The sequence below is a fragment of the Arachis hypogaea genome, chromosome 15 (genome assembly GCF_003086295.3).
Source record: "Arachis hypogaea cultivar Tifrunner chromosome 15, arahy.Tifrunner.gnm2.J5K5, whole genome shotgun sequence".
Lineage (NCBI taxonomy): Eukaryota > Viridiplantae > Streptophyta > Magnoliopsida > Fabales > Fabaceae > Arachis > Arachis hypogaea.
In genome coordinates this window covers 109,941,809-110,013,897 of record NC_092050.1, presented here as the reverse complement: position 1 = coordinate 110,013,897, position 72,089 = coordinate 109,941,809, and the positions used below count along the sequence as shown (strand labels likewise).

The 72,089-nt window shown below is 37.6% G+C and overlaps 2 pseudogenes; both read left to right on the top strand.

The window, feature by feature from the left end:
- The first annotated feature begins 37,405 nt into the window (after window positions 1–37,405).
- On the top strand, window positions 37,406–40,555 carry LOC112748699 (probable NAD(P)H dehydrogenase (quinone) FQR1-like 1; annotated as a pseudogene).
- LOC112747110 (probable polyol transporter 4) lies at window positions 38,886–39,729 on the top strand (annotated as a pseudogene).
- Window positions 40,556–72,089: the final 31,534 nt, after the last annotated feature.

The window sequence follows — 72,089 nt, the reverse complement described above, 5'->3', positions numbered from 1 at the left end:
GCGGATTGGAACTGCACAAGTGATGCGGAGGCGTGGACAACGCGCACGCGTGGCAAGGCAAAATGCTGAATGACGCGTCCGCATGAATGACGCGATCGCGTGACATGCGCGATCTGCAGAATCTGCAGAATTCGCTGGGGGTGATTTTGGGCCCTACTTTGACCCAGTTTTCGGCCCAGAAAAGCATACTAGAGCCGAGGATCATGCAGAAACTGAAGGAACATTCATTCCACACAATCTCAGTTTTAGATCTAGTTTTACTCCTCCTCTAGGTTTTCTCTCTACACATTCATAGTTCTTAGGATTTTATTATTATTGCTTTTCGCATTGGGATATTGAGAAGAGTTATTACCTCAGCAAGACTTCGTCATTCTAGTTTGTTCTCTTTACCTGTCTCTTACTCTTCCATGTCCTTTGTTTATTCAGAATTACTATTGGATTATTTTTAGATTTTATTAATATAAAAACTATTTTTATTTTTAATTGGTCTTTTTATTATTATTTATCATGTCTTTATATATTTCCCTTTCCTATCTTATGACTTCTACATTTATAATGAGCGAGTAGTTCCATAACTTAGATGAGGGTTGATTGAAAGGAAGACCTTGCGTTGGAATGCTTAAAAGAAAAATTGTAATTGGGTTTATTGTTGGATTGCTCTCTAGTCACTGATACCAATCCTTCCAAGTAAGCGGATTGGAACTTGTGAATACAAATAGCTTTCCAACTTGTTTGACTTTCTCTTACCTAGTAAGGGATAACTAAACAAAACAATCCTTAATTATCAATTAATCTTGAGAGTACTCCAACAAGAATAGGGCTTCCAACTAATCTACTCCCAGCCAAGGCTTTCATTTAAAATTACATAAATTCTCTAATTTAAATTCCTGTTATTCAACTCAACCCATTTTTCTCGAAGACATCTGATTAATAAAATAGCACACCTTTCTGCAACTCGTTGGGAGACGACCTGGGACTCATACTCCCAGTAATTTAATTTAAATTTTGTGACAACCTTTCTAAATTGATAAGCGGATTTCTGGTTGGTTAAGAACTGTACTTGCAACGGATCCCTTATAATAATTTCTTAACTCGCCAATTTTCGCCACATCACCGCTCCTCGAACTTTGCTGCTGCTCCTCGAACTTTGCTGCCGCTCCTCTAGTAACCTTAATTTTTATTTTTTTCAAATATTTTATTGCAATAAAAATTATTTCAATTTTTTTGTTTGGTTTTATGATTATTAGTTATTGATTCTGATTTTTTATTATAGTTTTATGATTTTTGTACTAATTTTTTGTCAGGAATTTTGGTTTTTTCTGAATTACTTTTAATTTTTGGTGCTCTCTATTCTAGTTTTATTCTTGCTTCTTTTCTAATTTTTGGTTCTATTCTAATCCCACCATTTTCATTCCCTAGATTTCCGAATTTCATGCCTGTCTTTTTAACTTTTAAACTTCTGAATGTTGTTTCCTAAAAGCTCTAAAAATTCTTGTTGAGAATAGGATAACTAGCTTTCCTATCATTGATGATAATTGAAACTTAGTGAGTATTCTTACCGATTTTTAGTATTCACTTTGAACGCATGATAATATGTTTATATAGGTATATCTCTGCTATTTTTATTGAATGTCTGTTAAAGCAGGTTGTAAAAGACACAATATTATGACTTATAAATGTAAAATTGAGAGATATACTTGCTTGAAAGAACACTATAATAGCCGCATCTGCTCTGTAGTTGTAACTTAGAAGCAATAATTCCTTAGAACAAGTGAATATAACTAAAACATTGAATATGTTAATAACCTCACATGCTTTTGGTCCTTACGCCATTCATTTCTATAAAAATATTGATGCAATTGATTCAACAAAATATTGCAAAACTAAAGTTTCTTTAATATTCTATAGGTTGGTGTTATTTCAGACTATGACTTGTTAGCACTGGACTCAATATCAGGTCAATTTATTCAAAGAAATAATATTGGATAATATGTATAATATTATCAAGTAGGTGTTGTTTGAGTGTCACTTAACAACTTTCAGATTTTAGTAAAGTTTTGGCATCCAGATGTTTGTTTCTTGTTTCTGAACTGGGGCCGTGATAGCTTAATGAAAGTGTGTGGTGCTGGTTTCAGGTGGTGCAGGTCATGGATGAAAAGATAACAACATGTTTTCTGAAGTTGATAGCTCTTGCACTACAAGAAAAATGCTGAGTACCATCGGGTTTACCGTTGAATTTAGTATCGCATAGTAGCGGTAGAATTACCGTTGGTGTTACTGGCGGTAACCACGTCGAATTTGTAAGGTTTTTTAATTATCGTTGGATTATGTTTTCCTATGGTAAATCCGTCGTTAATATTTGGAGGGAAAATAGATTAAATTGATGCGTACTTTACCATCGGATTTACTGTTGGATTAATCTGACGGTAACATAATTTAGTGAAACGATGCATTTTGGTAACTTAGAACGGTTTACCGTTAGAATTATCCGAGGGTAAATCCGATGCTAAAGGTGGTGTAAATTCAAATCACGAACCCCTTCTCCCTCATTTGAACCCTCACCACCATCCCTCTCTCTCTCTCTCTCTCTCTCTCTCTCTCTCTCTCTCTCTCTCTCGTTCCAGTCGCCCATCGATAGCACCACCGTTGCCACCCCGTCTCTATCACCGGTCAACCCCCACCGCCGACAGCTCCTTCTTCCCCTACCCTTTAGTGCTGCTGTAGTTCATTCCTCCTTCTCCTTTTGCCCTTCTCAGTCCATAGCCTGCAGATCCCTGCTTCGGTGGCTCACGACTGCATTTAAGGTTCAATGTTTGGTCTTTTTATTTTTTTTTTCAAATCCTATTAGTTAGTTTTAGTTCGTTTGATTGGTTTAATTAGCTTAGTTAGTTTAGTTTTTTATTTTAGTAGACTTAGGTGGTTAGGATAATTTACTTTTGATTTATTGGTTTTGAATTGTTGCTGAAAGTGTCTGGCTTGAATTAATGGAGAAATTGATGCTTAGTTTATTTGGTTAATTATTTGATTGTGCTCATTTACTATGTTAATTGCTGTTTTGTTATTTTTGCTATTTTGAATTAATTAGACTGTTTGGTTAGTTGTTATTTTTTCATTGATCGACATTTTTAAATTTTGAATGTTTGAGGTTTCTTACCTAATATTGCAAGTTTAATACACTTTATCCTATGGAATTTGGTTTGTCTAATTTTAGTTTAATTTAGTTTAAGTTTGATTAGAATTTCAATTTAAATTTTCAATCAGCTTGTAAGTTAGTTCAGTTTAGTTTTTCAAAATTAGTGGATTTAGGTTCATTAAATTAGGTTAGATTCAATACATTAGGTTTTGTTGACAAAAACGCTGCTGATTGCTTGATAATTTGATACTTGTAGACATGTCGATAGGCAGAGGTATTGCGATTTCTTCCGGTACCCCGGGGGCTTCAGGATCCTCTCCCTTTACTCTGACCACGCCGGTGACGCCATAGGTTGCGGGTATAGTGGACAAGCCGTTCATCATGGTCCCTAACCCGAACTACGTTCTTCCATCTACGGTGACACTGCCACCTCCTACCAGTCAACAGCTCATATCCACAGCGACACCGCCTCCAAGGGCAGATGCCGCGGCATGATAAACCACTATTTTATGGTTTATCTTGTGCTAAATTGAGTGGTTTTTACCAATTTTTCGCATACTTATTCATACAAACCACATGGTTTTACAAATCCTTCCTAATTTTGTTCCATGATTGAAAACTTGCTTTCTAAGCCTTTAAATTGTCAATTTTTAATTCCCCTTTATACCATTCGATACCGTGATTTGTGTGTTAAGTGTTTTCAGGCTGTATAGGGCAGGAATGGCTTAGAGAATGGAAAGGAAGCATGCAAAAGTGGAAGGAACATAAGAAACTAAGGAGCTGAGCAGCGAGGATCGACGCACACGCACGCCTGACGCGTGCACGTGCATTGGCGCATCATATAGCGACGCGTACGCGTGACAAGCGTAGAAGCCCAGCAACGCATACGCGTGTGACGTGCGTCACGTGCTGCAATTACAGAAGATGCTAGGGATAATTTCTGGGCTGTTTTGGACCTAGTTTTAAGCCCAAAAACATAGACTAGAGCCAGGGGACAAAGGGAGACTCAAGGGAGATTCATTTTCACTTAGTTTTTGTTTTAGTTTGGAATTTTAGAGAGAAAACACTACTTCTCCTAGGGTTCTTAGTATTTTTAGTTTTTGGCTTTTGGATTGGATATTAAGAGAGTTGCTACTACTTTCAATTGAAGTCTCCATCATTATAGTTTGCCTTTCTATTACTCTACTCTTTTGTTTTCCATTTTAATTGCTCGTGGTCATATATCAATATTGTTAATTTTGAATTTATTAATGCAAAGAACTATTTTTATATTTAATTCCATTCCTTGTTTGATTTTCTTCAATTAATTATCAGCTTTAAATTCACTTTTATTAATTTATTTTAATTACCATGTCTCTTATTTATTCTTATTCTATGTTGTTGGAAAATGGCATTCATGTTATGATTTAAAGCTCTCAACTTGGCTTGGGAGTTAATTAATTAGAACCCCTTGAGTTGGAATACTCAAGTATTAATTTGTAATTGGAGATTACTGGCTAACTCACTTTTCACTAACTCTAATCCTTCCCTATGAAGGGATTAGGACTTGTGAATCAGAGTTAGTGTTACCACTTAACCTTCCTTTGAAACTACAAGAGGATAACTGAGTGGAAGCAACAACCTTTTACTATTATACTTGGGAAAGTCAACAAGGATAGAAACTCCAATTAATCTTCTCCTAGCCAAGGCCTTTTATTTCAATTACATAACACCTTTCGCTATCATCCACTGCTTTAATTTTTAGTTATTTATTTTTCTGTCCTCAAACTTGAAAAGTTTCTCAGAAAATTCCTGATCAATAATTTACACAGCTGTGTCAACTCTTTGGAAAATGACCTGGGAATTCTACTCCCAGTTATTTAATTCTTAATTGTGACATATTTTAAATTGATAGTGGGAATTTCGTCGGTTAAGACTGTACCGCAACTTTTGTTAAAATTTCTTAACCAGCATTTTTCCACCTGTCACGGCCCCAGAGTCCAGCCACAAAAGTGACACAGCAGCTAATGCCCCACCACCACCTCCTACCGTATGGTTGCGTATTTGGCCTGATGGAGGCACGAGGTAAGTATCACAATAGTATCATGTATTTCCTATTTTTGGTTACCTGGTTATTATTTTAAGTTTCAATGATCATGATTCCTGTTTAGTGTATTTATGTTGATTTGGTTATTATTTTAAGTTTCAATGATTATGATTCCTGGTTAGTGGATTTAGGCTGATTTGGTTACTGTTTTAAGTTCCAATGATCATGATTTCTATTTAGTTGATTTAGGTTAATTTGGTTACTGTTTCAAGTTCCAATGATCATGATTTCTGTTTAGTGGATTTAGGTTGATTTGGTTATTGTTTTAAGTTCCAATGATTATGATTCCTATTTAGTGGATTTAGGTTAATTTGGTCATTGTTCTAAGTTCCAATTATCATGATTTTTGTTTAGTTGATTTAGGTTGATTTGGTTATTATTTTAGGTTTCAATGATTATGATTCCTATTTAGTGAATTTAGGTTGATTTGGCTATTGTGTTAGGTTCCAATGATCATGATTTCTGTTTAGTTGATTTAGGTTGATTTGGTTATTGTTTTAAGTTTTAATGATTATGATTCCTGTTTAGTGGATTTATGTTGATTTGGTTTAGTTGATTTAGGTTGATGTGGTTATTTTTATGTTTCAATGATTATGATTCCTGTTTAGTGGATTTAGGTTAATTTGGTTATTGTTTTAAGTTCCAATGATCATGATTTCTGTTTAGTTGATTTAGGTTGATTTGGTTATTGTTTTAAGTTTCAATGATTATGATTCCCTTTTAGTAGATTTAGGTTAATTTGGTTATTGTTTAAATTTTCAATGATTATGATTCCTGTGTAGTGGATTTAGGTTGATTAGGTTATTGTTTTAAGTCCCAATGATCATTATTTCTGTTTAGTAGACATAGTTTGATTTGGTTATTATTTTAAGTTCTAATGATCAAGATTTCTGTTTAGTGGATTTAGGTTGATTGGTTATTATTTTAAGTTCCAATGATCATGATTCTTGTTTGGTTGATTTAGGTGATTTTGTTATTGTTTTAAGTTTCAATGATCATGATTTCTGTTTGGTAGATTTAGGTTGATTTGGTTATTGTTTTAAGTTCCAATGATTGTGATTTCAGTTTATTTGATTTAGGTTGATTTGGTTTTTATTTTAAGTTTCAATGATTATGATTCATGTTTAGTGGATTTAGGTTGTTTTGGTTATTGTTTTAAGTTCCAATGATCATGATTTCTATTTAGTTGATAAAGATTGATTTGGTCATTATTTTATGTTTCAATGATTATGATTCGTCTTTAATGGATTTAGCTTGATTTTGTTATTATTTTAAGTTTCAATGATTATGATTTCAAGTTAGTAGATTTAGGTTGATTTGGTTATTGTTCTTATTTGTGGGTTGTTGTTAGGTTTGTACTGAATAACAACGCCTATACTTAAGAGATGACCAATGTTATCAAGCTGATGTACAATCATCCTTGGCCCCGCTACATGAAGATCCCCGCTGAGACCAAGGAGTGATGGTTTTAGAAATGGGCGGTGATGCGGGCTATAGCAACCTCACAATTCGACAAGTGCATTAAATCGTATCAAGTAATGCCACGGTGAGTGGGTTATTGTTCTCATGAGGATTAACAGATCAAGCAACCACGATTAATTGATTATTCTAGTTAAACAATTCAAAATGTGGTTTGAGATTCAAAATGCAGAGTTAAATGAAAGCAAAGATTTAAATGAACAATAAAGGGGAGTAGTAAATTGAAATAATTATCTGACGGTAATTAAATGATATAAATAAATGACAGAATTTAAATTGAAATGAATAAGTTGAAGAAATTAAAGACAGGGAATCAAGAAAGCAATTAAATGACTAGAATTAAAGATACGCAGTAAAGGTAAGTAGTAAATGACAAGAATTAAAGAAAAACTATTAAACGACATGAATTATAATGTTAAGGGTTGGAGATGTGGGTTCTTCAGGATTGATTATTCTCACTTCATTCTCAATCATGCAAGTTAGATCTCTGGCAAATTATAAGTAATTAAATTCCAATTCCTTGGTGACTCAAATTCTCTTAACTCAATCAATTGTTAATTCCTTGATCAATTGCTCATGAGAAGAAGTGAAGCACAATCTCTGATTCAAAATCATACAATTCTTAAGATCTAGATAAGATTGATTCAATGTCACTTATTAAAGTTTAGATCTAAAATCATAAGAATTGTGAGAGAGGAGTTTTCAAGATTAATTGCTATGATTGATTTCCCAAGTCAGTCATAGAATTCAAATGAGATTCAAACTATTTTCCAATAGATTTGAATCTTTGTGATGAAGAATGAGAACTCTCTCTTAGAATAACAATACATGAATTAAGAACGAGAGAAAATTTATCAATTCATTATAAACCCACAAAGCTCCTTCCCTCATCGGAGAGAATTAGTTACTCATGCTATAGAGCTAGAATTCAAAAAGAAGAAGAGAATGTGTGAAGAAGAGCCCCTAACAAAGTGTTCTCTATAGGCTTTTATACTACTCTTAAATTCAAATGTAAAGTAAATTCAAATTACATCCAATTCAAATTTTCTAACTAACAATATCTAGATCATTCTTGCTTGCTAATGGGTCCTTTGTGGCTTTAATTGATTATCAATTGTAGACTTTACTTGCATGAAGTTGGAGTGGACTTGGTGTGAGTGTTTTGGTCCAAATTGAAGGCTCTAAGAAATGGGTTCCTCGCAGGCGTGTGAGGTTAACACGCTTTGTACTCCTTGTGTGTCACACGTTTTAATATTGGGCCAAGTTTAGAGCTTCAAAGTCAAGGGCGTGCGTGCCATTCATGCTTTGCATTTGTGACATGTTTCACACTTCACAATTGATGAGAATTGGAGCTCCAGGAAGTGGCCAAGGTCACAGGCGTGTGTGCCATACATGCTTCATAATGTTGGCGTGTTACACGCTTCTCATTTAGTGAATTTGGTATGTCCATGGTCAAAGGCGTGTGTGTAATACATGCTTCACAATCCTAGCATGCTATACACTTCAATATTGGTGAATTTGGGAGCTCCCAATGATTGAAGGCGTGTTTGGGGAGCACGCTTCCTTTTACTGGCGTGTCACATGCTTGTTCGTCCCTCGGTTCATTGGTTTTTGGCATGTATGAGAGACACGCTTCACATTTGTGGCATGTTACACACCACTCTTGGTGACTTGGGGGCTTCGAAGGCGTGTTTGTGATGCACGCCCATTCATTCTGGCGTGTAGCATGCTTTAAACTGCCTTATCTTGGCTTGTTCAATGCACAATATTCCCAACCTTAGTATGCTTAAGGCACACTTTTTCCAACCTTGGTGTGTCACATGCTTCATTTAGCCCTTGGAGTCTTTCTTCCTAGCATTTCTTACAGGCACACTTCTCTCTCTTGGCGTGAAACACGCTTTGTTGGCTTCATTTCTTGAATGTTAAAGGCGTTCCTTGGAGGGACACTTCCTTTCTTTGGCATGCAACACGCCTCTTTGGCTTTATATTGGAGCTTGGGTGGCTTGTGCTGCTTGTGTTATTTTGCTTTTCTTTCTTTCTTGACACTTTCCTACAATAATAATTGCACCAAAGTACTCAAAGCAATATTTAAATAATGATAAAACACTTCATTATCAACCAAGATTCATTGATTCTCTTCATGCAATAACAAAGGAAAATTAACCATACAACACTTCATTATTAAGCAAGATTAATGGTTATTCTATATGAAATATTACTAAAAAATAACTATGATGCACATGCAATAGGCGGTAATTACATTTTTTTCTAAGTTTCAAACCTTTTTAGCTACCTTATATCTTCTATATTTCTTAAGTAATTTCAAACTTTCTTTGTTGTAGTTGTACATTATATGAGCCCTTGAGCACGATCTTGCCATCAGGAAAATATTCGATTATAGAATGGGTTAGCGGCTCTAGCAGATGCTGGATGATGTTCGTCAGGGGTGGGACCAATGGACGTAGTGGCTTCGACTGGACATAAAGAAGGCTCTATTTGTTTATTACGTGATCGATGAGAGGTTTCGACATTGGTGTCTCACCAACAGAGCTAACAGGGCCTCGGCCAGGTTGTCCAAGTATACTGGCGGCTTAGCGACCTTCATGAAGACGAAGCCCAGGCTGGTATCTAAAGTGACTTTAATTTTGTTAACAACTTAGTTATATTCTTCTATATATCATTACTAGACATCCTAATCTATTGTTTCAATGTAACGTGCATAGTCGAAGTCATTGGATCATGAGGCGACATTGGCGGAAACATTCAAGTACACCCACAGGCTGCAGGAGAACAAAGAGACATTTGCTGATCAGGGGTCTCAAGACCATTATGTGAAACACAAATCTGATTATCTTTTGCTATAAAATTATTAGAGACTAACTGTATATCTGTCGGCGTACTAATCATAATAAGTTGTGTTAATTACACAGGAGTCCTGCATACAGAGACTAGAGGCCACGAGTCAGCAGTCTCAGCAAGGTAGGGAGGATGCCGCCGATGGATCTGCGACTACAGTCGTCGATCCTGATGCGGTTTGGTGCGAGACCGCCTCAGTGCTGTACAAGAACCACGTATACGGGATCAGGTCGTTCTTCACCAGCAGCCTACGCACATCCACGTGGAGGTTGTCGTCAGGCTCTGCCACCAGTTGAGCCCGAGGAAGGCGTGGATTTGAGGCTGCAGGTGCAGGAGCTCTAACACAGCCTTCAACAGTAGGCTTAAGAGCTTAACCATTATCGGCAGAGGTATCAAGAGATCCTCATCTGTGTGATATCTACTGATGAGCTCAAGATGGAGTTCTGGGAGTCGGTGGAGCGGATACAGCGTATGGAGGCTCAAATGGAAGTGTATCAGGCCCAGATGTGCATCACTAGCATCGACCTTGCTGGTAGTAGCATCGTTGGTGGCAGCAGTCTTACTGATGGCATACAGATATTAATTCCTTCTGTGCCACTGACTCGGGACCGACGACGATGACGACTACCTAGATCTGTAGTTATTTGTTTTCCTTTTCATTGTTTCATTGTACATATTTGATGTATTTAACTTTTAATATATTTGATTAGTGTATTATTTATTTTAATTAAATAACAATTTTTCATCATTTATGAATGGACCACTAATTGTGTGAAAAAATTAAAATTTAAAATTAAAATTGACCAATTATTTCAAATTAAAAAAAATAAAAAATTGAGATTGCCGTCGGAATTACCGTAGGAATAATTTCTTGTGGTTCCAAAAATACCGTCAGAAGAATCTGCCAGTAACCAATTAGTTTTTCGAGCCGATAATCCATCGCAACTTCCGACGGTAACTACCGTTGGACGAAAAAAATCCGACAATAAACATTTATCGGTGAGGTTTATACCGTCTAATTTTTTCCGACGGTATTTAAATTACCGTAGAATTTTATTCATTTTTTCGACAATAAATTCGACGGTACTCAAGCATTTTTCTTGTAGTGTTGGAAAGTATGTTAAAAGTTACTTCTCCTCTGATAGTTTATTCATATTTTTCTTATTCATTTTTTTGACTTCAATGTAACTAATTGGTAGTCTTATTCTTTTTTCTAGGATTACAAAGTTGAGTTTACTTAGTAGGTATTTTGGACCTTGGAAAGCTAGGCTGCTATGAACTGGAAAAGCAAAATCAGTATATCCTACCATTACATATACAAAATATAACTAGGCATTCTTACCTGCATCCTAAATAATCCACACCAAATTTTGTAGTTGTCGGCTCCATCATTGGGGTCTTTATAACCTTGGCTACACTCCATTTTCTCTCGGTTCATACAAGTTGTGTAGGATATTTTAATGAATATAAATTTTGTGTTTATTAAGGGGACCGAGAATTCGTTTATTTGCGAGTGTAGGTCTCTGTGTGACTCTCTCTTTATTAAAGGGACAAAGGGTTCATTTATTTGCGAGTGTAAGTCTTTGTGTGACTCTCTTTCTCCTTATTGTCCTTTTCTACCATACTACATACCCTTTTTTTGTATTTTTACTAAGCCCAGTATGAGGGGTTGATGCAGGTTTGAGTTCTTAAATAAGCTGATTTAATCTCATTTCCAGTAACTACTAATTTGTGATTACTAGCACTAATTAGTATACTTTTTTTTTTGAACAAAGTAGCTCAACACAGTAAAGTGGAGCAGAGGAACAAGGACAACCAAAATAAACACAGACATAACTGAAAAGCTTGTATCCGTTGTCATCTCCGGCATTGCCATCAACAACCAAACGGATCGACTCCACATCAATCCTTGTAACTCAAGAAGGACATGATCTTAACTCCTTCAACACTTGTCTCTACCTGCTAGAAAACTCTGCTATTCCGCTCCAACCAAATGTTCTAAATAACCGCACAGAATCCTATCAGCCATTTTCTTTGCTCAGACTTCTGATGAGTTATTTTGATGAGAAACGAATTTCTACCAAAACACCCAAAACTAACCGGCAAGTGTACCGGGTCGTATCAAGTAATAAAAACTCACGGGAGTGAGGTCGATCCCACAGGGATTGAAGGATTGAGCAATTTTAGTTTAGTGGTTGATTTAGTCAAGCGAATCAAGTGTTGGTTGGGTGATTTGTGATTTGCAGAATGTAAATTGCATGAAATTAAAGAGAGCGGGAAAGTAAATTGCTGAAACTTAAAGGACAAGAAATTAAATGACAGAAACTTAAAGTGCAAGAAATGTAAATTGCAGAATCTTAAAGTGCAAGAAATGTAAATTGCTTGAAAAGTAAAGGGGATTGGGATGAGGATTTGCAGAATTTAAACAAGGGAAAACTAAATTGCATCAAACAGAAGAAGGAAAAGGGAATTGGGATTGAACCGGATCTTATAATAGCAAAGTGAATAAACAATGAAAGCATTAAACAGAGAATTGAAATGAGAATTCAGATCTCAGGACCCAGAGACTAGAAAACCAAGTCTAGATCTCAATGCCTTCCTAGATCCAACAAGAACGATAGCAAGGAAATTGTAAATTGCAAAGAGAAGAGATGAAGAACAATGAACCGGAAATGAAATTCAGTAAATAAAGCAAAGAGATCCAAGATTGAGATTGAAACAAAATTTCTTCAATTCTCCAATCTAAGATCTAAGACACATGTCAAATGAAATTGAAAGCAATGAAAGCCAGAAATTAAAGTTCACTCAAGTTCAAAAGCTCTCCGAAAACTATTATGAAAATTCTAAAAGGAAAACTCCCCAGGAAAACTCTCTAGAAAAGCTCTCCCGAAAAGCTCCCTTAATAACTTGAATTCTATTCTATTTATACACTTTCCAAAAATGATCTTCAAGCCTTGAGTTGGGCCTTTGTTCTTGGTGGAATTGGGTTGAAAGAGGCCTTGGTTGATTGCTCTTGAAGATTGAAGAAGAACCGAAGTGAACCAATTGAACCGGAAGTGAAGTTAGCCAACGTTGGTCTTCAACGTTAGGGCCAAAGTTAGGGGTCTAACTTTGACCCCAACTTTTCATAGCAGCAAACCACATCCTTCTGGTATGGACGTTGGCGCCAACGTTAGGGGTCTAACTTTGACCCTAACGTTGGCCTTGCTTGGTGTGATTGGCGCCAACGTTAGCCTCCACGTTAGGGGGCTAACGTTGGCGCAAACGTTGGCCTACTCCCCCATTGTGATTTAAGTGCCAACGTTAGCCTCCAAGTTAGGGGGCTAACGTTGGCGCAAACGTTGGTGGCCCAGGGATGAAGTTTCTCTTGCCAACGTTAGCCTCCAAGTTAGGGGGCTAACGTTGGCTCAAACGTGGGAGCCCAGGGAGTACTTCATGCCCAACGTTAGCCTCCAAGTTAGGGGGCTAACGTTGGGGCTAACTTCAAGCCTCCAAGTTCAATTTCAACTTCCATTCTTCACTTCTAGCCATTCCTCTTTGCTTCAACCTTTCTTCAAGCTTTCCTCACCTATCATGAATCAACCAAACTCATCAAAGCTATGCTCAAAATCATGAGATATTCAATCTTTCATAATATGCAACAAATATAGCACAAAACCTCATGAAATGGCATGAATTCATATATGGTTGGTACAATCAAGGGAAACATGAAAATCTACTCAATTAGCTTGCTTGTAGCTCAAGAAAGTGCATAATTCTAATGAAAACTAAAGAAAAAGACTAGCTAAAATGGGCTAGGATGACTTGTCATCACAACACCAAACTTAAAGCTTGCTTGTCCCCAAGCAAGAAATAGATTTATGCTCCAAGGTTCTTTCAATTAAGATGGATTGAGGAACACTTGTAAAGTGCAGTGAGTGAAGTGATCAAGTATCAGTGGGGTGAACTCTAAATCATATGCTCATGCAAGGGCTTCAGTGCTCACTAGTCCTTACATATTGGGAGTCGTAGGTCTTAGGATTTTCATTCAAATGGTACCATGGAGGTCTCTTTATGTGTAATCACCTTGAAGCAGCTTATAGTTTCTGTGCCTTGGTCTCGACTCTAAGTATCATGTCTCAAAGCGGCTCTTTAGATAAGCTTTCAATCAATACTCCTAAACCAGTTGGTTTTAAGGTATTAGGTGTTAAAGCACCCCTAAGGATTTACTTGCTCAAGCCTCTTTCCTTGACACACTTCAACCACAAGCATTTTACTAGGCTAACAACTCTTTGAGTCATTGTTTCTTCTTTCTTTTCTGCCTAGTAATTGATGCTCAGAGCCTTGGACCATGTTCTTTTTGTTTTTGTATTTTCTTTTCTTTCTTTTGTTTTGTTTGCTGCTTCTTGGATCAATAGATTTTTGAGAATCTCCACAATACTTCTTTGAACTTCCTGTCCCGCCTATGAGCTCCCATGCAAGTTTTCACAAGCATGCAACCTCAGTACAAAATCATATAACCAGAACCACCACTTCTCCTAATCTTTTGCTTGCCTCAAAATTGTTTAATTCCTTAATCCTTCTTTCCAAAGAACTTTCATGTGATGCATTTCTTGGAAATTGAGTGCAAACAAGTTTTGAAGATAAGAATGTTGTGAATGATCAAACATCTTGCTTATTGAATTATAAAGAAAGAAATTATACTATGTATGCAGGCAGGGGTAAATAGGAAAGAAACTATACTATGCAGACAGGCAGGGTAGATCAGGATACAATCCAACTTTCAATCACAGCAATATTTGATGTAAAACAATGACTTAACAATACAACCTGTTGAAGTTTGCTTGATTTCCTTCTTCTCATCATCATCATTGCTGGCCTTTAAGTTCATCTTTTGTCTCTTTGGTTGATGATGCTTAATCCTTCTAACAGCTTGTATGGGCCTCTGCAATGATATTGAAAGTTGCTTGTTCCCCAAGCACTTGGAAACAATGGTTAATTTTCATGATTTATTTGCGGGCTTTTTGAACTTACTTTGGTGTGGGAACACCAAACTTAGTACCTTGCCCATGGTTAACCATGTGTGATAATTTCTTTTTCTCTTTCACAAGTGATGGAACTGGAAACTAAGAAATGCAGTAAAATGGCTAACTATTTCATCCAGTATGCTTGAAGCCTATATTATGCAGAAAGTGAGAATGTGCTTTTAAGTAAGACTTTGGTGGAACACCAAACTTAGAATCCTTCATTCTCCCTTAGATTGTATTGGTGTGCAACACCAAACTTAGCTTCTTGCATTATAGATGAAGTTAATTAACCTTTTTATTAAAATAACTATGGAAAGAAAACTACCTCAGGTTGGGTTGCCTCCCAACAAGCGCTCTTTTATTGTCACTAGCTTGACATTCTTCATCCTCTGATCATGGAAGTTGAAGTCTCAGTTGCCTTTGGTTTCCTCCTCTTACCGTAGGCTTCTCCTTGTTTTCCATAACTGTCTTCCCTTTCAACTCAGCAGCTTTTTCATTGTTCTTCGAGTCATCTTCAGTGGCTCTTAGGGATATATTTCCTTCTCTCTCACCCAATTTAGCAGGGTTTTGAACCATTTGTTCCATGTACCTTTCAATTCTCTTGAGATATGCCTCTTGGTTTTTCCTTATGTCCTCCTGCTCTATTAATGTCATTTCTTGGATTTTCATAAACCTTTCCATCATCATTTCTAGAACATAGAGTTTTTGAAGGTTTAGGATTGGTTGTGACTGTGTAAATTGTGGTGATTGATGGAAGTCATTTTGGGCAGGTGGTGGGGTAGGATAAGGTTGGAGGTGTGTATATTGGGGTGGTGTGTAGTGATTTTTGTTGGTATGGTGATGTTTTTGCAGGTTTGGGAAGTTGGGGTTATTATAGTTGAAGTCCCTTTGTTCCTGATACTGAGATTCCCTCATTCTTAAATAAGAATGTGGTTTCCATGGTGGAAATTGTGTATTCACTGTGGCTGAATGTAGAGAATCAATTTGTCTGGCTATTGATTCCAATTGCTGCTGTGTTTGCTGGTGTAGCTGCTTGTTTTGATCCATGATTGCTCTCACTCCTTCAAGATTCATTACTCCCTTTTCTGAAATTGCATTCCGTGGCATCTCAAATGAGTGTTGGTTATTGGCTCTTTTGTCACTGAACTCTGCAGTTCCTTGGATGGTTGCTGTTGCCTTGAGTAGGCCATCTGAGAAGTAATCTACTGCTTTTCTTGTTTCGGAGGTTAATCCTTCATAGAATGCTCGAAAATCTACCTTGTCATTTGATTTCTTGTATCTCTCCCATGCTTTGAACAGTGGTTCTTCCTCTCTTTGTATGAATGGATGTACTCCTTCTTTCATCTTGATGTTTTGTTGGGGTGAGGAAAATTTGGCTAGAAACTTGGCAACCAATTCATCCCAACTAGTTATACTTCCTTGAGGAAAGGTTTCAAGCCATTGTGCCGCTTCATCCTTCAGTGAGAAGGGAAATAACATGAGCTTAATGGTATCATGGTCTACACCATTGAGATTGACAGCCCCACATGTTTTCAGAAAAATGGATAGGTGCTGTTTAGAGTCCTCCAAGGGATTTCCACCATAGGAACAATTGTTCTCTATTAGTGTAATGAGTTGTGGCTTCATGTTGTGATGTTCTTCTTTCTCAGAAACTTCTTCTTCCCTGTGACATATAAATCAATCAATAGAAAACACAGTGATTCTCTTGAAAATTGGATGTAGCCGGTTGAGACAAAACTTCAAACAGTTAGTAGGTTAGTCAAAAGTTAATGAAAAATAAAGAAAAAGTGCTTGATCTAGATCACCACCTCACTTAATCATTGTCAATCTAATCAATCCCCGGCAACGGCGCCAAAAACTTGATGAGTTATTTTGATGAGAAACGAATTTCTACCAAAACACCCAAAACTAACCGGCAAGTGTACCGGGTCGTATCAAGTAATAAAAACTCACGGGAGTGAGGTCGATCCCACAGGGATTGAAGGATTGAGCAATTTTAGTTTAGTGGTTGATTTAGTCAAGCGAATCAAGTGTTGGTTGGGTGATTTGTGATTTGCAGAATGTAAATTGCATGAAATTAAAGAGAGCGGGAAAGTAAATTGCTGAAACTTAAAGGACAAGAAATTAAATGACAGAAACTTAAAGTGCAAGAAATGTAAATTGCAGAATCTTAAAGTGCAAGAAATGTAAATTGCTTGAAAAGTAAAGGGGATTGGGATGAGGATTTGCAGAATTTAAACAAGGGAAAACTAAATTGCATCAAACAGAAGAAGGAAAAGGGAATTGGGATTGAACCGGATCTTATAATAGCAAAGTGAATAAACAATGAAAGCATTAAACAGAGAATTGAAATGAGAATTCAGATCTCAGGACCCAGAGACTAGAAAACCAAGTCTAGATCTCAATGCCTTCCTAGATCCAACAAGAACGATAGCAAGGAAATTGTAAATTGCAAAGAGAAGAGATGAAGAACAATGAACCGGAAATGAAATTCAGTAAATAAAGCAAAGAGATCCAAGATTGAGATTGAAACAGAATTTCTTCAATTCTCCAATCTAAGATCTAAGACACATGTCAAATGAAATTGAAAGCAATGAAAGCCAGAAATTAAAGTTCACTCAAGTTCAAAAGCTCTCCGAAAACTATTATGAAAATTCTAAAAGGAAAACTCCCCAGGAAAACTCTCCAGAAAAGCTCTCCCGAAAAGCTCCCTTAATAACTTGAATTCTATTCTATTTATACACTTTCCAAAAATGATCTTCAAGCCTTGAGTTGGGCCTTTGTTCTTGGTGGAATTGGGTTGAAAGAGGCCTTGGTTGATTGCTCTTGAAGATTGAAGAAGAACCGAAGTGAACCAATTGAACCGGAAGTGAAGTTAGCCAACGTTGGTCTTCAACGTTAGGGCCAAAGTTAGGGGTCTAACTTTGACCCCAACTTTTCATAGCAGCAAACCACATCCTTCTGGTATGGACGTTGGCGCCAACGTTAGGGGTCTAACTTTGACCCTAACGTTGGCCTTGCTTGGTGTGATTGGCGCCAACGTTAGCCTCCACGTTAGGGGGCTAACGTTGGCGCAAACGTTGGCCTACTCCCCCATTGTGATTTAAGTGCCAACGTTAGCCTCCAAGTTAGGGGGCTAACGTTGGCGCAAACGTTGGTGGCCCAGGGATGAAGTTTCTCTTGCCAACGTTAGCCTCCAAGTTAGGGGGCTAACGTTGGCTCAAACGTGGGAGCCCAGGGAGTACTTCATGCCCAACGTTAGCCTCTAAGTTAGGGGGCTAACGTTGGGGCTAACTTCAAGCCTCCAAGTTCAATTTCAACTTCCATTCTTCACTTCTAGCCATTCCTCTTTGCTTCAACCTTTCTTCAAGCTTTCCTCACCTATCATGAATCAACCAAACTCATCAAAGCTATGCTCAAAATCATGAGATATTCAATCTTTCATAATATGCAACAAATATAGCACAAAACCTCATGAAATGGCATGAATTCATATATGGTTGGTACAATCAAGGGAAACATGAAAATCTACTCAATTAGCTTGCTTGTAGCTCAAGAAAGTGCATAATTCTAATGAAAACTAAAGAAAAAGACTAGCTAAAATGGGCTAGGATGACTTGTCATCAACTTCCCACCTGTTGCTTCGATCCAGCTCTCATAGAACTCCTTAGTGGTTCCCGAGATGGCGCAAGCTCTATCAGAAAACGTCAGCCATGCACACCACACCTGCCACGTGAACTCACAGGCAAAAAATAAATGATGTACAAATTCTATGTTCTTTATACACAAAACACAAATTTTGTCATGATGATTAATAATGCCAAGTCTACTCAGCCTCTCCTTCGTATTTACCCTACCTACTAGCACAAACCAAGCAAAGAGTTCAACTTTTGGTGGAACCAAGCCTCTCCAAATGGAGCTTGTGAAGTTGTAACTTGTGATGACGGCTGGGAGCGTCTCATTATGTAGCACCTGCACAAAAGAATTAGTAGAAAATACTCCATTTTTATCAAATTTCTATACCACTGAATCCTCTCTATCAACCGATAACCTCACAACCCTCAACCGGTCGTGTAATTGATTTAGCAACTCTAACTCCCATTGGAAGAGTTCCCTCCTCCATTAGAAGTCCCATGCCCACTCTAGCCCATCCCAAAACCCACAGTCCCCTATTACGGAACCTTGTTGATTTGAAACAGAGAAGAGTCTTGGAAAACATTCTTTCAAAGAGCCATCTTGTAACCACGCATCCTCCCAAAAACGAATGTTCCTGCCATTTCCCACCTCCATCGACAGACCCCTGATCATCATATCTCTTGTCTATTGCTCCTTAATATTAAGCTGGCAAATATCTTTCCACGGCTCCCCTCTTGATGGCACAGATTGGTTTGATAACATTACAATTGGGTCCAACTGATTACAAGAGCAAACAATCTTCTTCCAAAGCGGGCAGTCCTCCTTTGAAAAATGCCACCACCACTTGAACAGTAGCACCGCATTCCTAATTAAAGCATCCTCCACCCCAAACCTCCTAGCTTTTTCAGGGCCTAAACTACCTCCCATTTCACCAGTGGTATCCCATTATTCTCATCTTCTTTACTCCATAGGAACCTTCTTTGAAGCCCAATAATCCTTTCTACAACCCCCTTTGGCATCTTATACAAGCTTAAGTAGTAAACTGGCAGGCTATTGAGAACAGATTTTATAAGGACCAACTTACCCACTTTGTTGAGAGACCTAGCTTTCCATAAACTCAGCTTGTCTTCAACCTTGTCAATGATTGGTTTCCAGGTCTTCACCAATCGAGGATTAGCACCAAGAGGAATCCCTAAGTACCTAATAGGTAATATCACTTTGCCACAACCCAACAGACCACACATATTCGTCACCCATTCCTTCTCACAGTTGACTGAAATTAGGCTCGATTTTTCAAAGTTGATACTCAGGCCAGACATTAACTCAAAACAACGCAAGAGCCTCTTGTAATTCACTAGCGTCTTCGTTTCCTGAGGACAAAATAATATAGTGTCGTCTGCAAATTGGAGATGCGACAATTCTATATTGTCCCTTCCCACCAGCAGTGGAGATATTCTGCTATTTCTAACCGCCTCTCCCACCATCCTGTGCAGAACATCAACAACGAGAACAAACAGGAAGGGAGAGAGAGGATCGCCTTGTCTGAGGCCCCTCTCCATCTTGAACGGCTTAGTTGGTGACCCATTGATCAATATTGACATAGATGCTGTAGTCACACATTCTTTCACCCAGGTCCTCCATTTAATACCAAAACCCATCTTCTGTAGCACTATATCCACAAAGCTCCATCTCACTCTGTCATAGGCTTTCTGGAAGTCCAATTTAACAATTGTCACTTGCTTCTTCTGCAGCTTAAGCCAGTGAACTGTCTCACAAGCAATGAGGGCACCATCATGTATTTTGTGACCCTTTACAAATGCAAACTGGGTCTCTCCCACTAAATGTGGCATCACTGATCGCATTCTTCTTACCAGCACTTTTGATATCACCTTATAGACACAGCCAACCATACTAATCGGTCTTAAGTTTTTGATTTCCTTGGCTCCCACAAATTTTGATGCTAACGCCACCCAAGTAACATTAGCATCTGCTGGTAACTTTGCATTCTGAAAAAAGTTCAACACAGCTGCAGTAAACTCCTGACCAAGCTCATCCCAGCATTTCTTAATGAAGTTCATATTGTAGCCATCACTACCTGGAGCTTTATTGGACTCACAATCCCAAACTGCCTCTCGTACTTCCTCCATCGATGGCATCTCTTCTAACATTGCTGCCTCTTTGTCAGTAATCTGCTCAACCAGCCCATCACGGATCCCAATCAAAGGGGCATGCTCCTGCCTATACAGTTCTTTATAAAAACCCACAATCTCAATCTTTATTCTGGCCTGATTCCGTACCAGCCTTCCATTAATCAGTAAAGAATCGATTCTGTTGTTCCTCCTTCTTGCCGATGCTAAGTTATGGATATATCTAGTGTTTCTGTCCATATCTCTAGCATGCTTGGATCTGGACATCTGGGTTCCAATGCACCTCTTTTCTGATATACCACTTCGCACAACAAGTCACCAGAGCCTTACGTCTAGCCTCCATTGTTCCATCATAACTACCAGCACTGACCTTGTCATCAATCTTCTTGATCTCCTCCTCAAACTTCTTTATCCTGTTATCCATATCCCCAAAATTATCCGTATGCCATCTCCTGAGCAGTACTGTCAACGCCTTCATCTTGTTTGTAAACATGCTGTCTCCCAGTTTCCTCCACTCATCCTTTACCAACTTCAGAAACCCTTCATGTGTAAACCAGGAATTCAAACTGTGAAAAGGTCTTGGGCCCGCACAAATTCTAAAGTCTTCTAGAATCAATGGACAATGATCTGATAGGCCTCGTGGTCCTCCTTTCAAACGAGTGTCTGGGAACTCCTCAAGCCCCTCCAAACTGACCAGGATCCTATCAATGCGGCTACAAGATTGACCTCGAAACCATGTGAACTTCCGGTCAGTTAATGGTAAATCAACTAACTGCAAATCTTGTACCCAATCCTTAAAATCCTCCACAGATGCCGATAGACTAGTAGCACCTTTCCTTTCTTCCAAATGTAGTATCTCATTGAAGTCTCCCATGAAGAAAAACGGAACCTGACATAGACCCACCATGTAGCTTAACTCCTCCCACATTACCAGTTTTTCACTCCTAACATGTGCACCATATACCAAGCAAAAAACACATTTGAAATTATTTTTTGTCAGAATACCCTCCACGCACAGCCAGCCATCCCCTTTATAGCAATTTAGTCTTGTAAATAGAGAATTATCCCACATTAACAACAAACCACCCGACGCACCAACAGACTCCACACACTCCCAATCCACCGTATCATAACCCTACAGATGTGCTACATCAAACCTAGACACAGCCTCCTTCTTTGTTTCAATCAAGCCTAGCATATTCAATCTATATTTTTTCTTCAACTCTTTCACCATGCACCACTTTCCATACCCTCCTAGTCCTCTAACATTTCAGCAACTATAAATCATTTAAAATAGTTTCTACACACCTTATTATGTTGTTTGGGTCTGCTTCTCATAGCTTTCTCCTTCTGTTTTGCCATTTTTCTTTTTGCTGCAATTGCTTCATTCTGACTTTGTAAAATTGCCATAAGATTTTCTTCATCGTCATAGAAAACCGCACCTGACTCCACTGCTAGCTTCAACGATTCCTTATTCTCTACTAACTGTCCTGCCTGCGTACCCCTCTGCTCAGAATCTGGTGGTGCGTGTTCAAGTTCTGTCTCGGAACCCACATCCTCATTATTCCAGTCCTTCACATTCCCTTGATCCACACCTTCATATTCCACTTCTTCCAATTCGCACACCTTTCCCTGACATAGTATATGTTGGTATCCTTGTTTAGACCGGCCGGTTTCTTCATTAATAAGACTCTCCACTTCCGGTTCGGCATCAACGGCAACCGGCCTTTTTCGGACCACCCTTCCCTCGGTCCCTTCATCTGTGCACTGAACCTCCGCACGGCTTCGTTCCTCTGCTCTCTCGCCAGTCCAGCCATCAGCGGTGCCTGACCGTTCAGACGCTCCCCTCCTCGATGCACAGGAAGGCAAGACACCCCGGTTATCCACCTCATCCCCCAGGGGAGGCGTCGCACAGCCAGACTTGTGGAAAGCGTCCCTGGCAGAGATAGCTTCCACATTTCTCAACCCGGCAGCGTAGGGAAGCGACTGACCTGGACCAGCTCCGCGTTGAGGTTGTTGGTCTGCCCTACCCGGCTTCTTCGACCCAGATCTGCGAGGAAGCGCCTGGCCCAGCCTGTCTTCATTTCCACCTTCTGATTCCTTTCTTGCCCCATTATGCTTTCCAGGCCCAATTCCGCAAGGAGGCTCGGTACCCAGTCTATCCTTACGTCCGTCTCCTTTTTGGAGAGTTACCCCACTCAGCTTTCCCTGGAGTCCGCCTAGTTGAAGCTGTTGGATTCCACTCAGCAGCCCTTTACTCCAATAATCTTCTTAAGGCCCTGTTGTTGATTGGCCCAATAGCTGCCCAGCATTTTGACTAGCCTTGTGGGCCTCTCTCCTTTGTAAGCATCCATTTATCTCAACCTCACCGTGAAATATTTTCTCAACCTGTTTTGTCCCACTTCTTTTTTCATCCCCAAGATTAGCATTGTCATTAACCCCCTTTAATTCGTGCTGATTCGACATCCATTGCCTCTTCAAAGCAATTAAATTGTCTTTATTGTAATCATTCAAAAAAATGTCTGCTGTGACCAAACTACCCTTATTTAAATCCATGTAGCTACATTCAGCGTGAATTAGGAAGAAAGGTTTAATATGGAGAAATTTCTCTTATGTGTATCAAAATACCCCTCATTCATTTTTGGCTAAATAAACATACATATTATATAATATGTTGCTTACAAAAATTACTTATTCAGAGTGACTTCTCTGAAAGCTCCATGTTTTTTACTTATTCATTTTTGAGAATTATGTATCAAATCAAAGTTAGAATTTATTTATTGAAATTTTTTTTATCAAATCAGATGTACAAATTATTTATAACAAAACTGTAAGGATATTTTTGTTTTAGCCTTATTTTATGTTGAATTAGAAGAATTAAAGTTGTGCATACATTTCTGACTTTCTTTTGATCTTTCAAAAGGAGAAAGTATTTCATGTTTAATGATCTGTATTGTGCATATATTGGTTTTATTTATCTCAATCATATTTAATGATCTGTGTTGTGCATATATTGGTTTTATAAAATTACTAGGCTTTTTTATTTCTCATTTTTTATAAGTTAATTTCTTTCTCTCTCTTTTGTTGTTGATTGTTAGAAGACTAATTTGTGTGCTCGTTCAAAGATTTTTGGTCCAATCCCTTTAACTTTTTGTTTGGAATTTTGGTTAGTGAAATTCTTATGTTGTAAATTTTATTGACTTCTAAGGTGTTGTATGATAAATGAAATATTACTTATGTTGTTGCTTGTATAATAAACGAAACATTGATATGGTTAAACATTGATAGGGTGTTGTATGATAGATGAAAAATTGCTTGTGTTGGATGATTTATAGGTACTAAAACATCAAATTCGTAAGAAATATCTTGCCACCATTAAAGGTATCTTGGATGATAGGCTACTTCTTGAATGTATCTGCATGACCCATAATTGCTAAATTCAATTCTTGTTGCTTTAATGGTCATTTATAGTTGCAAGTTTGTATCTTTTGTTGTCTTTGTTCTTAAATTTCTGTTAGATTATGTAATGGCATTACAATAAGCATCGGAATTAAGTTTGCATTTGCAATTTCTTGTATATTGTAAAGTTTTAAATTCAAGATGAGTATTGTATGAAGCTTTATATGTGTTGAAGGGAACCTAAAATTACCATATCTAACACACTTTATCTCAATTCTTTGTTTAAATAGTATATTATATTGTTTAAAAATTGGTTTATAAAATTAATATGATTATTGTGCAATAGAAGAAGTTTATAAAAAAATTGGCAGAAGTTCAGGCCCAACATGCCGAGACTCAAGCACAGGGAATGAAGCTATCACCAATTGATGAGTACTTGATTTAGGAGGAAGTGTGTGGTGGCATAAAGAAAAATTGAGTTTACAAAAAGATGGCATTCTTCTCCAGCTCTAACAAGTCTAGAACCACTTCTGCTAACTCTGTATCTAGAAGAGAATCTAGAAATCAAAGTTTCATTCCTAATTTGTGAGAACAGATTCATAATCTCAGTAAAGAGCTTTTTCAACGTGTTACTCAACAGATAGATGAGCGTATTAGTAAGTTGTTAGATACACGCTTGGCTCCTTTGGAAAAGACTCAAAAGAAGTTAGAGAAGTTAGAACAGGAAATTGGAAAGGCCAAGAAGGAAAAGCTGAAAGATAAGAGCTTAGTAATCCAAGCAGATCCTTGGTACAGGAACACCACAGACACATCCCTCAAGACTCAAACCCTTGGTGCCTAGCCTCTTTTCTTGCTATTTTTCTTTTATTCTTCAACTTTGATTGTTCTTTCCCTTTTTCTTATTAGGATCTTGGTATTTAGCTAGTCTCATGGGGTGTGTTCAAGCATATGATTCATGACAGATAGTTGTCTTCCCACCTTGTGGTTGGTTGAACCAACTTAGCTAATTTATGACCACACCACAAACTCAGGAACTTACTCCATAGTATGAACTCCACTCTGGTCTTTTATAAAACACTCATTCTCTTTTCATTTGATTTAAAAGGACAAGCATACAATTAAGTAAGGAAATGATGCAGTAATGACATTCAGACTAGCAATCCTAGACCTAAGCAATGAAAAACTTAAAAGACAGAATTTAAAAAGGTTCCAACTAACGAGTAACTATTAATCAAAAGTGCATTCGGACTTTCAACTTTCATCATTCTAAGTACATGGAATTAAGTACATTACAACCTTTGGGTGATGGTTTCTAGTTGCCCTCTTTTTGTCATCATCCTAGTCTTTGCTACCTCACTTCCTTGGGTGGAGGTGCACCATTTCCTTATAAGATTCCTGCAAAGTTATTGGAAGTTGCTTGTTCCCAAAGCACTTGAGAAATAGTTAGCTTGCATGAATGCTTGTGACTTCCGAACTTAATTTGGTGTGTGAACACCAAACTTAGTTCCTTGCCCAGTACAAAACCCTGCATATATGCAGAGAACCTCGTATCTTGTTATTAACAAAACAATTATTAACTAAAGTCTAACTACATCTAAGTGGTTTCCCTTGATTGGTTGGAGCTAGCAATGTGCTTTGGAGTGTAGTGTGATTATAACTCATATCTTTGGTGGAACACCAAACTTAAAGCTACACTTTCACTCTTGGATTTGTTTTGGTGTGGGACACCAAACTTAGATCCTAGCAATACAGGGGAAACAACTTGTGATTTTTATTGAAATGACGATGAAAAAGAAACTACCTCAGGTTGGGTTGCCTCCCAACAAAGCGCTCTTTTAGCGTCGCTAGCTCGACGATTCCTCCATTACTTGAGATGATACTTCACTTTGGGGTTTTCCCCCATGTTGCCCAGGTAGTGTTTGAGCCTTTGTCCGTTCACAGTGAAAGTCCTCTCCGAACTTTTATCCATGATTTCTATGTGCCCATATGGCGAGACCTTTGTGACAAGGAAGGGTCCTGACCACCTTGACTTGAGTTTGCCAGGGAACAGTCTCAATTTGGAGTTGTAAAGGAGTACTTGCTGCCCCTTTTCGAAACTCCTTGGTGCCAGATGCAGGTCATGTCTTCTCTTCGCCTTTTCTTTATAAATCTTGGCATTTTCATAGGCTTGAGATCTAAATTCCTCCATCTCTTGCAGCTGCAGGATCTTCTTTGCACCAGCAGCAATGCTGTCAAAATGTAGTATCTTGAGAGCCCAGAGAGCTTTGTGTTCCAGCTCCAGTGGTAAATGACAAGCTTTCCCATACACCAGTTGATATGGGGACATTCCAAGTGGAGTTTTGAATGCTGTTCTGTATGCCCAAAGAGCATCATCCAGCTTCTTCGACCAATCCTTTCTTGATGCACCCACAGTCTTTTCCAGAATCTTTTTTAGCTCTCTGTTGGATATCTCAGTTTGCCCGCTTGTTTGGGGATGGTAAGGAGTGGCCACCTTGTGTTTTAACCCGTATCGTAGGAGAAGAGCTTCTAGTGGTCTGTTACAAAAATGGCTCCCTCCATCACTAATGAGTGCTCGTGGAACTCCAAATCGGCTAAAGATATTCTTCCTAAGGAAGTTCATGACCACCTTGTTATCATTCGTTGGAGTTGCAATAGCCTCCACCCACTTGGAAACGTAATCCACTGCCACCAAGATGTACTTGTTTGAATATGAAGTTGGGAATGGTCCCATGAAATCGATTTTCCACATATCAAATAGTTCTAGTTCTAAGATAAAATTTTGTGGCATCTCATTTCTCTTGGGCAAGTTTCCAGCTCTTTGACACTCATTGCAGTTTTTTGCTAGTTCTTTGGCATCTTTGAAAAGGGTGGGCCAAAAAAATCCGCTTTGTAACACTTTGGCTGCAATTCTGTCCCCTCTAAAATGTCCTCCATAACATGAGCCGTGGCAGTTCCACAAGACCTCTCGTCCCTCTTCTTCTGAAACACATCTTCTAAGGATTCCATCTGAACACTTCTTGAAGAGATATGGCTCTTCCCAGACAAAGTACTTTGCATCATTTATGAGCTTCCTTTTTTGATGTTTATTGATCTCTGGAGGTAGAGCCCCAGTTGCCTTGAAATTGGCAATGTCTGCAAACCATGGTGCTTTGTGAACTGTCATCAACTGCTCATCAGGGAAAAGCTCGTTCACACTTGTATCATGTGTTCCACCTTCCTCATGAGGGATTCTAGATAGGTGATCCGATACCTTGTTCTCCACTCTTTTTTTGTCTCTGATTTCAATATTGAATTCCTGCAACAATAAGATCCATCTTATTAATCTTGGTTTTGATTCTTGTTTGGCAAACAAATATTTAAGTGCTGTGTGATCTGTGAAAACAATCACTTTAGCACCAATGAGGTATGACCTGAACTTGTCAAATGCAAAAACTATGGCTAGCAACTCCTTTTCAGTAGTGGTATAATTTCTTTGAGCATCATTGAGGACTTTGCTAGCATAGTATATCACATGGACTAAGTTATCTTTCCTCTGCCCTAACACTGCCCCAACTGCAAAATCAGATGCATCACACATCAATTCAAACGGTAAGTTCCAATAAGGTGGGGAAATGATAGGGGCAGATGACAATCTTTCTTTCAAATGCTTGAATGCTAACATACATGTTTCATCGAAGATAAATGGTGTATCTGATATAAGGAGATTGCTCAAGGGCTTAGCTATTTTTGAAAAATCTTTAATAAACCTTCTGTAAAAGCCAGCATGCCCTAAAAAACTTCTAATTGCCTTGACATCACTGAGTGGAGGAAGTTTTTCAATTAGTTCCACTTTAGCCCTGTCCACTTCAATGCCTTGGTTAGAAACCTTATGGCCAAGGACTATTCCTCCTGTCACCATAAAGTGACATTTCTCCCAGTTCAAGACCAGATTGGTCTCTTGGCACCTTTTCAATACTAAGGCAAGGTGACTCAGGCAGCTAGTAAAGGAATCTCCGAATACCGAGAAATCATCCATAAAAACTTCAATGAATTTCTCTATCATATCTGAGAAGATAGAAAGCATGCAGCGTTGGAAAGTCGCAGGTGCATTACATAGCCCAAATGGCATGCGCCTGTAGGCAAACACTCCATATGGACAAGTAAATGAAGTTTTCTCTTGGTCTCTGGGATCAACCACTATTTGGTTATATCCTGAATAACCATCAAGAAAACAGTAATATGCGTGTCCTGCGAGTCTTTCCAACATCTGATCCATAAATGGGAGGGGGAAATAGTCCTTTCGTGTAGCCTCATTGAGTTTCTGATAGTCTATGCACATCCGCCATCCTGTGACGGTCCTTGTAGGAATTAGTTCGTTCTTCTCATTGGGAACTACAGTGATTCCTCCCTTTTTGGGCACGACATGCACGGGGATGACCCAGGGGCTATCTGAGATCGGGTAGATTACTCCTTCCTGCCATAGCTTCATAACCTCTTTCTGTACCACTTCCTTCATGATTGGGTTCAGCCTTCTTTGAGATTAAATGGATGGTTTGGCATCATCTTCCAACAGTATCTTATGCATGCATATGGCTGAACTGATTCTCTTCAAGTCAGCAAGGGTCCATCCAATGGCATCCTTATGCTTCCGCAATACTTGCAGTAATTCATCCTCTTAATCTTTACTGATGGATGAGTTTATGATGACCGGGTAGCTTTCATTCTTTCCTAGGTATGCATATTTGAGAGTGGGTGGCAGTGCTTTGAGCTCAAGTTTGGGTGCCTCTATCTTTTCATTCTCTTCCTCTAGTGCACCTTGTATGCGAATCTCTATTGTTGCAACCTCTTCACTCGATGTAGACTCCTCCTCTATTAACCTTTCAGGCCCTTCTTCTTTAAAACTCTCCTGCACTTCCTCTTCAAGTGAGTCCAACCTCATACATTCCCCTAGTTGTTCTGGTGGGTAACTCATGGCCTTGAACACATTAAATGTCATCTTTTCATTGTGCACTCTTAGGGTGAGATCACCTTTTTGGACATCAATGACAGCTCCAGTAGTGGCCAAGAACGGCCTTCCCAGGATGATGGAGGTCTTGACTTCCTCCTGCATGTCCAGCACTACAAAATCTACCGGGAATATGAAGTCTCCCACTTTCACCAGCAAATCCTCTACTACGCCATGAGGAAATTTGAACGATCGGTCTGCCAGTTGTAGGGCCATTTTTGTTGGCTTAGCCTCCTCGATCTTCATTTTTCTCATCATAGCTACTGACATCAGATTTATGCTGGCTCCTAAGTCACATAGAGCTTTCTCCACTGTGATCTCCCCTATAATACAAGGGATTTGGAAGCTCCCAGGATCCTTCAGTTTATGGGGTAGTTTATGCTGAATGATAGCACTACATTCTTCGGTTAGTATCACAGTCTTGTTGCTCTTCCAACTTCTCTTCTTAGTCATCAATTCCTTCAAGAACTTGGCATAGAGCGGCATTTGCTCTATTGCTTCAGCAAAGGGTATGTTAATCTGTAATTTCTTGAAGATTTCTAAAAATCTGGAGAACTGGCTGTCATCCCCCTTCTTCTTCAGTTGTTGAGGATATGGTACTTTCGGAACATATGGCTTCAGCTCTCCTTCCTTTTGACGTGAGTTGGAGGTGGGGATTTGAGCTTCATCTTGTTCCTCCTTCTTTCCAACTGAATCTTTCTCTTGGGGTTGCTTGGGAGTCTCCTTCAATTCTTTTCCACTTCTGAGGGTTATAGCCTGACACTCCTCCCTTTGGTTTGAGTCTGCATCGCTGCGAGGGTTGTGGCTGGAAATTCTCTTGAATAGGTAGCCAATTTGTGTCTCAAGTTTCTTGATTGCAGCATCTTGATTCTGCATATTGGACTGCACTTCTTCTCGGAATGCCATACTGTCTTGAATATCTTTGCATATGCCCTCAAGCATAGTCTCAATCTTGGAGAATCTATCTTCAGATGAGGGTGAGTTGAGAGTGAAGGGGTAAGTTTGGTTATTCTGGTTTTGGTATGGAGGTGGAGAGGTGTTGTTAGGGTGGTGTTGATATGATCTTTGTGTGGAATGTTGGTGAGCTGCATGGTTGTTGGGGTTGTGACATCTCTGATCTTGGCTTTGATCTTGTTGATTCCCCCACCCAAAGTTTGGGTGATTCCTCCAACCAGGGTTGTAGGTCTTGGAGTATGGGTCATGATTTTGTCTAGGTGAATTCCCAATGTAGTTGGCTTGCTCCTGCTCACTCTCTGCCTCTACATTCACTCCCTCTTGGGTTGTTGATGAGGTGGTGATTGCTGCTACTTGGTTCCTCTCCATCTTCTTAGTGAGGTCAGCTAATTGCTTGGTAATGAGCTTGTTTTGGGCCAGCAGAGCATCTACATTATTTAGCTCCATCACTCCTCTAGTGTTCCCTCTTTCCGAGGCATAGAAGTAGTCATTCTCTGCTACAGTTTCAATGAAATCTATGGCCTCCTCAATGGTCTTCTTCTTGTTCAGAGATCCCCCGGATGAGTGGTCTACTGCTTTCTTTGATTCATAAGAAAGGCCTTCATAGAAAATGTGTAGCTGCACCCATTCATTGAACATATCTGGTGGACACCTCCTTGTTAGGTCCTTAAACCTCTCACATGCTTCATATAGAGTCTCACCATCCTGCTGCCTGAATGTTTGCACCTCAGCTCTCAGCCTGTTAATCTGTTGAGGAGGATAGAATTTGGCTAAAAATTTGTTCACCACATCTTCCCAGGTTGTCAAACTCTCTTTAGGGAAGGATTCCAGCCATTTAGATGCCTTATCCTTGAGTGAGAAAGGGAACAAAAGTAGTCTATAGGTGTCAGGATGAACACTATTAGACTTTACAGTATCGCATATCCTCAGAAAGGTGGTTAGATGTTGATTGGGGTCTTTTTGGATGCCTCCTCCAAATGAACAGTTGTTCTAAACTAGGGTGATAAGCTGTGATTTTAGTTCAAAGTTGTTGGCATGTATGGTTGGCCTTTGAATGCTACTCCCATAGTTTCCTGGGTTTGGGTGGATGTAGGAGCCTAGAACTCTTCTCTCTTGCCCAGCATGATTTTCTAGACCTTCTCTGCCATGGTTGTGAGCCTCTTCTTCATGATGGTTCTCCATATTCTCCTCCATGTTTGGTTCAAAGTATTCTTCCTCTTCCTCAGCACCAACTACTCTCTTTCCTCTTGCTTCCCTCCTTAATCTAAGGAAGGTCCTCTCTGGTTCAGAATCAAATGAAGTTGAAGCCCCGCTTCTCCTCCCTGTCATACAACCAACAAGGTACAAGCAAGGAAAATAGATGCAAAAAGTATTCTATTAGAATTACTGTTAGTGTGAGTGATGCAATATATCAAACAGTTAGTGGGTTAGTGAACTGAATTGTAAATAACTAAAAAAATAAACGAAAAAGTAGGGGGAAGGGAAGAAATTACCTAAAACTGAAAGCGAATTAACTCAACAGAAATTTAAATCAAACAAAAGAAAAATGCTCAATCTAGTTATCCTCAAATTTAATCATTGTTGATTCAAAATCAATCCCCGACAATGGCGCCATAAACTTGATACGCACAAAACTTGTCTCTCAACAAATTTTCTTCGGCAAGTGTACTGAATTTGTCGTCAAGTAAAAACTCACAATAGAGTGAGGTCGAATCCCACAGAGATTGATTGTTCAAGAAACTTTAATTAGAGAAATGTTCTAGTTGAGCGAACCAGAATTTGATTTGAGATTTGCAAAAAATTAAATGGCGGGAAAGTAAATAACAAAAACAGTAAATGCTAGAAATAAAGAGCTGAATGTAAATAGCAGAAAGTAAATTACAGAATCTTAAACGGGAATGGGGTAATTGCTCATAAAAGTAAATGGCAGAAATTAAAGAGAATGGGTAAGATCAGAAATGGGGAGTTCATTGGGCTCAGAAGATGTTGCATTCTCCGGATCAAGTTCATTTTCATCTCTTCCTCAATCAATGCATCCATTGATCTCCTTGGCAATCTTAAGTGATCGAATTCCAATTTCTTGGTAATTCAATCTCTCAAATCTTGATCAATAGCCAATTCCTTGGTCAATTGCTCATGAGAAGAGATGAAGTATGGTCACTGATTATACCACATGCATTTCCCAAATCAAGTGTTGGTAGAAATAATAGTCACATATCCATCCAAACCCAATTTGGTCCAGCATGAGAAAGCATTTCTAGCATGATCTCTTCATTCCTCTTTCAAGGTTCAGAAGAGATCCAAGTATGAATAGCTTCTTTTCCAAGATAACTACCCAATTGGATGAAGATCGAAAGCTTTCTAGTAAAATCAAGAGAAAAGATAGAAGAAGGAGAATGAAAACTAATATTGATCCATCAAATTACAACAGAGCTCCCTAACCCAATGAAAGGGGTTTAGTTGTTCATAGCTCTGAAAGATGAAAACAAAGATGGAGAATACATCATGAAAGTAAAACTAAAAGTGCAGAGAAAGTAAAATACAGAGAGTAGTTCTATGCCAAAGGCTCCCTAAAGTTTCCAACTCCTCTAACTAATTCAAAGCTACTCTTATATATACTACTCTTATCATCTTCTAGTTGGCTCTTCAAGTCTTGGGTATGGGCGTCTGAATCTTGAGTTTGAAGCAGTTATCCTTTTCATTGGGCTTAGCTTTGCTTGCAGAGAGAAAAGGTGAAGTAGGCAGGGACTTTGACTCAGGACGTTAGTGGTGTCAACGTTAAGTGAAAGTGTGGGTTCGAGAACGTTAGTGACAATCACCTTTTTCACTAATGTTCCTAACCCAAATATGATCACGTTGACTTCAACGTTAGTGGCACTAACGTGACCACTAACTTTGCCTCTTGGTCCTTCGCACACGTTATTGGGACTTACCTTTCCCAATAACGTAGAGAGTCCTCCCTTGTCCCTACGTTAGCGTCCACGTTAACTAGGTTAACGTGGCTTCTAACGTAGTAATGCCAATCCTTCGAGAACGTTAGTGACACTTACCTTTGTCACTAACGTTCCAATGTGCCCCTATTTCCCACGTTAGAGTCCACGTTAACTAAGTTAACGTGGCTTCTAACGTAGTCATGCTAGCCATCTCCAACGTTAGTGACAAAGGTGAGTGTCACTAACGTTGGCTCATCATCTCTTTATCCATGTTAGCTTCCACGTTAACTAAGTTAACGTGGGAGTTAACGTTGCTCATGGTGGCTCTTGGTGGTTCACCCCAACATTAGTGACAAAGGTAAGTGTCACTAACGTTGGCTATCAATTGCTCTCTCCACGTTAGCTTCCACGTTAACTAAGTTAACGTGGGAGTTAACATGGCTTATGGAGGCTTGGCCAACGTTAGTGACAAAGGTGAATGTCACTAACGTTGGCTTCTCTTTTGCTTCTTAACGTTAGAGTCCACGTTAACTAAGTTAACGTGGATCTTAACGTGGCCACTTATGAGCTTGGTCCAACGTTAGTGACAAAGGTAAGTGTCACTAAAGTTGGCTCCATTTTCTTTCTTCCACGTTAGAGTTCACGTTAACTTAGTTAACGTGACTCTTAACGTGGGTTATGATGGCTTCGAGGGCGTTATTGGCGATTACTTTTCTCATTAACTGTGCATGTTAGCACCCATTCCACGTTAGAGGTCACGTTAGTGGGACTAACGTGACTGCTAACGTGGTTCTTCTTTGCTTCCTTTGTCCTGAAATCAAGCAACAAAGTGCATCAAAGTTCTAGTCCAAGTCATGAGTCATGCATCATCTAATTTATCATATAATTCATGCAAAATTCTCATGAAATTATGTAAAGTGCACATTGTATGCTTGAATTAAGATGTAAGTGAATATCTACCCAAAACTAGCTTATTTTCTAAGAAAATGCATGAAACTACCTTAAAAACAGTAAAAAAAAGGTCAGTGAAACTGGCCAAAATGCCCTGGCATCAATCGACCAAGGTATGGTTTTGGTTTCTCGTAGGTAATATAGAATGTAACATGAAAACATAGGCTAGATGACCATAGGATAAGCTTGAATTGAATTTGTTTGTTGATTTGATTGGTGAATAAATGTGTATTAGTGTGTAATTGATGTGTGATATGATGAATATATGTGTTGGCATGTTGTGGCATGAGATTAACGTATATGAATGTAATTGTTGTTGGTTTGGTTAAGGAGTTATTGTGTGTGTGTATATATATATATATATATATATATATATATATATATATATATATATATATATATATATATATATATTGTTGAATGAAACTGATGGATTTGAGAATTGGAATGTTGTGGAAAGAATGGAATGGAATGGATGTATAACTGTTTTAAGTACTTTTGATATTATTCTGCAAAGTGAAATGTAGGTTTTGAATTGAGAAATCGGAAAGAATAGAGGTGTTGGTATTTTGGTAAAAAGTCAATTTTTGACCAACTTCAGTGAGGCATAACTCGGCTTACGGACCCTTAAACTTTTTCAAACCTGTTTTAAATGAAAATTGGGTCCGTGACGTTTATGTCATTCAAAGAACGGATAAAAAATCACTTAAAACGAAAAAAGTTATGCGCGTTCAAAGTTTGGTGCGAAAATCTGGTTTTAGTAGCTTTTGAAGGAAACGGGGTTCGCGTACGCGGAAGCATGGTCGCGACGCAAGCATTCTCTTCAGCCTCGGACACCTGCGTACGCAGGACATGGCTGAGTATGCGAGTCTAATAGTTCACGTACGCAAAGGGGTATCTCATGTATGCAAAACCCTTGTTTGGCAGAAATGTGATTTTTACAAAGTTTATCCAAATCTCTAGCTTTCCAAACCTCTGTAGCTACCCTCTATGGTCCAATACCTAGCCTTTAAGCTTAGGAAATAGAGTGAACCCAGAGAGGAGGGTTGTGAAGTAGAGGAATTGAATTGAGAAGGGTGAATAAGGTGATATATGATATGAATGATGAAATGATTTGATGTGAAATATTTGAGGAAGTGCGGAAATGTATGAATGTATGAGTAATGAATGAGACATAATTAATGAAAATGATGATATTGATGAGTTGGATGTGGAGAAGGCAGTAGGGTGCTAATCCCTCGATCTTTTTCCCCTGCATTCTCTATGATTGTGATATGTTGGATGTGGAAAAAGCGGTAGGGCATTAATCCCTCGATTCATTCTCCCACATTCCTTGTAATTGTGTTATATGGGATGTGGGGAAGGTGGTAGGGCACTAATCCTCTGACAGTTTTTCTCACATTCTCTCTCTTTGTCTGTCTGCAAGGTGGTAGGGCGCTAATCCCTCGATCAGTATGACACGACCTCACTAGGAGAAGGTGGTAGGGCACCAATCTCCTGATTTATTTTCTCCCTGGTATATGCCTCCAGGAGAAGGTGGTAGGGCACTAATCCATCGATGTTATGCCTCCTGGAGATGCACAGACAAGAGACAGCATACGAGTTAGCTACTGGAATGTGTCAGCTTCTGGTAGTATAACCGACACGTGAGCTCACAGCCAGTAGGACAGGCATGCATCATGTGCATTTGTATGATTTGTTTGAGTATGCATTTGTATTGGTTTGCCTAAGTGCTTCACTATAATTAACTGCTATATTTGTATTTGTTTAATCCTTTTAGAGGCTTTTGGAGAACTAGGTACTTTCTTTATAAATGTTGGGGTTTTATAGGATATACGTATATACATGTGTGTATGTAATCATTCTCCGTCTGGCCTTGGCTTCGCAGGTTGAGCCTGAAGCTTGATATTTTGTATGTAATCATCCTTACTTTTCTTGTACTCAAGTTTCCATTTACGTGAGCGTTGCGCTTTTCATTTTGCGACTTTTGTTTAAGCTTTCTTTCAAGACTCCTTATTATAAATTCCTTTCAACTATTACTATGTATATATTTTATTGACTAATTACCCAAATCAGTCTCCAAGAATTTTAAAAGTGGACATTTTAGTCCCCAAGAAAAATTAATACACAGATCAATCTCCAAGGTTTTACTCCGATAGACAAATCAGTCTCCAGTTCATTTTTCGGCAGAATAATTACCCAAATCAGTCCCCAATCACTACTAGAAAATGAGTTATTACAGACGGATATTTCTAACAGATTTTATCCCATGGAAATACAAACAGAATTTGCGAGGGATTTTTTGTCCGAAACAAAAAAATGAATTGGCATAAATTACAGACGAAAAAGAGAATCTGTTGATAATTCTGTCGGAAAAATTAATTTTTTTGTGGGAAATGGTTACCGACGAAAAATCCGTTTATAATTAAATGAAAAAAACGTTGCATTTTATTAAATTATTACCGACAGAAAATCTGTCTGTAATTTAAATATTCCGTCAGAAATATTGAATTAACCCTAACTCGGACCCTACCCTCTCGATCTCCATTCACACTCCATACAAGTGAAGAGCTTCTTCCTCTCTCCGTCCATTCTCTTTCCATCGCACGAGCTTCTTTCACTGCTGCCGTCGCCGCTCGCGTCGCACGATCTCATCGCTGACCTTAGCAACGACCATTCACTGGTTATCCTCATCCACCAGTTCAGGAATCACTGCACTCATCCTTCAGGGAGGATCTCTGCCTCTGGTGGTCGTGGAGGTAGTTGCGTCGTCATCGTTCACACTGCTCTGGGCCCAGCCACCTCCTTCATGCACGGTGTCATCTCCCTCCAACTTTGCGACGGTGCCGCTGGCTGTCGCCTGGCCAACCACAGCCTTTGTAAAAGAGTAAGGTGTCTTTGGCGGTGGGCGATTCAACCCCACCACTGCTACTCCGCCGCCCTGGATGGCAACTTCCTCCTCGGCCTGAGCCGTTTCCTCCAAATGTGCCAAATGTAGATCCATGTGTTCTTGAACTGAAATTGCCCTTGATTCTACTGGTTGAAATTCAAAATTGAAAGCTAATTCTTCTTCTTCAGCCAAATATGTTGCTTCTTCTTCATTTTCTGCATAAATAGACAGAGATAAATGCTGAATTATTGCTCGATCTGTCAGCTCTGTTGATTTTGTTTGTTGTTAAGGTTAAAATGTAAAATTAAAATCTGATGAGTCTCCTTCTTCTCCTTTGATGTGAACTTCTTCTGTAAGTTTTTTATTCCTTGCTGATTCTGAAGCTTTTGCTGTTGTAGACTCAAATTCTGCAATTTTATATTCTGAATCTGAATTCCAAAATTGGAGATATGTGATTATTGAATTTTTTGCTGGTAGCTTTGCTGAATTGTTGTGAGTAGTGAAAATTCTGTGTTTGATTTGGCCTGAATCTGGAAAATTGGAGGCTCCTGGAGTCGTTGATGATTGTTGATTTGGCTATGGTTACTGTTCCAAGGTCGTAATAATGAGACTGCATTTTTGGTTAGTCAAAATTATCCTGTCACCATCTTCAATTAATTAACTAATAATACTAATTTATATACATGCCACTCTCTTGGGAAGTATCTTTAATGATTGTTGAATGACTTCTAAATCAAGTTACTATTTTAATTAGAGATGTAGGGGAGATCTTTGTTCTTATTTAGTATATACCCTACTTATGGATGTGACTGAATAGTATATATCTTACTGGTTGGACTAGTTACAGGTGAATTTCTTCTTGGCTTTGGTCTAAGTGAAATTCCCAAAAGTGTTTGGAGACATACTGACTGGACAATCCGCCAGAAAGTTCTCTCCTACAAGATTGCCAAAATGGCTGTCGAACTTGATAATGCTCACCAAGAACTTTCAAATGCTATTGTTGTAAGTAGATTGTATGTATTGTAAGCAAAGTTTCTCTTGCTATTTCTAAATTTTTTCTGCTTTCTGGTCTACAAATTCAAGTTTGAAAATGTTGTTAATCTCTTACTTGTAAATGAAATAGTAACCTCTCTGTACTGATTAGTTGAACCTATAGGTCCATAACCTATATTTAAAACTTGATATGTTATTTTTGTAGGTTGCTCAAGCAACGTCCAACCAGATATCGAAGCGTGATTTTATGTTTTGCATTTTATAATTTACATGTTCCTAATTAAGAGCTGAGATTTTATGTTTTGCATTTTATAATTTACATGTTCCTAGTTATATTTCTACCCATATGAAATATTTTGTTGCCTCATTGGTCTTAATTAGTTCTCTACTAAATTGGAAGCAGAGATAGACTGCCTGTCTAAACCAACTGACTTTATTATCTTTCATGCTATAGGGCAAACAAATCCTTATGAAATTGCATTTGTCATATAATTGTCTATTTCTTGTGTGCTTGTCAGTGTTTCTCTCATTACACTTGTTGATTGTTTATTCTCTGCAACAGACTTCAGGTGCTATTGGCTATTCCAAGTTTGTAAGCCGTGAGATGAGCAAAGCTGAGGCACTTTTGAAGGTTGGTTATTATGGTGAAAAAAATACTATTATAATTGAAGTTTATTTAGTTCTTTCTAACATGGGTTTGTGTGAATAGAATGTGTAGGTTATACTATCTCCAGTTGATTCTGTGGTAGATAGATACCAAGCATTACTACCTGAGGGTACACCAATGGACTTTCAGAGAATACTGGACCTTAAGGATTTGCTAATTCCTATCAGTTCTTTGTTCAATTCCTCTAGTTCTGATTACTACCTCAAAAACTGGAGATTGGCTGTCTCATCATATAAATGCATAAAATGAACTTGTATAATTCTAAGTTCATGACTAATTTCACCTAACTTATTCTAGCTGAACAATCATAAGTGAATGAGATGCCCTCTTAAGTAAGTGGGTAATTGTCCCAAGCTTCAGGAGAATAACAAGGAAGCATAGTCTTAATCTACATGTAGACTAAAAACAAAAAACTGGTTCAAGATTCACTATTTGTAAAGAACATTACATTTTTAGTAAAATAAGACCTAAAAGGAAGTAATCTTTTGTTGATGACACAAAACTTGCCTGTCGTGCTCAAGTCAAGTGTTGGATCTTATCAAGATATGGACTAGTTTCCAAAGTTGAAAATTCTTATGGAATATGTATGAAACATTAAATTTGAATAATTACCATAATCGTTCAACTTTGTTATTTTCTAGGAATGGTTTATGGACTTTCTGTGATTCTTGATTTATGTTTCTTTACATTCCTAAGAGAAGAATAAATTCCAAAATCTGGTAGAGGCTATCAACCTTGGTGCTATTTTAGAATGATTAAAAATGTTGACTTTTTGTTTCCCCAAATGTTGGTGTAATGAGTGGAGCAGTCATATTCATCAAAGAGGATCTGAAGATATTTGAGCTGAAGGAAGAGTTTATGGTTGGCATTCTGAGCGTGGTTTCTCTATTGGAAAGTTTAGGAGGTGGAAGAGCATCAGATATGATTGGTAGAAAATGGACTATGGCTGTAGCAGCAGTGGTGTTCCAATCTGGTACACTCACAATGACTCTTGCTCATTCATTTTCAGTTCTAATGATTGGAATACTCTTAGCATGTGTTGGAATAGGATTTGGAGTTGTCATAGCTCCTATTTACATTGCAGAGATTTCACCAAACATCTCTAGAGGAACCTTCACTTCCTTCCTTGAGATTTTCATAAACATTGGAATCTTACTTGGCTATGTATCAAACTATGCCTTCTCAGGCTTCTCAGGACACATTAATTGGAGGATAATGCTTGTTGTGGGAATTCTTCCTTCTATGTTCATTGGTTTCGCCCTTTTCGTTATCCCTGAGTCGCCGAGGTGGTTAGTAATACAAAACAGAATTGAAGAAGCCAGACAAGTTCTCTTGAAAACAATTGAGAATAAGAAAGAAGTAGATGAGAGACTGGCAGAAATTCAGCAGGCTGCTGGAGTTCCTTCCAAGGAGGACAAACCGGTGTGGCGCGAATTGATCTTCCCTTGTCCTTCGCTTTGCTAGATGCTAATCACAGGATGTGGTATCCAATGTTGATAAACTTGGTTCAAAGCCTTTTCTTTACATAAGCACAACTGGGATGACAATATGTTTGTTCAGCATAGGAGCTACTCTTTCTATGTTTGGACAAGGATCCTTTATGATTATGCAATAATATATATTCATTTTGTTATGTTATAAATAATTTTTAATATGATTTCATTAGCAGGTATTACTCGCTATACAGACATGTAGAGAGACTAGCAGAAGAAATAAAGAAAGGTGCTAATTCTATAGATGGTGTTGAGGCCACTCTATGGTACCTGAGACTTTGCCGGAAGAGGTGCTTGGCGAAATGGGAGCACCACCGAAGAGCGACCGCTCATTAACCCAAAAGAGCTGCCGGAGGGTGACGATTTCTTGTTCGGCTTCCCAACAAGATTTAGAATGATGGTTGCTCAGTTCAAATCTTTTCTAAATAAAACTGGAATCTTGTGGCAGACACAACAGCTTGCTGGCAGGCCCACTGGAATCTTCTATAGCACCGGTTCTCAAAGTGGCAGACAGGAGACTACAGCGTAAGAATTTCACTCTCAACTAGATATAAAATACAAATTTGACTAATTTGATAAATGTTTTTGAAGTGCACCTTGCATTTTTGAAATTATTATTAATTGGTAATTAATAGGACTCATGAATGAAGTTCCAATAATGATAAGAAAATTGTGGAATCAATGGCAGGCTCACTGCTATCACTCAGTTGGTTTACCATGGAATGCTGTTTGTCCCAATCGGATATACATTCGGCGGTGGCATGTTCGAGATGAATGAAGTGAACGGTGGCAATCCGTACGGTGCCAGAACTTATGCTAGTGGTAATGTATTAAGACAACCAACTAAACTTGAGTTGGAGCAAGCATTCCACCAAGGCAAGTATATTGCCACCATCACTAAGAAGCTCAAGAGAGAATGAAGCTATCCATAAATTAGGATATTGAGTCCTGATGAATCCACTAGTAGTTACATGTCATCTAATGTATTCGATTTGTATTATTTCATGGAAATAATTGCTTATTATAAAGAAAGCGCTTTGTACTAACTGGTGTATTTTTCTATTTGTACCATTAATAAAAATTTATATTTATTAAATTTATATTTATTTTGTATAAAAACAGCTTTATTTTGTAATGGAAAAATTCAAAAAAAGTATTTTACATTACTGACGGATTTATAAATAGATTTTTTGTCTGTATTCAGAATTTAGAATAGTTTTTCAAGGTTCCAATTACCGACGAAAAATCTATCAGAAAAGCTGTTGCCAACTACCGACGGAAAATTCGTCAGAAAATCTATCTCTAATTACCGACGAAAAATCCGTCGGAAAGTTTGACATTCCAGAAAAATGGAGGGAAGAATTTACCAAGGGAAAATCTGTCAGTAACTAGTAAAAATTCGTCAGTAAATAATTTCTGATGATGCTTTTACAGAGGGACAAAATATGTCGGTAATTTGGTTGGTAACCAAAAATCCGTCTGTAATAAAGACCAAATCTGTCTGTATTAAGCAATTTTCTAGTTGTGAATGATTTTAAAAAAGGATATTTTAGTCCCCAAAAAAAATTATATGCAGATCAATGCCCAACGTTTTTCTCCGTCAGACATAACAGTCCTCCATCCAAAAATAATAATAATAATAATAATAATAATAATAATAATAATAATAATAATAATAATAATAATAATAATAATAATAATAATAATAATAATAATTTTATTTTATTTTTTTGGATGGAGTACTGTTATGTCTATGGAGAAAAACGTTGAAAATTGATCTATATATTAATTTTTTGGGACTAAAATGTCTATTTTTAAAATCTTTGGAGACTGATCTGGGTAATTACTATGCCGAAAAATGAACTGGGGACTGATTTGTCTGTCGGAGTAAAACCTTGGGGATTGATCTGTGTATTAATTTTTCTTGGGGAATAAAATGTCCATTTTAAGAATCTTTGGGACCGATTTGGGAAATTACTCTATTTTATTTTAGAGGTCGTAATACCTAACTACCTCTATTTTACAACTTAAGCATAAAGCTCTATGTGGTAGGGTGTTACAATGAAAATTTTTCCTGATTAAATTTATATTTATTTTGTATGAAATCAGGTTTATTTTGCAATGAAAAATCTAAAAAATAATTCTATTTTATCTTACTAACAGATTCACAGACAAAAAGTCCATCTGTATTCAGAATTGTGAATACGTTTTCAGGCTTTAATTACTAATAGAAAAGCTCTCGAAAAATTTGACTCTAACTACCGATAAAATCTGTCGTTTTTGGCGAAATGAAGGAGATAATTACTAAAAAAATTTATCAATAACAGAAAAAAATTTGCCAGTAAATTAACAACGAAAAAATCTATCAATAAATAACTTTCGATAAGATTTTTATCGAAGATTAAAATTTGTTGGTAATTATATTGGTAACACAAAAAATTATCCTGTAATAAAAATTAAATTTATCTATAAATTCGTTAGTAATAAACAATTTTTTAGTAGTGGTTTATAAGAAGTTGTAAATGTATAAAATATATTTAGAATAATATAGAAGAGTTGGTTATAATTATTTCTGATTCAAAACAATTATAAGAGGTTAAGATTAGTAATATTCAGTTGAAGTGTATAAATACTTATTTATATCGACTGAAAGCTTTATTTCACTATTAATCTAAGTTATTTTGTTTTTTTTTCTCTGATTTTTTATTTTTATTTATTTTTATTTTTTATTTTTTATTTTTTTTGCATGCTCTTCTTTCTTTCTCTCGGCCACATCACTCTCATACTTTTAATTACATGTTCTAGATTCAAATCTCATTAGGAACGGATGTATTCTTCATCCAGTGGGGGCAAGTGCCCCCAATGAAATTTTAAAAAGTACTGAATAATTTTTAGTGTTATATCTTATTTGTCCCTACTACCTAATTAATTTTGACCCACCGCCAAATTCCTAACCCTTTTCTTTCTTCTCCTTTTCCAATTTTCTTCCCTTGCTCCAGCCTCCACCCTCCAGAGCTACTGCCGCCAGTGCCACTACTCCGCGTCTCCGCCGGTGTCACTGGCTTACTGCCGCTAATTGTGTTGCATTGCTCCCCCCGTTCAGCGTTTCTTTCGCATGGCTCTGTGACTGTATATAAATCTCCTTGCATTGCCTTCTTCTTCCGCGTCACTGGCTGTGTGCCTGTGTGGTTCTACCGCTACCTTCGATATCTGGTTCTACTTTCTTCTTCAGCGTTTTACCGCCTCACTAGTTATCTGGTACTTACTTTGGTTCGGCCTTCTTCTTTTGCATTCCTCTTTTGCGTTCCTCTTCAGGGACTTCAGTTCTTCTGGTTCTGTCTTCTTCTTCTGCGATCTGTCCCTCGGTCCCTGCTCTTCAAGCTTTAGCCTTTCGCCTTCGTCTTGCGATCCTACGGCGCCAGACTTGGGCGCCTGGTGAGCGAATAATTTATACCCTTTTTGGCATTATTTTTACATAGTTTTCAGTATGATTTAATTACTTTTTGTTATATTTTTATTAATTTTTATTCAAAAATCATATTTCTGGACTTTACTATGAGTTTGTGTATTTTTCTGTAATTTCAGGTATTTTCTGACTGAAATTGAGGGATCTGAGCAAAAATCTTATTCAGGGGCTGAAAAAGGACTGCAGATGCTGTTGGATTCTGACCCTCCTGCACTCAAAGTGGATTTTCTGGAGCTACAGAAACCCAATTGGTGCGCTCTCCATTGCGTTGGAAAGTAGATATCTTGGGTATTCCAGAAATATATAATAGTCTATACTTTGCCCGAGATTTGATGGCCCAAACTGGCATTCAAAGTCAGCCTAAAACTGTCTAGCGTAAAACGCCATAACCGGCACCTTTTTCGGCGTTAAACACCCATTCTGGCACCCAGGGTGGCATTTAACACCAGATTTGGGCATATGAACGTGAAAGCTTGAAAGCTCAGCCCAGACATATACCAAGTTGGTCCCGAAAGTGGATTTCTGAACTATCTACACTTAGTTACTCATTTTCTGTAAACCTAAGTTACTAGTTTAGTATAAAAACTACTTTTAGAGATTCATTTTGTAACTCATGACAATTTTACACTTCATATTGTATCTTTGACGGCATGAGTCTCTAAACCCCATAGGTGGGGGTGAAAATCTCTGCTGTGTTTCAATGGATTAATGTAATTACTACTGTTTTCTATTCAATCACGCTTTATTCTATTCTAAGATACTCACTCGTACTTCAATATGGAGAATATGATGATCCGTGACACTCATCATTATCCTCAACCCTATGAACGCGTGCCTGACAACCACTCCTTTCTATCTGAGCTCAACGTAGTCATTGGGCGACAGCTTGAGTGCGTATCTCTTGGGTTTCTGATCCACGGACCGAGTCCAGAGATTAGAACCTTCGTGGTATAAGCTAGAACCAATTGGCAGCATTCCTAGGATCCGAAAAGTCTAAACCTTGTCTGTGGTATTCCGAGTAGGATCTAGGAAGGGATGACTGTGACGAGCCTCAAACCTGCAAATATTGGGTGCAGTGATAGTGTGCAAAAGGACAAGGGTCCTATTCCGACGCTAGTGGGAACCGACAGATGATTAGCCGTGCGGTAGCTGTACATGGTATTTTTCATCCGAGACGAGCAATTTGACAGTTAATTAGCCGTGCAGAGATCGTACTTGGTATTTTTCATCCGAGAGGATCATACAACTTGCCATTGAAGGAAGCCATGCGTGTTTGGAGAAGAAGGCAGTAGAAAAGTAGAGATTCAGATGACAGAGCATCTCCAGAACCTCAGCCTGTTTCTCATTACTGAATCACAAGTATTATTTATTTTACGTTATTTATTTTTCATCAATACAATCACTCTTATCATTAATCTCCTGACTAAGATTTACAAAATAACCATAGCTTGCTTCAAGCCGACAATCTCCGTGGGATCGACCCTTACTCATGTAAGGTATTACTTGGACGACCCAGTATACTTGCTGGTTAGTTGTGCGGAGTTGTGAAAAGTGTAATCATAATTTCTTGCACCAAGTTTTTGGTGCCGTTGACGGGGATTGTTCGAGTTTGGACAACTGACGGTTTATTTTGTTGCTTAGATTAGGAAAAATTTATCTTTTTTTTTGTTTAGAGTCACTAAAATTGAGTCTTCTATTATTGTTTTTGGTTAAAATTTTCAAATCCTTATTTTATTTTTCTAAATTATTTTTGAAATTTTTTAAAACCAATAACTTCATAATTTAGTTTTCTATTTGAGTTTAGTTTCATATTTTAAGTTTGGTGTCAATTGCATGACTTTATTTTTCTTTCGATTTTTCAAATTATATGTTCTTAGTCCTTTCCTAATTTTCAAGTTGTTCTTGTTTATTTTCCTTGTTTGATCTTTAGTTTTTCTTGTTTTGTGTCTTTTCTTGTTTTTCTAGTGCATTTTCGAATTATTAGTGTCCAAAGTATAAAAATTTTTAAGTTTGGTGTCCTTTGTGTTTTTATCTTCTTAAAAATTTCCAAAATTTATTCTTAATGTTCATCTTGATCTTCAAAGTGTTCTTGTTTGCTTTCTTTGTTTTGATCTAAAAAATTCTAAGTTTAGTGTCATTTTATTATTTTTCTCTTTCCTCATTAATTCAAAATTTCAATAAAATATCTTTTCCTTTAATTGCTCATTATTTTCGAATTACCTAGGTTGACTGAGTCAAAATTTTTAAAATTTGGTAGTTTCTTGTTAGGCAAGTTAAAATTTCAATTTTAAAAATCTATCTTTTTAAATCCTTTTCAAAACAAATTTCTATTTTATTTTTTTTTATTTTTCGAAAATCCTTTAAAAAAATTTTTCAAAACCTTTTTCTTTTCTTATTCATAATTTTCAAATTACTTGTCTCATTTTATTATTTTATTGAAAAATTTTAAGTTTGGTGTTTCCTTGTTGAGAAAGTTTCAATCTTCAAATTTTAAAAATTATATCTTTTTCAAATTTTTTTTAAATTAAGTAGTCATCTTAGTATTCAAATTTTTTTTTTATTTTTTCTTTTAGTTTTCGAAAATTATCTTTTATTTTCCAATTACTTTATTTTAATTCCTTTTCAATTCGGTTATTTTTAATTAAATAAAATAAAAAAATATTTTATTTACAATTCATATTAATTCCCTTTTCTCCATGGACCTAAGTGGAAATGAACAGTTCAGAAGGACTCTGGGGTCATATGCCAACCCCGTTACTACTGCATACGGGAGTAGTATCTGTATACCTCCCATCAGAGCAAGCAATTTTGAGCTAAATCCTCAGCTCATTATCATGGTGCATCAAAATTGCCAGTATTTCGGTCTTCCACAAGAAGAACCTACTGAGTTTCTGGCACAGTTCTTACAAATTGCTGACACATTACATGATAAGGAAGTAGATCAAAATGTCTACAGATTATTACTGTTTCCATTTGCTGTAAAAGGTCAAGCTAAAAGGTGGTTAAATAACCAACCCACAGCAAGCATAAGAACATGGAAATAGTTATCAGACAAATTTCTGAATCAATATTTCTCTCCAAAAAGGATGACACAACTAAGGCTGGACATCCAAGACTTTAAACAAGAGGATAATGAATCTCTTTATAATGCCTGGGAGAGGTACAGAGGGATGTTAAGAAAATATCCCTCTGAAATATTTTCAGAATGGGTGCAGTTAGACATCTTTTACTATGGGCTTACAGAAAAGGCCCAGATGTCTCTAGACCACTCAGCTGGTGGATCTATACATATGAAAAAGACAATTGAAGAGGCTCAAGAGCTCATTGATACAGTTGCTAGAAATCAACATCTGTATTTAAGTAGTGAGTCCTCCTTGAAAGAAGAGGCTCAAGCAGTATCCACTAAACTTAGTCCTCAAGAACAAGTTGCTGAACTCAATCAGAAATTGCTTACTATAACAAAACAGTTAGCAGAATTTAAAGAGATGATGTAAGAAACCAAAGATGCTAATGAGAATATGGAAAAACACTTGAACCAGACAAGACAGCGGCTATCTAAACAAATAACAGAAGAATACCAAACTATTCAATTAAAGAGTGGGAAGACATTGAATGTCTCAATCCAAAGCAGTAGAAAGCCAAGAAAGGAACAAGTAACAGAGGATAATCAACCCACCGCCCAAAATCCCTCTGAGGACAGTAAGAGCCCAGAGAGGAATTATTCTGGCGTTCAAACGCCAGAAAAGGGTAAGAAAGTTGCGTTAAACGCCCAAGAGATGGCCAGTTCTGGCGTCCAAACGCCAGAAAAGGGTGGCAATCTGGCGTTAAACGCCCATGCAGCCCCCAATTCTGGCGTTCAAATGCCACTAAGGGATCAGACACCTGCAAGTGCTGATAACAACACCCTTAAGCAGGCTTCCCCAACCACTTCTGTAGGAAAAAAACCTGCAGCAACTAAGGTTGAAGAATATAAAGCCAAGATGTCTTATCCTCAGAAACTCCGCCAAGCGGAGCAGGATAAACAATTTGGCCACTTTGCAGACTATCTCAGGACTCTTGAAATAAAGATTCTGTTTGCAGAGGCATTTGAGCAAATACCTTCTTATGCAAAGTTCATGAAAGAGATCTTAAGTCATAAGAAGGATTGGAGAAAAACTGAAAATGTTTTCCTCACTGAAGAATGGAGTGCAGTCATTCTGAAGAGCTTACCAGAGAAGCTTAAAGATCCCGGAAGCTTTATGATACCATGCACATTAGAGGGTGCTTGTACCAAGACAGCTCTATGTGATCTTGGGGCAAGTATCAACCTAATACCTGCATCCACTATCAAAAAGCTTGGTTTGACTGATGAAGTTAAACCAACCCGGATATGCCTTCAACTTGCTGATGGCACCATTAAGATTCCATCAAGCGTAATTGAGGACATGATTGTCAAGGTTGGGCCATTTGCCTTTTTCACTGACTTTGTAGTGCTGGAAATGGAGGAGCACAAGAGTGCAACTCTTATTCTAGGAAGACAATTCCTAACAACAGGACGAACCCTCATTGACGTTCAAAAAGGGGAGATAACCCTGAGAATCAATGAGGATGAGTTCAAGTTGAATGCTGTCAAAGCTATACAGCATCCAAACACATCAAAAGACTGCATGAGCACTGACATTATTGACTCCCTGGTAGAAGAGGTCAATATGACTGAGAGGCTTGAATCAGAGTGACAATGAGAAATTGAGTGTCGGTCTAGAATTTCTCTTATAGAAATAAGAACTTCGTTGTAAGAATAGCTCCAAACCAACAAACAATTCTCACATCAAAAAATATTGGTTGTCACAAGTAACAAACCCCAAATAAGAATTAACCGAAGTATTTAGACTTTGGGTCGTCTCACAAGGAATTGCAATGAAGTGTATGATTATTGGCTATGAAGGATGTAAGGGGGGTTTTGATTGATAAGAGGGCAAGAAATTAAATGACAAGGAAAGTAAATCAAGCAAATAACTAAAGAAAGCAAGTAATAAAGAGAGACATTCATGGCAAGAATTGAGATCATAGGCTTTCTATCCTAGTCATACAATGATTAATTCACCCTATTTAGTCAACTCCAACAAATGAAAGAAGGTATCATGTCATCTTCACATAGGGAGAATGTCCAACAAGACTAATCAATCATATCACAATAATAAATAAGAATTTATCTTATTTCGTCATCTCCAACATTGGAAGAAAGTATAAGTTATCTTCCATGAGAGAAAGTCAAACAAGACTAGTTAATCTCAATCCAAATGTCCTAATCAACTCACTAATTAAATTAGCAAAAGATTAGATTCAATGGAAATAATATTAACTAACAACTCTAGATCACCAACATGAGTTGGGTTTTCATGACTCAAGATTGCCTAAGTACTCTTTCCAAGCCAAGAATGCTCAAAATCTACTCTAAAGACTAACCAAACATTTTGTCAAACTCTTGAAAGGCATAAAAGGAAGCATGGTAAAAGTGCAAAAAAATAGTAAATCTCCCAACTACCAATTGCAAGAAAAATAAATCAACAATTCAAATCATCATGAAAGGGACATCAAACATTCAATTTCATTAAAAGTAAACAAAATCCAACATGAGCATTCATAAACATAAAAGAGTCATAAAAGTAAAATTGACAAGAGAACTAAGAAGAATAGAGTAGTAGAACAAGAAACTGTAAAGGAAACAAGATGAAATCAAAAAATCATGCCTAGATCTAAGATGGATTAACCTAACTTAATTCTAGAGAGAAGAGGGAGCTTCTCTCTCTAGAAACTAACCTACATGATGCTAATGATACAAAAAATTGCTCCCCCCTTGCCCAAGCTTGAATTCTTCATGAAATAGCATTAGAAATGAGTTGGGTTGGGCCCAAAGTGCTTCAGAAATCGCCCCTAGCGATTTCATCTTTAGTGGGCCACGAGCAGCATCGGCGCGCACGCATACATGGCGCGTGTGCGCCCCTAAAAGTAAAGCAACATATAAAAAATTTTATATCATTTTGAAGCCCCGGATGTTAGCTTTCCAATGCAACTAAAACCGCCTCATTTGGATCTCTGTAGCTCAAGTTATGATCAATTTAGTGCGAAGAGGTCAGGCTTGACAGCTTTACGGTTCCTTCATTTCTTCATGAGTTCTCCCACTTTGCATACTTTTCTCCTCACTTCTTCCATCCAATACTTGCCTTATGAACCTGAGATCACTCAACAAACATATCAAGGCATCGAATGGAATTAAAGTGAATTAAAATCACCAATTTTAGGGCCTAAAAAGCATGTTTTCATATTTAAGCATAAATCAAGGGAGAATTGCAAAACCATGCTATTTCATTGAATAAATGTGGGAAAAGGTGATAAAATCTCCCAAATTAAGCACAAGATAAACCACAAAATCGGGGTTTATCACAGAGCTAGAGAACATTTTTAAAGATGTTCAGTCTGATCTGGAGGAATCAGAGAAAACAGAAGAACCTCTGAAAACTCCTCAGGAAGAGGAGAAGCCTCCTAAACCCGAGCTCAAGCCACTAGCACCATCTCTGAAATACACATTTCTGGGAGAAGATGACACTTTTCTAGTAATCATAAGCTTTACCTTAGAGCCACAGGAAGAGAAAGCACTAATTCAGGTGCTAAGGACACACAAGACAGCTCTTGGGTGGTCCATAAGTGATCTTAAGGGCATTAGCCTAGCCAGATGCATGCACAAGATCCTATTGGAGGATGATGCCAAGCCAGTGGTTCAACCACAGAGGCAGCTAAATCCAGCCATGAAGGAGGTGGTACAGAAAGAGGTCACTAAGTTACTAGAGGCTGGGATTATTTATCCTACTCGGATAGCCCCTGGGTGAGCCCTGTCCAAGTTGTCCCCAAGAAGGGAGGCATGACAGTGGTGCATAATAAAAATAATGAACTGGTTCCTACAAGAACAGTTACAGGGTGGCGTATGTGTATTGACTACAGAAGACTCAATACAGCCACCAGAAAAGATCATTTTCCTTTACCATTCATAGACCAGATGCTAGAAAGACTAGCAGGTCATGAATACTACTGCTTTTTGGATGGCTATTCAGGTTACAACCAAATTAAAGTGGATCCTCAAGACCAAGAGAAAACAGCATTCACATATCCTTCTGGAGTATTTGCCTACAGAAGGATGCCATTTGGTCTGTGCAATGCACTTGCAACCTTTTCAGAGGTGCATGCTCTCTATCTTCTCTAATATGGTAGAGAAATTTCTGGAAGTCTTCATGGATGACTTCTCAGTATTTGGAGACTCATTCAGCTCCTGTCTTGACCATCTAGCACTTGTTCCGAAAAGGTGCCAAGAGACTAACCTAGTTTTAAACTGGGAAAAATGTCACTTTATGGTAACTGAAGGAATTGTCCTTGGGCATAAAATTTCAAATAAGGGAATAGAGGTGGATCAAGCTAAGGTAGAGGTCATTGAAAAATTACCACCACCTACCAATGTTAAGGCAATCAGAAGCTTTCTGGGGCATGCAGGATTCTATAGGAGGTTCATAAAGGATTTTCAAAAATTGCAAAACTTCTTAGCAATCTGCTAGCTACTGACATGCCATTTGTATTTGACACAAAGTGTCTGCAGGCGTTTAAAACTCTGAAAGCCAAGCTGGTCACAGCACCAGTCATCTCTGCACCTGACTGGACATTACCATTCGAATTAATGTGTGATGCCAGTGACCATGCCATTGGTGCAGTGTTGGGACAAAGGCACAACAAGCTTTTGCACGTCATTTACTATGCCAGTCGTGTTCTAAATGACGCACAGAAGAATTTCACAACCACAGAAAAGGAGTTACTTGCAGTGGTTTATGCCATTGACAAATTTAGATCCTATTTAGTAGGATCAAAAGTGATTGTGTACACTGACCATGCTGCTCTTAAATATCTACTCACAAAGCAGGATTCAAAACCCAGGCTCATAAGATGGGTGTTGCTTCTGCAAGAGTTTGATATAGAAATAAGAGACATAAAAGGGATAGAGAACCAGGTAGCAGATCACCTGTCCCATATAGAACCAGTAGCAGAGGCGTCTCTCCCTCCTACTGAGATCTCTGAAACCTTTCCGGATGAGCAACTCTTTGCCATTCAGGAATTACCATGGTTTGCAGACATTGCAAACTACAAAGCTGTGAGATTCATACCCAAAGAGTACAGTAAACAACAAATGAAAAAGTTAATTTCTGATGCAAAATACTACTTGTGGGATGAACCATATCTCTTTAAGAGGTTTACAGACGGAGTAATCCGCAGATATGTGCCTAGAGAAGAAGCACAGAAGATCCTATGGCATTGCCATGGATCAGAATATAGAGGACACTTTGGAGGTGAGCGAATAGCCACCAAGGTTCTCCAATGTGGTTTCTACTGGCCTACTCTATATAGAGACTCCTGAGAGTTTGTACGTAACTGTGACAGTTACCAGAGAGCTGGTAATTTGCCTCACGGTTATGCCATGCCTCAACAAGGGATCTTAGAGATTGAGTTGTTTGACTTATGGGATATTGACTTCATAGGGCCTTTCCCACCATCATACTCAAACACTTATATTCTGGTGGCAGTAGACTACGTATCTAAATGGGTAAAGGCAATTGCAACACCCACTAATGATACTAAAATAGTGATGAAGTTCTTCCAAAAGCATATCTTCAGCAGGTTTGGTGTCCCTAGGATACTGATCAGTTATGGAGGCACTCATTTCTGCAATAAACAGCTTGACTCTGCTCTGGTCCGATATGGAATTAACCATAAAGTAGCAACTCCATATCATCCACAAACAAATGGGCAGGCTGAAGTCTCGAATAGAGAACTAAAACGAATCCTGGAACAGACTCTAAGTACCCGTAGAAGGGATTGGGCAAGAAGTCTGGATGATGCTCTATGGGTATACAGAATAGTATTCAAGACACCTATAGGGACCTCTCCATACCAGCTTGTGTATGGAAAAGCCTGTCATCTGCCAGTGGAACTGGAACACAAGGCCTACTAGGCAACCAGGTTCCTAAACCTTGATGCTAAGATAGCTGGAGAGAAACGATTACTCCAGTTGAATGAGCTGGAAGAGTTCAGACTCAATGCTTTTGAAAATGCTAAAATTTATAAAGAGAAAGCAAAAAGATGGCATGACAAAAGGCTGTCATCTAGAGTCTTTGAGACAGGACAGAAGGTCCTGCTGTTTAACTCTAGGCTCAGATTGTTCCCTGAGAAATTGAAATCCGGGTGGAGGGGACCATATGTGATTACAAGTGTCTCACCATATGGTTATGTAGAACTTCAAGATGTTGATTCTGACAAAAAATTCATTATTAATGGACAGAGAATCAAACATTATCTTGAAGGCAATGTTGAGCAAGTATGCTCAAAACTGAAACTAAATTAAAAAGCTCAGTAAAGTCCAGCTAAAGACAGTAAAGAAGCGCTTGCTGGGAGGCAACCCAGCCATTATTTAGATGTTTATAACAGTTATATAAGTTTATTTAATTTTGTTAAATATGTTTGTTAATGTTTATCAGTGAAAAAGTCAAGGAAATGAAGGTTTAGAATATAAAACAGAAGAATCACAGAGAAAAAGAGCTCACTGGCGTTAAAACGCAAGTAAGGAGGCAAATTGGGCGTTAAATGCCAGAATGGCTATCATTCTGGGCATTTAACGCCAGTAAAGATATCATCCTGGGCGTTCAGAAAAATACCCAGTAAGAAAGGATTTCTGGCATTTAACGCCAGCCAGGGTATCTGGCTGGGCGTTAAATGCCAGAATGGCTATCATTCTGGGCGTTTAACACCAGAACAGCTAGGGGAGAGGTAATTTCGTTCCAATTCAATTTTTTTCGAATTTTCATGTTTTAAATCAAAGTTTTTTACATCCAAACATTACAAACATTCACTTTTTAATTTCCATTCACAAAAATTTATAATCTTATAAATTCTTTTTAACTCTTTTTTTCAATTCTCTTCAAATTCCTTTTCAAAAACTCATTCATATTATCTTTTATTTCATAGATGTATAAACAAAAATTCAGATCTAACTTCATCAAATCTTTTTCATATCTTTTAATTTTGAAAACAATCTTCTCTTTTTCATATCATGTTTATCTTTTATCAATCATATCTTTCAAAGCATATCTTTTTCTAAAATTTCGAACCCACTCCCTCCCTCCCCTTTATTTATACATTCGGCCATCACCTCTCCTCCCTCATTCGAATCCTTCTCTCCCTCTATTCATCTTCTTTCTTTACTTTTGTTTGAGGATAAGAAAACTTCTAAGTTTGGTGTGATTTTTCGTAATCACTGACCAAGATCATGGCACCTAAAGAAAAACAAACCACTACAAGAGGCAAGAAAGAAAACAATCCAAAACCACAATGGATGCATGAGAGGTTCTGCACCAAAGAACATGCAGATCATTACCTCAAAATTGTGTGCAGAAGATCAGTGATCCCAGAAGTCAAGTTTGATCTGAAAGAAGATGAATATCCAGAGATCCAAGAGCAGATTCAAAACAGAGATTGGGAAATTCTGGCTAATCCTGAGATAAATGTGGGAAGAAACATGATCCAGGAATTCTATGCAAACCTGTGGCTAACAGATAAGCAAAGAATGGAGGGAACTACCTTCCATAATTTTCGAACCATGGTCAGAGGGAAAATTATCTACTTCTATCTTGACAAAGTGAGAGAAGTCCTCAAACTCCCTCAACTATAAGATGATCCAGAATCCTTTAATAGGAGAATGGCTAAAGATAAAAAGTTGGATCAAGTTCTAGAGGACATATGCCTCCCTGGAACCAAGTGGATAACCAATTCAAAAGGTATCCCAAACTAACTGAAGAGAGGAGACCTCAAGCCAGTTGCTAGGGGCTAGCTGGATTTCATTGGGCGATCTATACTTCCCACCAGTAATCGCTCTGAAGTCACTGTCAAAAGAGCAGTGATGATCCACTGCATTATGCTGGGAAAAGAAGTGGAGGTTCATCAATTAATTCCTTGTGAAATTTACTTATTTGCAAACAAAGAATCCACTGAGGCCAAATTGGCTTACCCAAGCTTGATCAGTCTGTTATGTAAAGATGCGGGAGTACAGATAGGTGTGGATGAGTATATCCCAGTTGAACACCCAATTACCAAAAGAGTAATGGATGGACCTCAAGTTCAAGATAACCTCATCAAGAGGAGGGCGCATGAGCTCCTCCCAGAAATTCCTCAATTTGACTATTGGGCCCGCTTAGAAGCATCTGTCAACAAACTGCAAGAATCTATGGATCAACTCAAAGAAGAGCAGCAGAATCAGAACAACATGCTCTGCAAACTGCTCAGAGAACAAGAGAAGCAAGGGGCGTGAGCTACAGGAACTAAAGCGCTAGAAGCTGTCCCTTGAAGAGTTGGATGTCCCATAAATTGAAGGAGCACCTACCCCTCAAAATCAAGGTTGTTGAGTCCTAACTCTGTGATAACTTTTATTGTTAGAAACCTATTTTAAGAGTCACATAAGCATTAGTATTAGAGTCATTTATTTTTATGTCTTTAATTTCCTTTCTTTTATTATTAATTGTCTGCTTTTATGTTTATTTTATGTCTTATTTTTATTTCATGATCAATAAAGTTTAGAATCTATGTCTTAAAGCTATGAATGTCCTATGAATCCTTCACCGTCCTTAAATGAAAAATGTTTTCTGAAAAAGAAAAAAGAAGTACATGAATTTCGAATTACATCCTAAAAATAATCTAATTATTTTGATGTGGTGGCAATACTTTTTGTTTTCTGAATGAATGCTTGAACAGTGCATATTTTTAATATTGTTGTTTATGAATGTTAAAATTGTTAGCTCTTGAAAGAATGATGAAAAAGGAGAAATGTTATTGATAATCTGAAAAATCATAAAATTGATTCTTGAAGCAAGAAAAAGCAGTGAAAAGCTTGCAACAAAAATGAAAAAATTGGCAAAAAAAAAGAGAAAGAAGGAAAAAGAAAAAGCAAGCAGAAAAAGCCAATAGCCCTTTAAACCAAAAGGCAAGGGTAAAATAAAAAGGATCCAAGGCTTTGAGCATTAGTGGATAGGAGGGCCCAAAGGAATAAAATACTGGCCTAAGCGGCTAAACCAAGCTATCCCTAACCATGTGCTTGTGGCGTGAAGGTGTCAAGTGAAAAGCTTGAGACTGAGCGGTTAAAGTCATGGTCCAAAGCAAAAAGAGTGTGCTTAAGAGCTCTGGGCACCTCTAACTGGAGAATTTAGCAAAGCTGAGTCACAATCTGAAAAGGTTCACCCAGTTATGTGTCTGTGGCATTTATGTATCTGGTGGTAATACTGGAAAACAAAATGCTTAGGGTCACGGCCAAGACTCATAAAGTAGCTGTGTTTAAGAATCAACATACTGAAATAAGAGAATCAATAATACTATCTGAATTTTGAGTTCCTATAGATGTCAATCATTCTGAACTTCAAAGGATAAAGTGAGATGCCAAAACGGTTCAGAAGCAAAAAGCCACTAGGCCCGCTCATCTAATTGGAAGTGAGCTTCATTGATATTTGGAATTCATTGTATTTTCTCTTTTTTTTTATCCTATTTTGTTTTTGGTTGCTTGGGGACAAGTAATAATTTAAGTTTGGTGTTGTGATGAGCGGATAATTTATACCCTTTTTGGCATTATTTTTATATAGTTTTCAGTATGATTTAATTAATTTTTGTTATATTTTTATTAGTTTTTATTCAAAAATCACATTTCTGGACTTTACTATGAGTTTGTGTGTTTTTCTATAATTTCAGATATTTTCTGGCTGAAATTGAGGGATCTGAGCAAAAATCTGATTCAGGGACTGAAAAAGGACTGCAGATGTTGTTGGATTCTGACCCTCCTGCACTCGAAGTGGATTTTCTGGAGCTACAGAAACCCAATTGGGGCGCTCTCAATTGCGTTGGAAATTACACATCTTGGGCTTTCCAGCAATATATAATAGTCCAAACTTTTCTCAAGATTTGATGGCCCAAACTGGCGTTCAAAGTCAACCTAAAACTATCTGGCGTAAAACACCAGAACTGGCACCTTTTTCGGTGTTAAACACCCATTCTGGCACCCAGGGTGGCGTTTAACGCCAGCTTTGGGCCTATGAACGTGAAAGCTTGAAAGCTCAGCCCAGGCACGCATCAAGTGGGTCCCAGAAGTGGATTTCTGCACTATCTGCACTTAGTTACTCATTTTCTATAAACTTAAGTTACTAGTTTAGTATAAAAACTACTTTTAGAGATTCATTTTGTAACTTGACAATTTTACACTTCATATTGTATCTTTGACGGCATGAGTCTCTAAACCCCATAGGTGGGGGTGAGGAGCTCTGCTGTGTTTCAATGGATTAATGCAATTACTACTGTTTTCTATTCAATCACGCTTGATTCTATTCTAAGATACTCACTCGTACTTCAATATGGAGAATATGATGATCCGTGACACTCATCATTATCCTCAACCCTATGAACGCGTGTCTGACAACCACTCCGTTCTATCTGAGCTCAACGTAGTCATTGGGCGACAGCTTGAGTGCGTATCTCTTGGGTTTCTGATCCACGGACCGAGTCCGGAGATTAGAACCTTCGTGGTATAAGCTAGAACCAATTGGCAGCATTCCTGGGATCCGGAAAGTCTAAACCTTGTCTGTGATTTTTCGAGTAGGATTTGGGAAGGGATGACTGTGACGAGCTTCAAACCTGCGAATGTTGGGCACAGTGACAGAGTGCAAAAGGACAAGGGTCCTATTCCGACGCTAGTGGAAACCAACAGATGATTAGCCGTGCGGTAGCTGTACATGGTATTTTTCATCCGAGACGAGCAATCCGACAGTTGATTAGCCGTGCAGAGATCGTACTTGGTATTTTTCATCCGAGAGGATCATACAGCTTGCCATTGAAGGAAGCCATGCGTGTTTGTTGAAGAAGGCAGTAGAAAAGCAGAGATTCAGATGACAGAGCATCTCCGGAACCTCAACCTGTTTCTCATTACTAAATCACAAGTATTATTTATTTCATGTTATTTATTTTTCATCAATACAATCACTCTTATCATTAATCTCCTGACTAAGATTTACAAAATAACCATAGCTTGCTTCAAGTCGACAATCTCCGTGGGATCGACCCTTACTCACGTAAGGTATTACTTGGACGACCCAGTGCACTTGCCGGTTAGTTGTGCGGAGTTATGAAAAGTGTAATCACAATTTCGTGCACCAGCGCCGCACCGTTGATGTGTTCTGCCTCCTCCCCTCCTAGATTTAGCAGTTCAACACAGTGAAGTAATTAAATAAAATAATACTAAAATTTTGAAATACTAAAAGTCTGCTTCCTTGGACTCTTGTCTCTTGGTACATTCATTTATGATTCACTGAAAGCCTGAAATACTGAATGTCTGATGTAAGACCCAAGACCTTTGAAAGAGGGCTATCATTAACTAATTTCAAATTCAGTGTTTCTGTAACCTTAATTTCATAAATTTCTCTATTAAAGAAAATTAAGGCAAGTTTTGATTTATCGAATTTGAGATGGGTTATGATTATTATCCAATTTTATAATTATTGGATTATTTTCTATATTTAGATTATAAATTTGTCAGTTATGAAATAATAGGGGTTTTACATGGTTTGGATTAGATCAGTAATATTTTAAATATTAGTACAGCTATTTTGAAAAATAGAGAAATTAATTATATTACTTCTAATTATTTGATTTGGGCATTTTATTGAAAATAATTTGTAAAATTGGTGAGCAAATAGTATTTTCTATATACAATTAGTGTTGGATTTAATTTGGGTTTCAATTACTATATTTTTTCCCAATTTCATTTGAAATTACTAAAATGCCCCTAACCCTAATTTTTGAAAATGAAACCCTAACCCTGAAACCCTAACCCAAAGACCCGGTTCTCTCTTCACCACACCCAGCAGCAGCCACACACCTTTTTCCCCTTTTCTCCATTCCTGCGCAGCAGCAGTAGAGAAAAGGAATAAAAAAAACGAAGCAAAAAGGGGAAAGGGAGATTGAGTGCAGCAGGGAGGAGAAGAGAAGAGGGAAGAGCGCCGGCACCGGTGGGCCTCGCCACCGCCGTCGCCACCGAACTGATACACAGAGAGGGAGCTCAGCGGAGAGAGAGAGATCGCGCGATGTTGAGGGTGGAAAATGCGGGCCAGTGACGCGAGGAGGAGCGCGACCCACTGCGCAGGGATGCGTCGCCGTGTGCTGTCGCTGTCGTCTCGGACTGCTGCCGCCGTCGAGCCTCGAGGAGAGAGAAGGAAGTGGCGCGCTCGGAAGGGGAAGAAACTGCCCCTGCGCCGCCGTCGTTCACAAGCTCAGCTATCAGCGCCGTCGTTGCCCGCGCCACCAGAGGAAGTCGCTGCCGCAAACGAGCTGCCGCTGCTGTCTGGTTTCGCCGTGCCTGGCTGCCGGGAAACGCCATTACCGTCGCCGGAGGATGCTCTGCCGGTAAGGGTTTTAAATTGTGGTTGCTGTCGTGGGAGCCGTGGAAGAAGGAGGGCGAAGCCGTGCCGCTGTTCTGGCTGCCGGAGCTTCTATGGCCGTCGGAAGCTGTCGCTGCCCAACCAGCTGCAACGGGGTTGTCTCCTGTCGTGTATGGCTGCTGGAGAAGCTGTTGTGGCCGCCGAAACCATCACCGGAACTTCTGTAGTTTGATTCAATCTTTAATCCTTTCTCCCGGGTCAAGCTCCGGTTATTGCAGGTCACGATTAAAGCTGCCGCCGAACCGGTTCGGAGACCGCCGCTGTTCGGTTCATCCGTTCCTTCTTCATTTCGGTAAGTAAGTATGTTTCGGAAAGCCTCGCGTTAGTATTTCGCTGTGTTGGTTAATGAATATGAATTGTGTTAACGTGTGGTAAAGTCCTAATTGTTCTATGTTGCGACTAGAGTCGTTGAGATTGTTGCGAAAAACAAGCGGAGCCGGGATTTCGGTTGTTGATTTCGGATTGAGGCGGAAAGGACTCTGTGAGATGTTTGGGTTATGGAATTGCCTTTTGAGGTAGGGGCGCTTTCCAAAACTATACTTTATGTATTGGAATTATTACATATGGATACTGATGTGAGAAAATGTGTATTTGGTGATTGTATCGGCCTTATGTATTATTTGATTGTCTCGAAAGCTTATGAATGTTTGTTTGGCTGAATTGTTGTGCAGCTTTGTGAAATGTAATGTTTTAAAGTTGATTCTTTAAAGATTTGAAATATGAGTTTATTCCGTTGAGGATTGGTTTGAATTGAGTCAATTATTTTGATGATGTGAAAGATAGAATACTCTTTGGAATTCAGCCTGGTTTGCTTTCACTGATTTGGTTTTGATAAATGATTTGTTGCTGAACCGATTCTTTAAAGCTTTGGAAATGAGTTAAATTGATTGATATTGAGTTGATTTCTGAAATAGTTTCCTTGAGATATGCCACTGAGGCGACTGTTGGATTTAGTTTGCTTTTGAATTGATTTCTGGTTTTGGGCTGTTAAAAAGGAATGAGAATCGGTTTAGTTGGGACCCGAACCGGGTGGCAAAAGTCCAAGTTTTAGGGGAGGTGCTGCCAAAATTTCTACAAAATTCTACTCTTGTTTGTAAAGTTATTTAAAAAGGGTTGGATTTGAGAAATTGTATTAATTGATTTATTAAGAGAATATTTATGTTTTCAAGCTTAATTTATTTAATGAACTTTATGCGTTGAGTTCGGCTTATTTAGAAACGAACTATTTGTACAGTTTGAATCACTGAAGGAAAGAATGATGCTCTAATATTGATTTCAATATAAAAAGGAGCTTTAAGTGATTTTAAAGGAATTTAGACTTTTGATTGAGTAATCAAGTTTGAGGCATTTTGGAAGAGCTAGAAAAATAGGTTCCAAAAAGAAACCTGAAAGTGGTTTGATTCAAATGAACCGGTTCCGTTTCAAATGAGTTGATTTTTGGACCGGGTTGGAACTTGTGATTTTGTATGATCGGTTTCATAATAAATTCAGTTTTGTTTACTTGAACCAGGAATCTATGATTTTAAAAGTTTCAATGAATTTTAAGGAATTTATATAATTTGACCTTCCCTAAAGACTTGGGACTCTGGCAAGAAACTTTTGTTATAAAATCCCATTGTTGGATGGGTGATTTTGAATGTTTCCAAAAAGAATCTTTAACTTTCCATGGTTTTGGAAGTTTTGGAAAGAGAATGCCGAGAGTGGCTTTGTTTTAAAAAGGGAACTCACTTTGAGTAAATTTGGCTTATGAGCCTGAGATGATTTGAGAAATGAGATCTTTAAAGCCAAGGCTAAAAAGAGTTGAAATTTGATTTCAAAGTGAAATGGCTTGAGAAAAGTGATTTATGGCTTAAATGCCGGTTTTATGAATTTGATGATGTTGAATGGTGGAAGTGTTGTTTTGTTGTGAGCCGGAATGGCCGTGTATGCTATTGAACTATGGCTGATTGCCGAATGAGTTGTGAGCCGTATGACTGATTATGAATTATGAACTTAAGTCGAAGGGCTGTATTTATTGATAAATTGGCTGGTTCTGAATTGAACCGTGAGCCGGATGGCTGAGATGGATGGTGATCCATGGTTGAGTATAAATGCATGTATGCAATTGAATGAATTGTGAACTTAAGCCGGATGGCTGAGATGAATGTTGTATGCGAGTATGCTTGTGTTTTCTCTCTGGTTGTAAGGGTGACAGGGCACCAATACCCTCTAATGGCGACAGGGCGCAGATACCCTCTAATGGCGACAGGGCGCAGATACCCTCTAATGATAATAAAGCGCAACAGATAGACTGTGTCCGGGTTAGCTACCGGACACGTCGGGTTGGCTTGGTAACCGACAGATGATATCATCAGCCACTAGGGACAGGCATGCATCATATGCATCTATGTGACATTGTTTGGGTGTGCATATTATACTTGGTTTGCCTATGTGATTAATTGCTAATTGTTCTACTTGTAATAACTGTTTGTTTGTGCTTGCATCTTCCTATGTGTGTTTGCTACTGGGACTCTGTTGGATTGTGGTGATTGGTTGATGGTTGGATTGTTTGGGCCTAGGGCCGTGGTTGGAATGAGATGAACCGATGGTTGATTTCGGTTTTGTGTTTCTGATTTGGAATAAAGTATGAAAAGCTATTTTGGTTCAGCATAGATAAACCGTTTTGAAAGGCTCTTGAGTTTTTGAGAATTGAACTGTTCCTCTTTCAGAAAAGATTTCCGATTCCTCTTTTATGGTAAACCGTTGTTTTTGAAAAGAGGCATAAGACGGTTATTAATCACTGGTACGGTTTATCTTCATGTATCCTATTACAGTAATTCCCAAAAACCCTCTACTGAGAACCCTTTCGAGGATGATGTTCTCACCCCCCTACATTTTTCCCCTTTCAGGATATGGGCGCAGAAGTTACGAAGAGTTTATTTGTTTGTTGTTGAGATGCTCTGTATTGTTTTAGTTATGGTTTATTATACCCTCGCCCTTATCTTGATATATTCCGTAAGAGGGATAGGAATTGTATTGGATAATGACTGTAATATTATGTATGTATATATATGGATGTACTCTTTATGAGTTGTTGTAAGTTGAATGGTATTTATGGATGTACGTTATCGAACGAAAGTATTTTTGGGAGCGGTATTGCGGTTTAAGGTTTCAAACAGGCTCATATTTTAGTATTAAATAATATAAAAGTCGTCGTAATGTCCGAACTATCAGAGTCGCGCAGCCGGAAGCGTGAGCTTTGGTAGTTAGGGTGTTACATTATGGTATCAGAGCAGTTCTTCCTGTAGAGCCTGAGGAATGGACTAACTATGCTTCAGTTGCATGCTCTGAGCGTTTGTCATGGAATAGGTCTTGTCAAATGACGAGAATTAGAGCTTTATGCACATGACGGTCTATTGATTAGCGCTGATTAGTCTCGCATTGCATAATTCTTGGTATTAAGTTTGGCCGGCTTAATACTAGTGAATTATGTATATGAAAGCACTGATGGCGTATCAAAGATGAAATCCATGTTTTGAGTAAAGCGAATCGCGGGTTTTGGAAAAGTTGGAAACTATTTCTCGAGGCTATTCAGTTGTGTGTCTTGAATTTTGTTCGAGTCGACCTGTTCTTTTATATCCTAACTTGAAGTTCTTGTTTGCTAGTCCTTTTTGAAAAGTAGTTTGATTTTTCAACTCTATTCCTCTATCCATATGCATTCTTGTTTGACCTTAAGTGCATATGCTGGTTTAAAATCCTTGTTGCATCTATCTTTCTCTGTTTGAGTTCTTCTTGATTCAAGTATTCTTTGATATAGCCTTGAACTTGTCTTAATGTGCTGTGACTTTTAACTCTGGGTTCTGAGTCCATTCTTTGAGAAATTGTTGATTCAGTTTTTCTCTTGACAGTGATCACAGCCAATTTTGAGATTTTATAAATTGCTGTTGATTAGGTATATTCTTATCTATATATGAAACTTCGAGATTACTTAAACCGTTTAACAGCTATTTATTTCTACTACCTCGCTTGTACCTTTACTGATTTGCGGAACTGCACTTTCTTTAAATACAAATTGACTTTCTAGTAATTTTACTATAGTTCCAATGCACATCTTCATTTGATTATGTATTTGGAATATTTTTCAAAGTTTTGAAAAGAAAGGGATTTACCACTTTTGTCTAGGTTGAGTTTCATTTGATAAACTTTACTTAATTCATTTTGATTTGAGCTTGGTTTAGCATACTACATGGTTTATGCCATTGTTATTCTTTTGAAAATGTTGGACTCATAGCTTTCTTCTTATGAACGGACTCGTTCCTTCTTAAGCTTTTTACCTCTATGAATGTCATACGTGATTCTGTTTTTAACTGATCTTTTACATCTTGTGAACATTACCATTGATCTTGATTTTTCCTCTCTTGTGAATCTCACTCTTATGCGAATCAGCTTGATTTGTTTCAATTTCGTACATCATTTATCCTCTCATTGTCCTTACAAGAGTTTTTAGTCAAAGATTTATCCTTGGGAAAATTACTAATGATTGGGTTGTATTTTCCTATGACTTTTGTATTCTTTTGAATCAATTGGAAGCTTGTTTGATGTTTCATGCCTAGTGGATCTTGTTTGAACTATCTTGGTTTAAGATCCTTTCTCGCACGGCTTGACTCCTTTTTAGTACATCTTAAACTTCTTGAATGTTCTTCTGAGATGGTGATTTCAAGAACACTTTTGGAATCTTGTCTTGAACTTTTTAAAGAAGTTTTGAATTCTCTTGTAAGAAGTTTTAAACGGAATTTATTTTCTGTTGCTTGATTTAGATTGAAACCATTGTTCAATTTTGACGAAATTAATTTAAAGTTGGCATGCACTATTTTAAATGAAGTTTTGAAAAGCTTCCTTGTTTAGTGGAAACCGGTTTGTTTGTAACGCACCACTTATTTCCTTACCAGATTGCAAGTAAATTTTTACCTCAGAATTTCTTTTCTAAAAAGAGTTTAACTTCCTCTTTCGTCCTTGCTATAAACGTTATACACGCCTGTTTGAATACGAATTTAGAGAATTTTGAACAAGCATTTGATTATTTCTGAGTTTTATGAATTACTTTTGGTTAAGTTATGCACCTAATTATCTTTCTAAAATATTTGAGGAAATATTTTAGCTCTTAGCCAAATTTGGGTGCATTTGTTTTTAAAACTCTGCATAATCTACTTCAACATGAAGTTGAATTAGAGCAAAGCCACGTTATTGCTTTTGTTGCCCTTTTGAGGAATGTTTGCTATTGAGCTTTCTTCTAAATTGCGAAGTGATTTTTCGCAAGTTTTCGATTCTCTTATGAACAATGTATTTGGAAGTAATTTTAATCATGCTCTTAAGTTCCGTGAGTTTTGTCTTGGGTTTGAGATATTCTTTTCTGTAAGTCTCATACTTCTTCGACTCAGCTTGAAATTGTTTTAAACTAATGCGCTGATTTTTCTGCTTATTGGTCCTATTGAATTTCTTTGATCCAAGGGTTATCTTTGAAGTTGTCAATTGAATTGTGTCTAGCAAACTTCATTGCTTGAGTATCCTTGGTTATCTGGGATTGGATATATTCTCTCAAATCTATTATTGCTATCTTTGACATTTGACTCTCCTTTCTAAATCTTGTATCCTTCTGAGTAGACTCGAGAATTGTTTTGATATCACGTGCGACTTGTAGACGTAGTAACGCGATACGTTAGTTCTTTAAGACGTGATGTGTATACGGAAGTTGAAGCGGTAGGTGTGCAACGTATGAGTTGTGGGCGTTTTGTTCCTTGCGAACGGGTTTGTGGTTGTCAGGCTTGTGATCAAATTTGGGGTTTGTAAAGTGCTTGATGAAGTTGGAAAGTTGAAACTTTGAGGTTGATATGAGATTAGTGTGCGGAGGTTGAGCACGTCGTTTTAACTCCATCCTGTTTGATAGCCTTTGATGCCTTGCCCTTCTATCACATGATTGACCCATGTTATCTTTTGCATTGAGCCTACCTTGTAACGTTTGCTTTGCAATCACACTCCTACCTTTACATCCTTATGCTTATGACAGTCAAAGTATTTGAAAATCGTATATATGATTATATTTTCAGATATTTTTGCTTCTTCCTTAAATGTGTTCAAGGGTGAACTGTTATGAAATTTCTTTCGTGTTGTATCAATTTTCGAGGGCGAAAATTTTTATAAGGTGGGTAGAATGTAAGACCCAAGACCTTTGAAAGAGGGCTATCATTAACTAATTTCAAATTCAGTGTTTCTGTAACCTTAATTTCAGAAATTTCTCTATTAAAGAAAATTAAGGCAAGTTTTGATTTATCGAATTTGAGATGGGTTATGATTATTATCTAATTTTATAATTATTGGATTATTTTCTATATTTAGATTATAAATTTGTCAGTTATGAAATAATAGGGGTTTTACATGGTTTGGATTAGATCAGTAATATTTTAAATATTAGTACAGCTATTTTGAAAAATAGAGAAATTAATTATATTACTTCTAATTATTTGATTTGGGCATTTTATTGAAAATAATTTGTAAAATTTGTGAGCAAATAGTATTTTCTATATACAATTAGTGTTGGATTTAATTTGGGTTTCAATTACTATATTTTTTCCCAATTTCATTTGAAATTACTAAAATGCCCCTGACCCTAATTTTTGAAAATGAAACCCTAACCCTGAAACCCTAACCCAAAGACCCGGTTCTCTCTTCACCACACCCAGCAGCAGCCACACACCTTTTTCCCCTTTTCTCCATTCATGCGCAGCAGCAGTAGAGAAAAGGAATAAAAAAAAAACGAAGCAAAAAGGGGAAAGGGAGATTGAGTGCAGCAGGGAGGAGAAGAGAAGAGGGAAGAGCGCCGGCACCGGTGGGCCTCGCCACCGCCGTCGCCACCGAACTGATACACAGAGAGGGAGCTCAGCGGAAAGAGAGAGATCGCGCGATGTTGAGGGTGGAAAATGCGGGCCAGTGACGCGAGGAGGAGCGCGACCCACTGCGCAGGGATGCGTCGCCGTGTGCTGTCGCTGTCGTCTCGGACTGCTGCCGCCGTCGAGCCTCGAGGAGAGAGAAGGAAGTGGCGCGCTCGGAAGGGGAAGAAACTGCCCCTGCGCCGCCGTCGTTCACAAGCTCAGCTATCAGCGCCGTCGTTGCCCGCGCCACCAGAGGAAGTCGCTGCCGCAAACGAGCTGCCGCTGCTGTCTGGTTTCGCCGTGCCTGGCTGCCGGGAAACGCCATTACCGTCGCCGGAGGATGCTCTGCCGGTAAGGGTTTTAAATTGTGGTTGCTGTCGTGGGAGCCGTGGAAGAAGGAGGGCGAAGCCGTGCCGCTGTTCTGGCTGCCGGAGCTTCTATGGCCGTCGGAAGCTGTCGCTGCCCAACCAGCTGCAACGGGGTTGTCTCCTGTCGTGTATGGCTGCTGGAGAAGCTGTTGTGGCCGCCGGAACCATCACCGGAACTTCTGTAGTTTGATTCAGTCTTTAATCCTTTCTCCCGGGTCAAGCTCCGGTTATTGCGGGTCACGATTAAAGCTGCCGCCGAACCGGTTCGGAGACCGCCGCTGTTCGGTTCATCCGTTCCTTCTTCATTTCGGTAAGTAAGTATGTTTCGGAAAGCCTCGCGTTAGTATTTCGCTGTGTTGGTTAATGAATATGAATTGTGTTAACGTGTGGTAAAGTCCTAATTGTTCTATGTTGCGACTAGAGTCGTTGAGATTGTTGCGAAAAACAAGCGGAGCCGGGATTTCGGTTGTTGATTTCGGATTGAGGCGGAAAGGACTCTGTGAGATGTTTGGGTTATGGAATTGCCTTTTGAGGTAGGGGCGCTTTCCAAAACTATACTTTATGTATTGGAATTATTACATATGGATACTGATGTGAGAAAATGTGTATTTGGTGATTGTATCGGCCTTATGTATTATTTGATTGTCTCGAAAGCTTATGAATGTTTGTTTGGCTGAATTATTGTGCAGCTTTGTGAAATGTAATGTTTTAAAGTTGATTCTTTAAAGATTTGAAATATGAGTTTATTCCGTTGAGGATTGGTTTGAATTGAGTCAATTATTTTGATGATGTGAAAGATAGAATACTCTTTGGAATTCAGCCTGGTTTGCTTTCACTGATTTGGTTTTGATAAATGATTTGTTGCTGAACCGATTCTTTAAAGCTTTGGAAATGAGTTAAATTGATTGATATTGAGTTGATTTCTGAAATAGTTTCCTTGAGATATGCCACTGAGGCGACTGTTGGATTTAGTTTGCTTTTGAATTGATTTCTGGTTTTGGGCTGTTAAAAAGGAATGAGAATCGGTTTAGTTGGGACCCGAACCGGGTGGCAAAAGTCCAAGTTTTAGGGGAGGTGCTGCCAAAATTTCTACAAAATTCTACTCTTGTTTGTAAAGTTATTTAAAAAGGGTTGGATTTGAGAAATTGTATTAATTGATTTATTAAGAGAATATTTATGTTTTCAAGCTTAATTTATTTAATGAACTTTATGCGTTGAGTTCGGCTTATTTAGAAACGAACTATTTGTACAGTTTGAATCACTGAAGGAAAGAATGATGCTCTAATATTGATTTCAATATAAAAAGGAGCTTTAAGTGATTTTAAAGGAATTTAGACTTTTGATTGAGTAATCAAGTTTGAGGCATTTTGGAAGAGCTAGAAAAATAGGTTCCAAAAAGAAACCTGAAAGTGGTTTGATTCAAATGAACCGGTTCCGTTTCAAATGAGTTGATTTTTGGACCGGGTTAGAACTTGTGATTTTGTATGATCGGTTTCATAATAAATTCAGTTTTGTTTACTTGAACCAGGAATCTATGATTTTAAAAGTTTCAATGAATTTTAAGGAATTTATATAATTTGACCTTCCCTAAAGACTTGGGACTCTGGCAAGAAACTTTTGTTATAAAATCCCATTGTTGGATGGGTGATTTTGAATGTTTCCAAAAAGAATCTTTAACTTTCCATGGTTTTGGAAGTTTTGGAAAGAGAATGCCGAGAGTGGCTTTGTTTTAAAAAGGGAACTCACTTTGAGTAAATTTGGCTTATGAGCCTGAGATGATTTGAGAAATGAGATCTTTAAAGCCAAGGCTAAAAAGAGTTGAAATTTGATTTCAAAGTGAAATGGCTTGAGAAAAGTGATTTATGGCTTAAATGCCGGTTTTATGAATTTGATGATGTTGAATGGTGGAAGTGTTGTTTTGTTGTGAGCCGGAATGGCCGTGTATGCTATTGAACTATGGCTGATTGCCAAATGAGTTGTGAGCCGTATGACTGATTATGAATTATGAACTTAAGTCGAAGGGCTGTATTTATTGATAAATTGGCTGGTTCTGAATTGAACCGTGAGCCGGATGGCTGAGATGGATGGTGATCCATGGTTGAGTATAAATGCATGTATGCAATTGAATGAATTGTGAACTTAAGCCGGATGGCTGAGATGAATGTTGTATGCGAGTATGCTTGTGTTTTCTCTCTGGTTGTAAGGGTGACAGGGCACCGATACCCTCTAATGGCGACAGGGCGCAGATACCCTCTAATGGCGACAGGGCGCAGATACCCTCTAATGATAATAAAGCGCAACAGATAGACTGTGTCCGGGTTAGCTACCGGACACGTCGGGTTGGCTTGGTAACCGACAGATGATATCATCAGCCACTAGGGACAGGCATGCATCATATGCATCTATGTGACATTGTTTGGGTGTGCATATTATACTTGGTTTGCCTATGTGATTAATTGCTAATTGTTCTACTTGTAATAACTGTTTGTTTGTGCTTGCATCTTCCTATGTGTGTTTGCTACTGGGACTCTGTTGGATTGTGGTGATTGGTTGATGGTTGGATTGTTTGGGCCTAGGGCCGTGGTTGGAATGAGATGAACCGATGGTTGATTTCGGTTTTGTGTTTCTGATTTGGAATAAAGTATGAAAAGCTATTTTGGTTCAGCATAGATAAACCGTTTTGAAAGGCTCTTGAGTTTTTGAGAATTGAACTGTTCCTCTTTCAGAAAAGATTTCCGATTCCTCTTTTATGGTAAACCGTTGTTTTTGAAAAGAGGCATAAGACGGTTATTAATCACTGGTACGGTTTATCTTCATGTATCCTATTACAGTAATTCCCAAAAACCCTCTACTGAGAACCCTTTCGAGGATGATGTTCTCACCCCCCTACATTTTTCCCCTTTCAGGATATGGGCGCAGAAGTTACAAAGAGTTTATTTGTTTGTTGTTGAGATGCTCTGTATTGTTTTAGTTATGGTTTATTATACCCTCGCCCTTATCTTGATATATTCCGTAAGAGGGATAGGAATTGTATTGGATAATGACTGTAATATTATGTATGTATATATATGGATGTACTCTTTATGAGTTGTTGTAAGTTGAATGGTATTTATGGATGTACGTTATCGAACGAAAGTATTTTTGGGAGCGGTATTGCGGTTTAAGGTTTCAAACAGGCTCATATTTTAGTATTAAATAATATAAAAGTCGTCGTAATGTCCGAACTATCAGAGTCGCGCAGCCGGAAGCGTGAGCTTTGGTAGTTAGGGTGTTACATCTGAATCATTGATCTGCTTGCTTCATTGCTTATTTGCTTCTTTGTTTAATAATTGCTTTAGTTAGTTTATTAATTTGGTTTTATTAATCTGATTATTAATTATTTTGTATATTAACTTGTTTTAAATTAGGAATTTAGGATATTATTATTGGTTGTGGTTGAAAATTAATTTGAATGAGATATGTTTGTCATTTTTGTATTTATAATTTTATACTGGAATTTTAAATTTGTATAGAATTGTGAATTATTTGTATTAATTAATTAACTTAGCTTTATAATTTTATCCTATTAGTAATGAAAAAATATTTTAAAAGAACTTTGTCATTGGAGATTGGATCCTAAAATAATTCATCGACCTCTTCTAATAAAAAGAGGTTTTTAGAATTCAAAGTAGAGAGTCTTATATATATTTTGCCTCCACTAATAATTTTCTAGATCCATTACTGAATCTCATTGAAAGAAAAAAGCTAGTGGTAATGACAAAATTTATACCAAAAACTAAAAGAGGTAATTACAACCTTTCAATTTTCAAACTAGATTTTGGAATCTATATGTAACTTATAAAATTGCTGACAAATTCTACCGGATATACCAAAAATTATAGTTGTGTTACTCGAATTTTTAACATTATTACCGTTACAACTTACAAGTGAAAAAAAAAAAAAAAAAGATGAACACAAGCAAATGATGAGGTACACTCTAGAAATGGTGCCAAAGTCAAATCCCAAGAGAGTCTCTCTCTCTCCTTCTCTTGAGGTCCCACTACCCAATTTGAGAATCAATTAAGAAAACTGAAAGCTCTTATTATTGAAGCACAATTCCTTGTTATGATGTGGGTGACGCAACGAAGGCAAGTTTAATTTAAAGAGTGATCTAAAAGTATTTTATTTAACTTAATATTTATAATTTTATGTTTATAATTATATATTTATTATATTTAATATTATGTATTTGTTTCAACGATAGTTAATGAGTACAAACAAAATAAATAAATAAATTATGACTATTTATAGTTTTCAAAATGTAACTTTAAATTTTTATGAGACCAAAAGGTGATAGAATTAATATTTGATGGTCAATAATAATAATAATATGATTTAATTAATGTTGGTATGTTTTTACTTTTTTAACTTTGTATTAGACTATTCTTAAAGATTGATTGGATGAGAACTGGATTTATCACTATGTGCAAGAAGCCATTGCCACTTATAATAAGAACAAGCTAAGGTTATTATGGTATTACAGATGTTTCAAGAATACTGTAGTAACCTTCAAATTAAACAATTTTGAAGGTCTTCATCAGTTAATTCTTTTTTATTACTCAAACACCATCTTTTAGTTTGTGTTCACAGCATATCAGTTGTTGCCAGCATTTTCATTCTTCTTTCTCTTCTAGTTGCCTAAAATATATACCTTATTCATGTTAATCCTATCTTGTTTAAAGGGTAACACAAAAAAGTGACAGCACCTTTTTTTTATTATGAGATGCACAATATGAATTAAACATTGTGCTCTTTGATGAATGATGGTTTAGTTATTTTGCTAATCTGTCTCTCTGAGAGGCCCACTTGCAAATAGAATAATGCAAAACGTGTACCTAAAAGATTAGATCTATCAAAATTTTGGCAAATCTTATAGGCTAGGCAGCAACTTGCATGCGCAAATGTTTTTGTTTTATCATTATCAAATAATTTAACAACGCCTAATTTTTTCTATATTATGTTTTTGTAATTTTATGGTATAATTTACTTCAATAATTTCCTGAACTATTTTTTAAAAAAATCTTAGGTTATTATATAGAGATAATAATAATAAATAATTATATATTAATATACATTTAAATTCTTGTTTTCAAATTTTGAATTGAGTGTTAATAAACATTTACTTTTAAATGTATATAAATAATAAATTTAATTTTGATGCATTAAGTGTTAAATAATTTTATACGTATATTTAATTAGGTACTATTATATTATCAATAATAACTATTATTTTTATTAACTATATAAATAATTATTTAAAAAAATAAATATAATTACAGGATTATATAAAATATTATGTATCAAAATTAAACTCATAAATAATATTACTTTTTATGCTTTTCAAGTCTCATATTATATTCCTGAAGTCTTTTTTGCTTAAGATAGAATGAAATGGTTTACGTTACCGCATTTTAAGAATAAAATTAATTAGGTGATTCCCACTATGAGACTTTTGCTTACAATTGTAAAAAACTAATCTGATAAGGGCCAAGTACAAGATAGTTGATTAAAGAAAAAGAAGTCAGATAGTGGTGAAGTACAATTAAAGAACATTCCAGATAAACCATATCTGAAGGGTCAATACCTCAATGTGTTGTAATTTATATGTTAGCAGACGAAGATCCTTTATGAGTCCATTATACTACATAAATTCGGATAATTATATATATATATATATATATATATATATATATATATATATATATATATATATATATATATATATATATATATAAAAATAAAGATCCAATCCGATTTTTGTCCATTTTTACAAAGGTAAAGTGATTTTTGTCTAAAAAGAAGGGATATTTCGACCCTCAACTTTTTTTATTTTGGGACAATACGGTTTATCTGTTAAAAAATTTATTAAATAATAATAAAAATTAATTTTGTGGAGATTTTATTTATATTAAAACCCCACAAAAATTTTTTCAACAATATAATCAATTACTACCACTATTACCATTATCTTTTTCATCCTTATTATTATCACTCATACCTCTATTATTTTTATTGTGTAACCATATTTTATCATCATCGTTATCTCCTCTACCGTCATCATCACCAATACCAATATTATCAATAATAAAGTTCTCTTCTTTCATTTCTTATTCGATATTTTTTTTTCCTTTAAAAAGTATTATACTATAATTACTTTTTTTTGCATCA